Here is a 72,089-nt window from a genome sequence, read left to right on the forward strand (position 1 = left end):
GATTTAGCCATGTCCGTCTGTCCGTCTGTCTGTTTGTATGCAAACTAGTCAATTTTTGAGATATCTTGATAAAATTTGGTGAGCGGGTGTATTTGGGTGTCCGATTAGACATTTGTCGGAACAGGCCGGATCGGACAATTATAGCATATATCCTCCATACAACCGATTTTTCAGAAAAAGAGGATTTTTGTCATATCTTACTCAAATTAACAGATTGAAACTTCAAACTTCACCATATAATTTCGTATATTGCAGATATTGTTGCCTGAACCGATTGTTCAGATAAGAAACTTTGCGCAATTTCTGCCCCATTTTAACAGCTAGAAGCTTCAAATTTCACCAAATGCTTACGTATATAGCATATATTGTTGTCTGAAAAAAGCATAGAGATCGGTGGTATATATATTATATACCCCATATAAACTGTAATTTTTGCCCCTTTTTTACGGGTAGAAGCTTCAAAATTCATCAGATTTCATCAAATAGTTACGTTTACGTCATATATTGTTGAAATACGTCATTCGTAGTCATAGTTTTTACACGCAGACCACAAAAAACCGGAAACTTTGCATCCTCACACAAAGTACCTACCTGTTTTTATACTCAGTTGAGCAGAGCTCACAGAGTATATTAAGTTTGATTGGATAACGGTTGGTTGTACATATATAATGGAATCGAGATAGATATAGACTTCCATATATCAAAATAATCAGGATCGAAAACAAATTTGATTGAGCCATGTCCGTCCGTCCGTCCGTCCGTTAACACGATAACTTGAGTAAATTTTGAGGTATCTTGATGAAATTTGGTATTTAGGTTCCTGAGCACTCATCTCAGATCGCTATTTAAAATGAACGATATTCCAGGGTTTCCCTCGGTTCATTTTCCTACATGGCTATTTTCCTTTATGTTGTCACCATAGCTCTCAACTGAGTATGTAATGTTCGGTTACACCCAAACTTAACCTTCCTTACTTGTTTATTTTATATTTATCTTAAAAATCGGTTAGGTATGTAGATCTGTTCACTATATATTTCTTATCTTATACATCCGATTATTCGGAGATTACGAACGGGATAAGATTATTGTTAAGCCCCATTCATGAAAGGTATGAAGTCTTCGGCACAGCCGAAGACAGTCCCGTTCTTACTTGTATCATATTTCAATTTGCATCCATAAACGTTGTCAACCTAATAGGAGTTAACGCTGAGAACTCCCTTTGTTATAACCGAGTAAGCTGGAGCCTGATAGTTACCTTTAGATTATTAAGCTTTCTGTTTTTACTTTTCATATTGTGACGAATATTAGCAACACTATCACAGATACTATCATCTCTAAGCCGATACTAAGCAGTCACTTGTCTGTACATAAACATATCAATCATTATGTGAACACATATGTACATAAAGGCAGCGGAGATATACTCAAAAAAGTATATACACGTGCATATGGCTATGCGAGAGGCTATAAACTAAAAATCCACATGCATATCTGAGATACTCACAAAAGTATGCAATCATCGGTGGAAGTATTGCTCACATATACACGCGTATATGGCTATGCGAGAGGCTATAAACGTGCATCTGTAGTTTATAGCTAGTAAGTTTATAACTGGTAACTAAGTAGTAAATTCTAGAAGAAGAAATGCCTAGAAGTATGCGAACGAGACAGCAGAGAGTATAAAAGGAGCGAAAGCTGAGTAAGCAGCATTGATTTTGATTTAACCACGCTATCAGTTGCGAAGTGAAGTTTAATTGAAAAGTACTCTTAAAATAGTCTAATAAATACCATTTTTAAATACAAAATATTGGAGTGTGCTTCTAATTTCAGATAAAAAAAATATTTAAAAAATAATAATAAGTGAAGTGACCATTCCAAATAAAGAAGTTTACAATGAATTCATCATCTCCTACACCGCAAGATGAAGCAACTACATCAACAACTAGCGAAAACCCAATGAGTCATATACCCAAGCATGATGTTACTGTTTTTGGTGTGTCTACTGATTTAACTGATCTTAATTTACCAACCCATCTGGATATCTTGAGATATTATTTTTACTTAAGCGAACGTGCTAAAACAGAACAAATAAAGTTTTCCCATAAATCATTCACTATTCAAGTACAAGATAAGTTGATTGGAATTTGGGAAAATCTTGGTATGGAAATAATGCTGATAAAAAGTGTATTTAATAAATTGAATAAATTGCTTGACAATTATCAAGAGCAAATCAAGAGAAGAAACAACACCCAACAATTTACAGAGTATGTAAAATCTCTGGAAACAATTTTTTACTTGGGAAACTCTTCCGGTAAGTTATTGCTATCACTCATTTATTATAATTGTCAACCATTTTTAATTATTTTATTATTATATATTTTCAGGTGGTGGACGGCTTCCAGAAAATTGAGTTGCAAAATATGCCCCCTGCTCCAGAAAAAATTTAATTTTCCACCGATTGGCCCATGCAATTTCTAGCGGCGTGGTTCTGGTGGATCTGGCTAACATCAAACCAGGGAAAATTGTACATTCTCGGTGGCTCACCAAGGCCGCTAGATTATTGCGATCATATGTGACAACGGAAAATCCAGATGCAAATTTAAGAATTCTGGTTGAATTTATAATTAAATGTTATGTGCCAATGTACTTCAATATCAAGTATTACAGCTCTGTTGTTGTTGTTGTTGTAGCGATTAGGTTACTCCCCGAAGGCTTTGGGGAGTGTTATCGATGTGATGGTCCTTTGTTGGATACAGATCCGATACGCTCCGGTAACACAGCACCATTAAGGTGCTAGCCCGACCATCTCGGGAACGATTTATATGGCCACATTGAACCTTCAGGCCATACCTCCCTCCCCACCCCCAAGTTCCATGAGGAGCTTGGTGTCGCCAGAGCCTCGTCTGTTAGTGAAACGGGATTTGCCGCTCGAAGGTGAGGTTGACAATTGGGTTGGATAAGCTATATATTGCGCTACACAACCCCTTGAATCCCCTTGAATTACAGCTCTGTCGTGTATGGCAGTGCATTATTTTTCAAGTTCATTGGTTGGTCACGTTGTCTAGAACCTCGTTTACGCAAAATTGTCAATCAAGTAATTAAAGATAATTCATATTATGCGCATTCGGAAAATATCTTGTTATCAATGTTGTTTGATGATTGCAAAGAAAAGCGCCACTGTGCCATCAAGAAAATTCTACGCTATCGAACCGATGTTGACGAGCAAATGGAACTTAGAGTTTATAAAAAACCAGATATAAACTTTAATTGCACAAGTTATACGGAAATGATCAATTTGAATGATATAAATACCGTATTTGAACCACCATTCACGCGAAGCATTCCTTACGATACATTGAAAGAATATTTAAATCAAGATGATCCACCGTTTAATGATCCAAAAATTCCATCACACATACAAGGAACGGAACGACATGTTCAATTGCTAGCTAGCGTTTCCAAACGGGTTATACCGAAAAATGTAGAGGCTGTTATGGCGAAATTGCCCAGACTTGAAAGTAAAAAAGACTTCAAACAATAATTTTTTTTAGTTTCTTTTCTATAACTTACTTAAATTAATTTTTTCATTTACATATGTTCTGACTAAATAAATTTCTTAAGAGAAAAAATAGATATTATTATAAATAAATAAATAACAAGTAAGGAAGGCTAAGTTTGGGTGTAACCGAACATTACATACTCAGTTGAGAGCTATGGAGACAAAATAAGGGAAAACCACCATGTAGGAAAATGAACCTAGGGTAAGCCTGGAATGTGTTGTTTGTACGATATGGGTATCAAATGAAAGGTGTTAATGAATATTTTAAAGGGGCGTGGGCCTTAGTTCTATAGGTGGACGCCCTTTCGAGATATCGCCATAAAGGTGGACCAGGGGTGACTCTAGAATTTGTTTGTACGATATGGGTATGAAAAGAAAGGTGTTAATGAGTTTTTTAAAAGGGCGTTGGCCTCAGTTCTATAGGTGGACGCCTTTTCGAGATATCGCCATAAAGGTGGGCCAGGGGTGCCTCTAGAATTTGTTTGTACGATATGGGTATCAAATGAAAGGTGTTAATGAGTATTTTAAAAGGGAGTGTGTCTTAGGTCTATGGGTGGACGGCTTTTCGAAATAACGATATAAAGGTGAACAAGGGGTGACTCTAGAATTTGTTTACGATATGGGTATCAAATGAAAGGTGTTAATGAGTATTTTAAAAGGGAGTGGGCCTTAGTTCTATAGGTGGACGCCTTTTCGAGATATCGCCATAAAGGTGGAACAGGGGTGACTCTAGAATTTGTTTGTACGATATGGGTATGAAAAGAAAGGTGTTAATGAGTTTTTTAAAAGGGCGTTGGCCTCAGTTCTATAGGTGGACGCCTTTTCGAGATATCGCCATAAAGGTGGACCAGGGGTGCCTCTAGAATTTGTTTGTACGATATGGGTATCAAATGAAAGGTGTTAATGGGTATTTTAAAAGGGAGTGGGCCTTAGTTATATAGGCGGACGGCTTTTCGAGATATCGCCATAAAGGTGGACCAGGGGTGACTCTAGAATTTGTTTGTACGATATGGGTATCAAATTAAAGGTATTAATGAGTATTTTAAAAGGGAGTGTGCCTTAGTTCTATAGATGGACGCCTTTTCGAGATATCGCCATAAAGGTGGACCAGGGGTCACACTAGAATTTGTTTGTACAGTATGGGTATCAAATGAAAGGTGTTAATGAGTATTTTAAAAGGGAGTGGGCCTTAGTTCTATAGGTGGACGCCTTTTCGAGATATCGCCATAAAGGTGGACCAGGGGTGACTCTAGAATTTGTTTGTACGATATGGGTATGAAAAGAAAGGTGTTATGAGTTTTTTAAAAGGGAGAGGGCCTTAGTTCTATAGGTGGACGCATTTTCGAGATATCGACATAAAGGTGGACCAGGGGTGACTCTAGACTTTGTTTGTGCGATATGGGTATCAAATGAAAGGTGTTAATGAGTATTTTAAAAGGGAGTGAGCCTTAGTTCTATAGGTGGACGCCTTTTCGAGATATCGCCATAAAGGTGGACCAGGGGTCACTCTAGAAGTTGTTTGTACGATATGGGTATCAAATTAAAGGTGTTAATGAGTATTTTAAAAGGGAGTGTGCCTTAGTTCTATAGGTGGACGCCTTTTCGAGATATTGCCATAAAGGTAGACCAGGGGTGATTCTAGAATTTGTTTGTACGATATGGGTATCAAATGAAAGGTGTTAATGAGTATTTTTAAAAGGGAATGGGCCTTCGTTCTATAGGTGTTCGCCTTTTCAAGATATCGCCATAAAGGTGGACCAGGAGTGACTCTAGAATATGTTTGTACGATATGGGTATCAATTGAAAGGTGCTAATGAGTATTTTAAAAGGGCATGGAGCTTAGTTCTATAGGTGGACGCCTTTTCGAGATATCGCCATAAAGGTGGACCAGGGGTGACTCTAGAATTTGTTTGTACGATATGGGTATCAAAAGAAAGGTGTTAATGAGTATTTTAAAAGGGAGTAATCCTTAGTTCCATAGGTGGACGCTGTTTCAAGATATCGCAATAAAGGTGGGTAGGGGTGACCCTAGAATTTGTTTGTACAATATGGGTATCAAAAGAAAGGTGTTAATAAGTATTTTAAAAGGGAGTAATCCTTAGTCCCATAGGTGGACGCCGTTTCGAGATATCGCCATAAAGGTGGACCAGGGGTGACCCTAGAATTTGTTTGTACAATATGGGTATCAAAAGAAAGGTGTTAATGAGTATTTTAAAAGGGAGTAATCCTTAGTTCCATAGGTGGACGCCGTTTCGAGATATCGCCATAAAGGTGGACCAGGGGTGACCCTAGAATTTGTTTGTACAATATGGGTATCAAAAGAAAGGTGTTAATGAGTATTTTAAAAGGGAGTAATCCTTAGTTCCATAGGTGGACGCTGTTTCGAGATATCGCAATAAAGGTGGAGCAGGGGTGACCCTAGAATTTGTTTGTACAATATTGGTATCAAAAGAAAGGTGTTAATGAGTTTTTTTTAAAGGGATTAATCCTTAGTTCTATAGGTGGACGCCGTTTCGAGATATCGCCATAAAGGTGGGCCAGGGTGAATCTAGAATTCGTTTGTGCAATATGGGTGTGGAGATTGAAACCACGTTTTAAACTTTATACTATATTTTATTAATTCGCCTAAAAGTATACGTCAATATTTTTTATTTTTCACAACAATAATAATTTTTGAAAATTGAAAATCAATATTGAAATTTAAAATATTGATAATACATTTAAAAATTAAAAAGTCCAAAGTAACTAAAGTACAAAGTTAAATAAAGATAATAAGAACCCTACATTACTCCCCCTTCAAGAAAATTTATCATTAAACAAATTGAATGTAACTCTCTTTTTATGTAAATTCTTGGTGTTGTTTGTGTCTGTTGTCTCAATTATTGCCGGTTTTAATCTATCAATAGGAATAGTTTTAATATTATTATCTATTTCAAGTTTAAAATATTTTTGGTCTTTTTCCACAATTTCGTAAGGTCCTTCATATGGTTGTTGTAATGAATGTTTATTAATGACTCGAACGAATGCAAATTTACAAGTTTGAAGATCTTTTGGAACATAAATTCCAGTATCAGCATCTTTATGATGACTTAAATTTGATCTAACATTTCGAAAATTTTCACGTAAATTACTTAAAACTTCAGTTGATGAGAAATTTTTAGCTGATGGCACAACAAGTTCCCCTGGCAAACGTAAATTCTGACCGAAAACCATTTCCGCTGGTGTAGCCGAAATATCTTCTTTGTAAATAGATCGCAAACCAAGTAATATGACAGGTAACTCGTCATACCAATTATTTGTGTCCTCTCTAGCTATTATAGTAGTCTTTAATTGTCTATGGAACCTTTCAACCATACCATTTCCTTGAGGGTGATATGCGGATGTTGTAATTTGGTGACTACCAAGTAATTTAGTTAACTCTGAAAACAATTTCGATGTAAATTGGCTACCTTGATCAGTTGTTATCTTTAACGGAACTCCAAACCGAGAAATATATTCTCTAAAAAACTTATTTGCAATTGTAGTTGCTGAAATATCTTTTAATGCATATGCCTCAGGCCAACGAGTAAATCTTTCAATAATCGTTAAAATATAGCGATGTCCTTTTGAAATAGGTAATGGTCCAACTATATCTAAATGGATGTGTTCAAATCTATTCTTGGGAATTTGAATTTTGACAACAGGGGATTTTGTATGACGATAAACTTTAGACTTTTGACAATTAAGACACTCTTTTGACCAAATATTAATATCCTTATTCATATTAGGCCAATAATATTTTTTAACTATGAGCCGTCGTGTAGCTCTTGTACCCGGATGTGCTATTCCATGTAAAATATCAAATACTGTCTTTCGCAAATTACTCGGTACAAATGGCCTAGGAGTTTCTCCTGAAATTTCACACCAAATATTAAAATTTAAAATAGGAATATTAATTAACTTTAAATTTAGATATTGAGAATCAGATACAAGTTGATTTAAGTCATCATCTTTTTGTTGTTCAGTTTGTAAAATTTTAAAATTCAGTTCTGTATTATGTATTGCATTAACCTCAAAAGCTCTAGATAGCGTATCTGCTACAACATTGGATTCTCCTTTAATGTATTGTATGTCATCAGTAAATTGTGCTATAAATTCCAAGTGTCTCGTTTGTCTAGGACTTCGTTCTGTTTTTGAATTTAAAGCAGTAGTCAAAGGTTTATGGTCCGTATAAACTGTAAATTGTCGTCCTTCCAAAAGATATCTAAAATGTTTTATATTTAAATAAATCGCCAATAATTCCCTATCAAAAGCACTATACTTAATTTCAGTTGGAGAAAGTTTTTTAGAAAAGAATGCAATGGGCTCAATTTTATTATTGTAATTTTGTTGTATAACGCCCCCAATCGCTGTGTTAGATGCATCTACTGTTAAAGATAATTTAGCATCTTTGTTAAAATGATTTAACAATATCGTAGATGCAAATTTATCTTTAATGCATTCAAAAGCTTCATTCGAATTCTCATCCCATACCAAAGTTTTGTCACGTTTCTTATTTACTTTGTTAATTAGATCATAAATTTTGTTTGTAAATTCTGCTAGTTTTGGAATGTATCTATGATAATAATTTACCATACCAATAAATTTCTGTGCCTGCTTAACTGATTTTGGACGTTCGAAATTGCGAATAGCTGATACCTTTTCATCGGAAGGTCGAATACCTGTTCCAGAAATGTTATGTCCTAAAAAATCTATATTCGTTACACCAAAAGTACATTTACTTGGTTTAATGTTTAAACCGTACTCTGTAAGGCGTTGAAAAAGGATACGTAAATCTTTTAAATGTTGTTCTTAGTCTGTACTTGCAATAAGTAAGTCGTCGATGTAAGCATATACAAAATCTAAGTCACCTACTACCTCATTTATGAATCGTTGAAAGGTTTGTGCAGAATTTCTAAGTCCGAAAGGCATTCTCATGAATTCAAACATACCGAAAGGAGTTGTAATAGCAGTTTTATAAATATCTTCTTCAGCCATAGGAATTTGGTGATATGCCCTAACTAAATCTAAATAAAATATATTTTTATTATGAAGGTTCATATTAAAATCTTGAATGTGAGGTAAGGGATAACGATCGGGAACAGTTACAATATTCAATCTTCTAAAATCACCACATGGACGCCAATCATTCAACTCTTTTTTAGGTACAAGGTGAAGTGGTGATGCTACTGAAGAATTTGAAGGCCGACAAATGCCTGTTTTAACTAAGAAATCAAACTCCGTTTTTGCGACTTTGTATTTAACCAGATCTAAGCGCCTGGGCTTAGAAAATGGAAGACTACCTTCTGTTACAAGTCGATGTACTGTTGTATGTTTAACAGGTTTAGTATAATCTGGCTCTGAAATAAGTGACGGAAACTCTTTTAATAATTTTGTAAATTTATTGTCAACCACAAATAATTTAGGTAATGGAATATCACAAAAGTAGGATACTGTATTAACTGAGAGATTGGTTAATGGATCTACTAAACGTTTATGTTTAATATCTATAAGAAGACCATATTTACAAAGAAAATCAGCGCCAATTATTGGCTTGGCTATATCCGCAATCAAAAATGTAAAGGGAAATTCACGTCTTAAACCCAAATTTACGTTTAAAAGCCTTTTCCCGTAAGTGGCAATTGTTGAGCCATTAGCTGCAGTGAGAATTATGTCGGAACGTTTCGTATGAGGAAATTTAGATGCGGGTAATACCGAAATTTCTGCTCCACTATCAATTAAAAAATTTTGTTTGTTTTCTCTATCAAAAATAAATAAGCGACGCGTCGAAAATTGTAAATTTCCGCTGTTCGTCGCTGCAAGAACGGAAGAATTTAGTTTGTTGAATCTTTGTTTTTTGTTATAAGAACAAGGTTGTTCACAACTTCTAGCATTATTTCCAAATTTGTAGTGAAATCTACACAACCAATTTGGATTATTACGCGAGTTAGAACGACGCCTAAAAGAATTTCTAAAATTGTTCCTAGAATTGGAACGCGACCTAGATTGATTCCGATACATTTCTGTTTTAATTTCACCTAACTCCAAAGAAAGTTTCTGAAAATTTTCACTCACCAAAGAGGTGGTTTTAACCAAGTTTTCAACAACAGAATTTTGTGCTTTTGTATCCGAAAAATTATTAACCGAAAATATTTCATTTTTGTTTATCACTTCCCAAATATTATCTGCTAATTTTGTTAATTCGGTAATATTATTAGAACTCGAACTAGCTAAAATCATACTCAAATTTTTAGGAAGTTTACGCATCCAAATTTTCTTTAAAATATTTTCGCTAAAATTTGATCCGGCTAATATAATTAATGAGCGATAAAATTCTGATGGCTTACGATCACCCATCTCAGAATCGTTTAAAATTTTATCAGTTTCGAATTTTCGCTAAGTGAGTGTCTTTCTATCAACACTTTTTTAAGTTCAGTAAATTTGTTATTAATGGGGGGATTTTGGATAAAATCCAAAATAGTTATTATCACTTCCTGCGGAAGTGCTGTAATGATGTGTTCGTATTTAGTGTTTTCTTGTGTAATGTTTTTAGTACTAAATTGTGTTTCGGCATGAATAAACCATGCTTCCGGACAATTAGTCCAAAACTGTGGAAGTTTTACTGAAACTGACAAAATTTCATTTTGAGTAGCATTTGCATATGGATTTGTAATTTGTTGTTGAGAAGTGTCATGTGATAAATCTATCAAAGTGTCGTTTAAATTGTTAGTAAATGTAGATGTTTGCGTATTATGTTGTGGTGAACGAATCATAATGAATTAAATGAAAAGAGAGTTAACTAACAAAACAGTAAAATAAACTAGTAATTCTATAAAGAAAGAGTTTACAATAATAATAATATATCTATATATTAGTATACATATATAAACACATATAATATAAATATAACTGTTCACCAAAATACTTGCTGTGAATATGCAGTTTGTTGCTGTTAATGCAATGGCTTTTGATGTTTTAGCTGCTCAATCAGGGAACTCAAAAATAACAGTTGTGTTTATGCAATGGCTTTGTTGAGATTGCGTGTCCTCAATATAGTTGGATGATACAATATTGATGAGTTAATTTTTGTTTTGTTGTTGTTATTTAACATCGCATCTAATAAGAGCAACCGCAGTAGTGATTTGGATCAGCTTGAAAAACTGCACATTATTCTACAAATTCTTGTTGATACATGTTCAATCCGGATATACGGTCTTGATGGGAATTCGTACGATGTTACAAATCTTTATACTGAGTTGAAATTAATGAAACTTTCTGCATTAGATATTGGTTCTATGTGAGGTAAACGTTCGGGTAACGATATACGAAATTCGTTTCGTATTGATTGTAATATTTTCTTGGATGCTATGGCTGATAAAGGCGTAATTGTTCAGTTGTACGTGTCCGAGTGTTTCACCAAAATATTCATATTTTGTTGATTAAATATTTGTTTTTGGTTTTTGCTTTTGTTTAAGTTATTTCCAATTCGGCGAGTATGCTTTTTGACCGATGTAAATTTTTTTTGGCCGTTATCTGTTATGATTTTATTACAATTCGCACATATTTGTCTTTTTTTTTTTTAATTTTCACAAAAGTTCACTTTATCACTAAAGCAAGATCGCCAGTGTGGAGATTGAAACCACGTTTTAAACTTTATACTATATTTTATTAATTCGCCTAAAAGTATACGTCAATATTTTTTATTTTTCACAACAATAATAATTTTTGAAAATTGAAAATCAATATTGAAATTTAAAATATTGATAATACATTTAAAAATTAAAAAGTCCAAAGTAACTAAAGTAACTAAAGTACAAAGTTAAATAAAGATAATAAGAACCCTACAATGGGTATCAAACGAAAGGAGTTAATAAGTATTTTAAAAGGGAGTGGGCCTTAGTTTTATAGGTGGACGCCTTTTCGAGGTATCGCAATAAAGGTGGACCAGGGGTGACTCTAGACTTTGTTTGTGCGATATGGGTATCAAATGAAAGGTGTTAATGAGTATTTTTAAAAGGGAGTGGGCCTTCGTTCTATAGGTGTTCGCCTTTTAGAGATATCGCCATAAAGGTGGACCAGGAGTGACTTTAGAATATGTTTGTACGATATGGGTATCAAATGAAAGGTGCTAATGAGTATTTTAAAAGGGCATGGAGCTTAGTTCTATAGGTGGACGCCTTTTCGAGATATCGCCATAAAGGTGGACCAGGGGTGACTCTAGAATTTGTTTGTACGATATGGGTATGAAAAGAAAGGTGTTAATGAGTTTTTTAAAAGGGCGTTGGCCTCAGTTCTATAGGCGGACGCCTTTTCGAGATATTGCCATAAAGGTGGACCAGGGGTGCCTCTAGAATGTGTTTGTACGATATGGGTATCAAACGAAAGGTGTTAATGAGTATTTTAGAAGGGAGTAATCCTTAGTTCCATAGGTGGACGCCGTTTCGAGATATCGCCATAAAGGTGGACCAGGGGTGACCCTAGAATTTGTTTGTACAATATGGGCATCAAACGAATGGTGTTAATGAGTATTTTAAAAGGGAGTGGGCCTTAGTTCTATAGGTGGACGCCGTTTTGAAATATCGCCACAAAGGTGGACCAGGGGTGACTCTAGAATGAGTTTGTACGATATGGGTATCAAATTAAAGGCATTAATGAGAGTTTTAAAAGGGAGTGGTGGTAGTTGTATATGTGAAGGCGTTTTCCAGATATCAACCAAAATGTGGACCAGGGTGACCCAGAACATTATCTGTTGGATACCGCTAATTTATTTATATATGTAATACCTGCCAAGATTTTAAGGGTTTTTTATTTCGCCCTGCAGAACTTTTTCATTTACTTCTACATAATATGGTAGGTGTCACAACCATTTTATAAAGTTTTTTCTAAAGTTTTATTTCGCGTCAATAAAACAATCCAATTACCTTACCATGTTTCATCCCTTTTTTCGTATTTGGTATAGAATTATGGCATTTTTTTCATTTTTCGTAATTTTCGATATCGAAAAAGTGGGCGTGGTCATAGTCGGATTTCGTTCATTTTTCATACCAAAATAAAGTGAGTTCAAGTAAGCACGTGAACTAAGTTCATTAAACATATGTCGATTTTTGCTCAAGTTATCGTGTTAACGGCCATGCGGAAGGACAGACGGAAGACTGTGTATAAAAACTGGGCGTGGCATCAACCGATTCCGCCAATTTTCACAGAAAACAGTTAACGTCATAAAATCTATTCCCCTACCAAATTTCAAAAGGATTGGTTAATTTTTGTTCGACTTATGGCGTTAAAAGTATCCTAGACAAATTAAATGAAAAAGGGCGGAGCCACGCCCATTTTGAAATTTTCTTTTATTTTTGTATTTTGTTGCACCACATCATTACTGGAGTTGAATGTTGACATAATTTACTTATATACTGTAAAGATATTAAATTTTTTGTTAAAATTTTACTTTAAAAAAATTTTTTTTTAAAAGTGGGCGTGGTCCTTCTCCGATTTTGCTAATTTTTATTAAGCGTAAATATAGTAATACAAGTAACGTTCCTGCCAAATTTCATCATGATATCTTCAACGACTGCCAAATTACAGCTTGCAAAACTTCTAAATTACCTTCTTTTAAAATTGGGCGGTGCCACGCCCTTTGTCCAAAATTTTACTTATTTTCTAGTCTGCGTCATAAGGTCAACCCACCTACCAAGTTTCTTCGCTTTATCCGTCTTTGGTAATGAATTATCGCACTTTTTCGATTTTTCGAAATTTTCGATATCGAAAAAGTGGGCGTGGTTATAGTCCGATACTGTTCATTTTAAATAGCGATCTGAGATGAGTGCCCAGGAACCTAAATACCAAATTTCGTCAAGATACCTCAAAATTTACTCAAGTTATCGTGTTAACGGCGGACGGACGGACGGACGGACATGGCTCAATCAATTTTTTTTCGATACTGATGATTTTGATATATGGAAGTCTATATCTATCTCGATTCCTTTATACCTGTACAACCAACCGTTATCCAATCAAAGTTAATATATTTTGTGGGCTCTGCTCCACTGAGTATAAAAATAAAGAAAAAACAGCCATTTAGCTGATTTTTTCATGTAAAGTGCAAAACCGGCGATTTTTTTAAATGTTTGTATGGAGAACCCCCGGGGGGTTCCAGGGGGTGTGCCACTGGCATCGTTGGGTCGGGGCTCCAAAGTTAGTGGGGGTCGGTCATACATTTGGACTCGATTGGAGCACTCTAAATGGGTCAAAGTGGGATTTTTCAAAATTTGCCCCTACCGAAAAGTTCGACATCAGAATTCGTTTTAGAGGTATGGTTCCTTCGGCAAAGTTTCTTATTTTGATCCCTAGAATACGATTTTCACAGAGCAATGAGGGATTTTTAAATCGACCCGCCCTAGTGAGCTGTCTTCGATATTCTTTCACTGTCTCACTGGCCCATGCCAAACGCTTCGGTTGGGTCGGCCACTGCACCCAAGCGCTGCATAGTTCTTAATTATGAGAGATTCTCCACCTCTCGCCTCCGTCCTAACGTTAGCTCTTTTTTGTCCGTGTGGCAGACTGATCCTTTACCGAGCGCACTGACTGCTCCCTATCATCGCCCGTTCAGCGGTCTAACGTTAAATGTGGGGATACAAAATCGTTCGCCACATCAGCGCCCATTGCTGTGGTAAGACCATCAAACTTCCCGAGGCGACCGGTAAGAGGTAGGCTGTATTCAAATAAAGCTGAAAATACGCATGGCTGCAAATCGTTCAGCAGGCACGGTCCGCATCTTCTCGCTCTCCTGTGAAGGGACTCATCCCCAAAATCGGGTGCCATGGAGCTGGGCTAAGCCCTCACACCAACGACAAAGTGCCTGCTATAGCTAGGTGCTATATAGTATTTAAAATATTTTGGCATTGAAAATTAATCATGAGAGAAATTGGAAAATTGGAGAAAAATGTAGATTTTCCATGCGATAAAATTCTGTAAGTCACGGTTTTATTCCTGGAAAATAAAACACTGTTGCCAGCCCACCAATTTAAAGTAACAAACTTTTCTAAATGTGGAAAATATATTCATACATATGTATATAGAGGCATCCAGTCAATGGGTGGTATCCGGTGACTGAAACACTTACCCTACATACATATGTATGAGTATGAATGTACGAGCTTTAACGGTAGGCAAAAGTTTACGATTCCGTGAGATTGCTTGAGATCTCAACTAACCGGTGAACGATTGAATCTGAAAATTTGTATGTCTCATTTTACTTTTGTTGAGCAAATTAAACGCTCGCGTGAAAATAATTGTTATAAACTTAAAGAAAATTTGTTATTAGCGTAGTAAAGCAGGTAATATTTGCGTAAAAAATTATATAAATTCTTCTTTTTTTTTTTTGATAATTCTGATAATTTAACAACAATAAGAACAAGAACTGTGTGGTTGTAAAAGCCTTGGGCTAATTGTGGAACTAAAAAAGGAACAACAAAATAATTGTGTTAATATCTATTAGTGATACATACATATGTATGTATGTATTTTTAAATTTATGCAGAATCAAAAGAAATCATTTATTAGTGGCAGCGTTGTGATGACAGTTCTAATTTATAAATATATCTGAGTGAAAGGAAAAAATTGCAATATTCTATAAAAAAATTTTCGTTATCAAACTCCAAGCATTTCATAAAGCGAACGCCAAAGGGTGAAGAGAAAGCGTTCACTTAGGAGAAAATCTATCACTATTTGCAGAAATTCAGTATATACATATTTGAGCCACAAAAACCAAAAACAATAAAAAAACATACTGACATTTATAAGTAAAAGAGTGTAAAAACTCTTAAGAGAATAAACATTTTAATTTTGTTAAAATTATCGAGAGATAAATAACTGCGAATAGCAGATGAGTGAGTGCAATATTGGGTACGCATGGCACTGAGTTGGTGTTGTTGCTATATCGTATATGAATACAATGTCAACCACATATTTTATTTTGCCAGAATTACTCACCGTTTTTCACGTGCATCGATGACGTAACAAAGAACTATGTTTTTTAAAATAACAAACATTTCTTAAAAATGTAAGCTTAATAATCAATTAAAAATGAAAGTGAAATCTAATATATCTAATCTAATATCTAATATATATTATAAATGGGAAAGTTTGGATGTTAAGATGTTTGGATGTTTGGATGTTTAGATGTTTGGATGTTTGGATGTTTGGATGTTTGGATGTTTGTCCAGACGTTTGTCTTTGTGACTCAATAACGCAAGAACGGCTGGACCGATTTGGATGAAATTTTGCACACATATAGCCAATAGTCTAGAAGGATCTACTAGCTATATATTTTTCAAAAGGGGCGTGGTCCCCGCCCCCTAGGAACAGTTATAATTTAATTATTATATTTTTTCGTCTTTGCGACTGAATCACGCCAGAATGGCTCCACGGATTTTGATGAAATTTGGGACACAGACAGTAGTCTACTAGCGAAATTTTTTTCGAACATGGAAAGAGGGGTGGGGGTCCCACGACCCTTCGAGAAATTATTTTTCATAATTTTTACACATTATAACTTTACGTATACTGGCCTTCACCAATATCACAGACTCAAGGGGTCAAATAAGTCGAGGGCTTACAAAGTAAGCAGTGACACCCTCCGCCCGCCCCCCTTTATCTCCCCCTCTGGTGTAAAATCAATAAATTGTTATAACTCAATCTAAATTTTCTCCTAAATCAATAGTTTTTGGTATCTGGTACATACAGAACGAGATCTAGACAATTTTGGAGGAACGATCAGTGGTCCTCTCCTCTACTCCCGCCATCCGCCCTCCATCAATTGTTTTTATTAGCACGCTTTTATTAGCTTTACCTGTATGTTTCTATCTAACTTTTTATTCGCTCCAATGCGCCTGCTGCCTTATTAACATGGTTTTATAATTAGCTTCACCTTATTTGTAATCCCGTAAGGGTCATATCGAGGCCCTTCCGGGATCATTTCTGGATGGTTTTCGGGATCGGTCCGGGATTACGCCGGGGTAATTTCGGGACTTTTTCGGGACTATTTCGGGATCATTTTGGGACCCTTCCGGGATCATTTCTGTATAGTTTACGGGATCCGTCCGGGATCCCGTCGGGGTTATTTTGGAACATTTTCGGGACTATTCCGGAATCATTTCGGGACTATTTCGCGATCATTTGGGGACCCTTCCGGCATCATTTCTGGATGGTTTTCGGGATCCGTGCGGGATCTCGTCGGGGTCATATGGGGACTTTTTCGGGATCATTTGAGGGCTCTTCCGGCATCATTTCTGGATGGTTTTCGGGATCCGTCCGGGATATCGTCGGGGTCATTTGGGGACTTTTTCGGGATCATTTGGGGGCTCTTCCGGCATCATTTCTGGATGGTTTTCGGGATCCGTCCGGGATCTCGTCGGGGTCATTTGGGGACTTTTTCGGGATCATTTTGGGGCTCATCCGGCATCATTTCTGGATGGTTTTCGGGATCCGTCCGGGATCCCGTCGGGGTCATTTCGGGACTTTTTCGCGACTAATACGGGATCATTTGGGAACCCTTTCGGCTTCATTTCTGGATGGTTTCGGGATCCGTCCGGGATCCCGTCGGGGTCATTTCGGGACTTTTTCGCGACTAATAGGGGATAATTTGGGAACCCTTTCGGCATCATTTCTGGATGGTTTTCGGGATCCGTCCGGGATCCCATTAGGGTAATTTCGGGACTATTAGGGGATCATTTGGGAACCTTTCCGGCATCATTTCTGGATAATTTTCGGGATCCGTCCGGGATGCCGACGAGGTCATTTCGGGACTATTTCGGGATCATTTGGGATACCTACCGGCATCATTTCTGGATGGTTTTTGGGATTCGTCCGGGATCCCGTCGTGGTCCTTTCGGGACTTTTTTCGACTAATACGGGATCATTTGCGGACCCTTTCGGCATCATTTCTGGATAGTTGTCGGGATCCCGTCACGGTCATTTCGGGACTATTAGGGGATCATTTGAGGACCTTTCCGGCATCATTTCTGTATTGTTTTCGGAATCCTTTCGGGATCCCATCAGGGTCATTTTGGGACTTTTTTGGGGCTAATACGGGATCATTTGGGGATCCTCTAGGGGTCGTTTCGTGACTTTTTCTGTTTTATTTCGGGATCATTTGGGGACCCTTCCGGCATAATTTCTTGATGGTTTGCCGGATCCATCAGGGTCATTTCGGGACCATTTTGGGATCATTTGGGGACCCTTCCGAGATCATTTCTGGATCCGTCCGGGATGCCGTAGGAGCCATTTCGGGATTTTTTGTTACTTTTCCGGGATAGTTTTTGGACCCTTCCGGGATCATTTCTGGATCTGTGCGGGATCCCATCTGGGTCATTTCCGGACTATTTCGGGATCATTTTGGGATCCTTCCGGAATCATTTCTGTATGGTTTTCGCGATCCGCCGTTGATTCCCTCGGAGCCATTTCGGAACCTTTTCTGGAGTATGTCGGGGTCATTTGGGGACTTTTTCGGGATCATTTGGGGCTCTTCCGGCATCATTTCTGGATGGTTTTCGGGATCCGTGCGGGATCTCGTCGGGGTAATTTGGGGACTTTTTCGGGATCATTTGGGGGCTCTTCCGGCATCATTTCTGGATGGTTTTCGGGATCCGTCCGGGATATCGTCGGGGTCATTTGGGGACTTTTTCGGGGTCATTTGGGGGCTCTTCCGGCATCATTTCTGGATGGTTTTCGGGATCCGTCCGGGATCCCATCAGGGTAATTTCGGGACTATTAGGGGATCATTTGTGGATATTTCCGGCATCATTTCTGGATAATTTTCGGTATCCGTCCGGGATGCCAACGAGGTCATTTCGGGATCATTTGGGATACCTACCGGCATCATTTCTGGATGGTTTTTGGGATTCGTCCGGGATCCCGTCGGAGTCATTTCGGGACTTTTTCTCGACTAATACGGGATCATTTGCGGGCCCTTTCGGCATAATTTCTGGATAGTTGTCGGGATCCGTTCGGGATCCCGTCACGGTCATTTCGGAACTATTAGGGGATCATTTGAGGACCTTTCCGGCATCATTTCTGGATAGTTTTTGGAATCCTTTCGGGATCCCGTCAGGGTCATTTCGGGGCTTTTTCGGGATCATTTAAGGATGGCTTTCAGGATTCGTCCGGGAACCCGTCAGGGTAATTTCTGGACTTTTCCGAAACTATTTCGGGATCATTTTGGGACCTTCCCAAGATCATTTCTGGATGGATTTCGGGATTTGTCCGGGATGCCCTCAGGGTCATTTTGGGACTATTAGGTGAGCATTTTAGGACCGTTCCGGCATCACTTCTGGATGGTTTTCGGTATCCGTTCAGATTCCCGTCGGAATAATTGCGGGACTTTTTCGGGATCATTGGGGTCCCTTCCAAAATCATTTCTGGATGGTTTTTGGGATTCGTCCGGCATCCCGTCGGGGTCATTTCGGGACTTTTTCTCGACTAATACGGGATCATTTGCGGGCCCTTTCGGTATCATTTCTGGATAGTTGTCGGGATCCGTTCGGGATCCCGTCAGGGTATTTTCGGAACTATTAGGTGATCATTTGAGGACCTTTCCGGCATCATTTCTGGTTAGTTTTCGGGATCCTTTCCGGGTCCCTTCAGGGTCATTTCGGGACTTTTTCGGCATCATTTAAGATTGGTTTTCAGGATTCGTCCGGTATCCTTCAGGGTAATTTCTGGACTTTTCCCAGACTATTTCGGGATAATTTTGGGACCCTCCCAAGATCATTTCTGGATGGATTTCGGGACCTGTCCGGGATGCCGTTAGGGTCATTTTGGGACTATTAGGTGATCATTTGAGGACCTTTTCGGCATCACTTCTGGATGGTTTTCGGTATCCGCTCAGGATCCCGTCGGAATTATTGCGGGACTTTTTCGGGATCATTTGGTGTCCCTTCCGGCATGATTTCTGGCTGGTTTTTGGGATTCGTCCGGCATCCCGTCGGGTTCATTTCGGGACTTTTTCTCGACTAATACGGGATCATTTGCGGGCCCTTTCGGCATCATTTCTAGATAGTTGTCGGGATCCGTTCGGGATCCCGTCAGGGTATTTTCGGAACTATTAGGTGATCATTTGAGGACATTTCCGGCATCATTTCTGGATAGTTTTCGGGATTCTTTCGGGGTCCAGTCAGGGTAATTTCGGGACTTTTTCGGGATCATTTAGAGATGGCTTTCAGGATTCGTCCGGGAACCCGTCAGGGTAATTTCTGAACTTTTCCGTTTTTGGGACCTTCCCAAGATCATTTCTGGATGGATTTCGGGATCTGTCCGGGATCCCGTCAGGGTCATTTAGGGGTGCGTTCGAGATCTCGTCAGGGTCAGGGTCATTTCGGGACTTCTTCGGGAATATATCGGGATCATTTCTGGATGGTTTATGGGATCCGTCCATGACCCCTTAAGGGTCATTTCGGGACTATTAGGTGATCATTTGAGGACCTTTCCGGCGTCACTTCTGGATGATTTTCGGTATCCGTTCGGGATCCCGTCGGAATCAATGCGGGACTTTTACGGAATCATTTGGGATTCCTTCCGGCATCATTTCTGGATGGTTTTCGGGATTTGTCCGGGATCCCGTCGGGGTTATTTCGGGACCTTTTCGGGGCTAATACGGGATCATTTGGGGATCCTCTATGGGTCGTTTCGTGACTTTTTCTGTATTATTTCGGGATCATTTTGGGACCCTTTCGGCATAATTTCTTGATGGTTTGCCGGATCCATCAGGGTCATTTCGGGACCATTTTGGGATCATTTGGGGACCCTTCCGAGATCATTTCTGGATCCGTCCGGGATGCCGTAGGAGCCATTTCGGGATTTTTTGTTACTTTTCCGGGATAGTTTTTGCACCCTTCCGGGATCATTTCTGGATCTGTGCGGGATCCCATCTGGGTCAATTCCGGACTATTTCGGGATCATTTTGGAATCCTTCCGGAATCATTTCTGTATGGTTTTCGCGATCCATCGTGGATCCCCTCGGAGCCATTTCGGAACTTTTTCTGGAGTTAGTCGGGATAATTTAGGGACCCTTCCTGGATATTTTCTGGATGGTTTCTGAGATCCGTCCGGGAGCCCGTCAGGGTAATTTCGGAACTTTTTCGGGATCAATTTGGTACCCTTCAGGCATCATTTCTGTGTGGTTATCTGGATAAGTCTAGAATCGTGTCGTTGTCATTTCGGGTTTTTTGGGACTACTTCGGGAACTTTTGGAAACACTTCCGGGGCGTTTCTGGATGGTTTTCGGGATCCGTCCGCGATAGCGTCGGGGTCATTTCGTGGCTTTTTCTGGATAATTTCGTTATCATTTTGGGATCCTATCAGGTTATCAGCTCATAAAGTTCTTTTTTTTACTCAATTACAAAAATAAAATGCATTAGACAGAAAAAAAATTTTAAACAGATAACTTTATAAGCAGGCTAACGTGAATAGCCCACATATTTCATTTTCTCCTTGCGGACGGGGCCGCGGGTAAAGGCTAGTATATTATAAATGGGAAAGTTTGGATGTTAAGATGTTTGGATGTTTGGATGTTTGTCCAGACGTTTGTCTTTGTGACTCAATCACGCAAGAACGGCTGGACCGATTTGGATGAAATTTTGCACACATATAGCCAATAGTCTAGAAGGATCTACTAAATATATATTTGAGAAAAGGGGCGTGGTCCCCGCCCCCTAGGAACAGTTATAATTTAATTATTATATTTTTTCGTCTTTGCGACTGAATCACGCCAGAATGGCTAGACGGATTTTGATGAAATTTGGGACACAGACAGTAGTCTACTAGCGAAATTTTTTTCGAACATGGAAAGAGGGGTGGCGGTCCCACGACCCCTTCGAGAAATTATTTTTCAATAATTTTTCACATTATAACTTTACGTATACTGGCCTTCACCAATATCACAGACTCAAGGGGTCAAATAAGTCGAGGGCTTACAAAGTAAGCAGTGATACCTTCCGCCCTCCCCCCCTATATCTCCCCCTCTGGTGTAAAATCTATAAATTGTTATAACTCAATATAAATTTTCTCCTAAATCAATAGTTTTTGGTATCTGGTACATACAGAACGAGATCTAGACAATTTTGGAGGAACGATCAGTGGTCCTCTCCTCTACTCCCGCCATCCGCCCTCCATCAATTGTTTTTATTAGCACGCTTTTATTAGCTTTACCTGTATGTTTCTATGTAACTTTTTATTCGCTCCAATGCGCCTGCTGCCTTATTAACATGGTTTTATAATTAGCTTCACCTTATTTGTACTCCCGTAAGGGTCATATCGAGACCCTCCGGGATCATTTCTGGATGGTTTTCGCGATCGGTCCGGGATTACGCCGGGGTAATTTCGGGACTTTTTCGGGACTATTTCGGGATCATTTTGGGACCCTTCCGGGATCATTGCTGTATAGTTTTCGGGATCCGTCCGGGATCCCGTCGGGGTTATTTTGGGACATTTTCGGGACTATTCCGGAATCATTTGGGGACTTTTTCTGGATCATTTGGGGGCTCTTCCGGCATCATTTCTGGATGGTTTGCGGGATCCGTCCGGGATCTCGTCGGGGTCATTTGGGGACTTTTTCGGGGTCATTTTGGGGCTCTTCCGGCATCATTTCTGGATGGTTTTCGGGATCCGTCCGGGAACCCGTCGGGGTCATTTCGGGACTTTTTCGGGATCATTTTGGGGCTCTTCCGGCATCATTACTGGATAGTTTTCGGGATCCGTCCGGGATCCCGTCGGGGTCATTTCGGGACTTTTTCGCGACTAATACGGGATCATTTTGGAACCCTTTCGGCATCATTTCTGGATGGTTTTCGGGATCCGTCCGGGATCCCATCAGGGTAATTTCGGGACTATTAGGGGATCATTTGGTAACCTTTCCGGCATCATTTCTGGATAATTTTCGGGATCAGTCCGGGATGCCGACGAGGTCATTTCGGGACTATTTCGGGATCATTTGGGATACCTACCGGCATCATTTCTGGATGGTTTTTGGGATTCGTCCGGGATCCCGTCGTGGTCATTTCGGGACTTTTTCTCGACTAATACGGGATCATTTGCGGACCCTTTCGGCATCATTTCTGGATAGTTGTCGGGATCCCGTCACGGTCATTTCGGGATTATTAGGGGATCATTTGAGGACCTTTCCGGCATCATTTCTGTATTGTTTCGGAATCCTTTCGGGATCCCGTCGGGGTTATTTCGGGACCTTTTCGGGGCTAATACGGGATCATTTGGGGATCCTCTAGGGGTCGTTTCGTGACTTTTTCTGTTTTATTTCGGGATCATTTGGGGACCCTTCCGGCATAATTTCTTGATGGTTTGCCGGATCCATCAGGGTCATTTCGGGACCATTTTGGGATCATTTGGGGACCCTTCCGAGATCATTTCTGGATCCGTCCGGGATGCCGTAGGAGCCATTTCGGGATTTTTTGTTACTTTTCCGGGATAGTTTTTGGACCCTTCCGGGATCATTTCTGGATCTGTGCGGGATCCCATCTGGGTCATTTCCGGACTATTTCGGGATCGTTTTGGGATCCTTCCGGAATCATTTCTGTATGGTTTTCGCGATCCGTCGTTGATTCCCTCGGAGCCATTTCGGAACCTTTTCTGGAGTATGTCGGGGTCATTTGGGGACTTTTTCGGGATCATTTGGGGCTCTTCCGGCATCATTTCTGCATGGTTTTCGGGATCCGTGCGGGATCTCGTCGGGGTCATTTGGGGACTTTTTCGGGATCATTTGGGGGCTCTTCCGGCATCATTTCTGGATGGTTTTCGGGATCCGTCCGGGATATCGTCGGGGTCATTTGGGGACTTTTTCGGGATCATTTGGGGGCTCTTCCGGCATCATCTCTGGATGGTTTTCGGGATCCATCCGGGATCCCATCAGGGTAATTTCGGGACTATTAGGGGATCATTTGTGGACCTTTCCGGCATCATTTCTGGATAATTTTCGGTATCCGTCCGGGATGCTGACGAGGTCATTTCGGGATTATTTCGGGATCATTTGGGATACCTACCGGCATCATTTCTGGATGGTTTTTGGGATTCGTTCGGGATCCCGTCGGGGTCATTTCGGGACTTTTTCTCGACTAATACGGGATCATTTGCGGACCCTTTCGGCATAGTTTCTGGATAGTTGTCGGGATCCGTTCGGGATCCCGTCACGGTCATTTCGGAACTATTAGGGGATCATTTGAGGACCTTTCCGGCATCATTTCTGGATAGTTTTTGGAATCCTTTCGGGATCCCGTCAGGGTCATTTCGGGGCTTTTTCGGGATCATTTAAGGATGGCTTTCAGGATTCGTCCGGGAACCCGTCAGGGTAATTTCGGGATTTGTCCGGGATGCCCTCAGGGTCATTTTGGGACTATTAGGTGAGCATTTGAGGACCGTTCCGGCATCACTTCTGGATGGTTTTCGGTATCCGTTCAGATTCCCGTCGGAATAATTGCGGAACTTTTTCGGGATCATTGGGGTCCCTTCCAAAATCATTTCTGGATGGTTTTTGGGATTCGTCCGGCATCCCGTCGGGGTCATTTCGGGACTTTTTCTCGACTAATACGGGATCATTTGCGGGCCCTTTCGGTATCATTTCTGGACAGTTGTCGGGATCCGTTCGGGATCCCGTCAGGGTCTTTTCGGAACTATTGGGAGATCATTTGAGGACCTTTCCGGCATCATTTCTGGTTAGATTTCGGGATCCTTTCCGGGTCCCATGGTTTTTATCATTTTGGGACCCTTTCGGCATAATTTCTTGATGGTTTGCCGGATCCATCAGGGTCATTTCGGGACCATTTTGGGATCATTTGGGGACCCTTCCGAGATCATTTCTGGATCCGTCCGGGATGCCGTAGGAGCCATTTCGGGATTTTTTGTTACTTTTCCGGGATAGTTTTTGCACCCTTCCGGGATCATTTCTGGATCTGTGCGGGATCCCATCTGGGTCAATTCCGGACTATTTCGGGACCATTTTGGAATCCTTCCGGAATCATTTCTGTATGGTTTTCGCGATCCATCGTGGATCCCCTCGGAGCCATTTCGGAACTTTTTCTGGAGTTAGTCGGGATAATTTAGGGACCCTTCCTGGATATTTTCTGGATGGTTTCTGAGATCCGTCAGGGAGCCCGTCAGGGTAATTTCGTAACTTTTTCGGGACCAATTTGGGATCAATTTGGTACCCTTCAGGCATCATTTCTGTGTGGTTATCTGGATAAGTCTAGAATCGTGTCGTTGTCATTTCGGGTTTTTTTGGGACTACTTCGGGAACTTTTGGAAACACTTCCGGGCGTTTCTGGATGGTTTTCGGGATCCGTCCGCGATAGCGTCGGGGTCATTTCGTGGCTTTTTCTGGATAATTTCTTTATCATTTTGGGATCCTATCAGGTTATCAGCTCATAAAGTTCTTTTTTTTACTCAATTACAAAAATAAAATGCATTAGACAGAAAAAAAATTTTAAACAGATAACTTTATAAGCAGGCTAACGTGAATAGCCCACATATTTCATTTTCTCCTTGCGGACGGGGCCGCGGGTAAAGGCTAGTATATTATAAATGGCAAAGTTTGGATGTTAAGATGTTTGGATGTTTGGATGTTTGTCCAGACGTTTGTCTTTGTGACTCAATCACGCAAGAACGGCAGGACCGATTTGGATGAAATTTTGCACACATATAGCCAATAGTCTAGAAGGATCTACTAACTATTTATTTTTGAAAAGGGGCGTGGTCCCCGCCCCCTAGGAACAGTTATAATTTAATTATTATATTTTTTCGTCTTTGCGACTGAATCACGCCAGAATGGCTAGACGGATTTTGATGAAATTTGGGACACAGACAGTAGTTTACTAGCGAAATTTTTTTCGAACATGGAAAGAGGGGTGGCGGTCCCACGACCCCTTCGAGAAATTATTTTTCAATAATTTTTCACATTATAACTTTACGTATACTGGCCTTCACCAATATCACAGACTCAAGGGGTCAAATAAGTCGAGGGCTTACAAAGTAAGCAGTGATACCTTCCGCCCGCCCTCCCCCCCTTTATCTCCCCCTCTGGTGTAAAATCTATAAATTGTTATAACTCAATATAAATTTTCTCCTAAATCAATAGTTTTTGGTATCTGGTACATACAGAACGAGATCTAGACAATTTTGGAGGAACGATCAGTGGTCCTCTCCTCTACTCCCGCCATCCGCCCTCCATCAATTGTTTTTATTAGCACGCTTTTATTAGCTTTACCTGTATGTTTCTATGTAACTTTTTATTCGCTCCAATGCGCCTGCTGCCTTATAAACATGGTTTTATAATTAGCTTCACCTTATTTGTACTCCCGTAAGGGTCATATCGAGACCCTCCGGGATCATTTCTGGATGGTTTTCGGGATCGGTCCGGGATTACGCCGGGGTAATTTCGGGACTTTTTCGGGACTATTTCGGGATCATTTTGGGACCCTTCCGGGATCATTTCTGTATAGTTTTCGGGATCCGTCCGGGATCCCGTCGGGGTTATTTTGGGACATTTTCGGGACTATTCCGGAATCATTTCGGGACTATTTCGCGATCATTTGGGGACCCTTCCGGCATCATTTCTGGATGGTTTTCGGGATCCGTCCGGGATCCCGTCGGGGTACTTTCGGGATCATTTGCGTACCTTCGAGAGATAAATTCTTGATGGTTTCCGGGATCATTACGGGACTTTTTCGGGGTCAGTTTGGGTCCTTTCCGTAATCATTCCTGGATGGTTTTAGGGATCCGTGCGGGATCCCGTCGGGACAATTTCGGGGCTATTTCGGGATCATTAGGGGTATCTTCCGGCATCATTTCTAGATGGTTTTCGGGATCCATCCGGGATCCCGTCGGGGTCATTTCGGAACTTTTTCTCGACTAATACAGGATCATTTGGGGAACCTTTCGGCATCATTTCTGGATGGTTTACGGGATCCGTCCGGGATCCCGTCGGCGTCATTTTGGGACTTTTGCGGGATCATTTGGGGTCTCTTCCGGCAACATTTCTGGATGGTTTACGGGATCCGTCCGTGATCCTGTCGGGGTCATTTTGGGACTTTTGCGGGATCATTTGGGGTCTCTGCCGGCATCATTTCTGGATGGTTTTCGGGATCCGTCCGGGATCTCGTCGGGGTCATTTGGGGACTTTTTCTGGATCATTTGGGGGCTCTTCCGGCATCATTTCTGGATGGTTTGCGGGATCCGTCCGGGATCTCGTCGGGGTCATTTGGGGACTTTTTCGGGGTCATTTTGGGGCTCTTCCGGCATCATTTCTGGATGGTTTTCGGGATCCGTCCGGGATCCCGTCGGGGTCATTTCGGGACTTTTTCGGGATCATTTTGGGGCTCTTCCGGCATCATTACTGGATAGTTTTCGGGATCCGTCCGGGATCCCGTCGGGGTCATTTCGGGACTTTTTCGCGACTAATACGGGATCATTTTGGAACCCTTTCGGCATCATTTCTGGATGGTTTTCGGGATCCGTCCGAGATCCCATCAGGGTAATTTCGGGACTATTAGGGGATCATTTGGTAACCTTTCCGGCATCATTTCTGGATAATTTTCGGGATCAGTCCGGGATGCCGACGAGGTCATTTCGGGACTATTTCGGGATCATTTGGGATACCTACCGGCATCATTTATGGATGGTTTTTGGGATTCGTCCGGGATCCCGTCGTGGTCATTTCGGGACTTTTTCTCGACTAATACGGGATCATTTGCGGACCCTTTCGGCATCATTTCTGGATAGTTGTCGGGATCCCGTCACGGTCATTTCGGGACTATTAGGAGATCATTTGAGGACCTTTCCGGCATCATTTCTGGATTGTTTTCGGAATCCTTTCGGGATCCCGTCAGGGTCATTTTGGGACTATTTCGGGGCTAATACGGGATCATTTGGGGATCCCCTAGGGGTCGTTTCGTGACTTTTTCTGTTTTATTTCGGGATGATTTGGGGACCCTTCCGGCATAATTTCTTGATGGTTTGTTGGATCCATCAGGGTCATTTCGGGACCATTTTGGGATCATTTGGGGATCCTTCCGGGATCATTTCTGGATCTGTGCGGGATCCCATCTGGGTCATTTCCCGACTATTTCGGGATCATTTTGGGATCCTTCCGGAATCATTTCTGTATGGTTTTCGCGATCCGTCGTTGATTCCCTCGGAAAATGGTCATTTAGGGGTGCGTTCGAGATCCCGTCAGGGTCATTTCGGGAATTCTTCGGGACTATATCGGGATCATTTCTGGATGGTTTATGGGATCCGTCCATGACCCCTTAAGGGTAATTTCGGGACTATTAGGTGATCATTTGAGGACCTTTCTGGCATCACTTCTGGATGATTTTCGGTATCCGTTCGGGATCCCGTCGGAATCAATTCGGGACTTTTTCGGAATCATTTGGGATTTCTTCCGGCATCATTTCTGGATGGTTTTCGGGATTTGTCCGGGATCCCGTCGGGGTTATTTCGGGACCTTTTCGGGGCTAATACGGGATCATTTGGGGATCCTGTAGGGGTCGTTTCGTGACTTTTTCTGTATTATTTCGGGATCATTTTGGGACCCTTTCGGCATAATTTCTTGATGGTTTGACGGATCCATCAGGGTCATTTCGGGACCATTTTGGGAACATTTGGGGAACTTTCGAGATCATTTCTGGATCCGTCCGGGATGCCGTAGGAGCCATTTCCGGATTTTTTGTTACTTTTCCGGGATAGTTTTTGCACCCTTCCGGGATCATTTCTGGATCTGTGCGGGATCCCATCTGGGTCATTTCCGGACTATTTCGGGACCATTTTGGGATCCTTCCGGAATCATTTCTGTATGGTTTTCGCGATCCGTCGTGGATCCCCTGGGGGCCATTTCGGAATTTTTTCTGGAGTATGTCGGGATAATTTAGGGACCCTTCCTGGATATTTTCTGGATGGTTTTTGAGATCCGCCCGGGAGCCCGTCAGGGTCATTTCGGAACCTTTTCGGGATCATTTTGGAACACCTTCAGGGATCATTTCTGTGTGGTTCTCTGGATACGTCTAGAATCGTGTCGCTGTCATTTCGGGTTTTTTTGGGACTATTCGGGGAACTTTTGGAGACCCTTTCGGGGCATTTCTGGATGGTTTTCGGGATCTGTCCGCGATAGCGTGGGGGTAATTTCATAGCTTTTTCTGGATAATTTCGGGATCATTTGGGATCCTATCAGGTTATCAGCTCATTTAGTTCTTTTTTTTACTCAATTACAAAAATAAAATGCATTAGACAGAAAACAAAATTTTAAACAGATAATAAGCAGGCTAACGCGAATAGCCCATATATTTAAATTTCTCCTTGCGGACGGGGCCGCGGGTAAAGGCTAGTATATGTATATATAGGAAGTTACCGCCAACAAGAATTTTTGAATTGAATTTCATAGGTTTTGAAAGTTGACCTATTATTTCCTTTAAACATGCCCGACAGAGAAAATATTCCTTTAGTACGTTATGATAATGTTTTCCGAAACACACAAAAAAGACAAAACTACGGATACACCCGTCGAAGGCTTGCCATTGCTGACCCCAGAATATCGAAGAAGGTGGCAAACGCCAAGGCATGAATTGCATTGGACTGATGTCGCAATCATAAATATTCTTAGCTGTTATACGCAGCACGGCGTGGGGAGTTGATGGGTCCTGAGCGAATGCGCGTAAGAAGTAGCAAGACGGGGCAGGACCTGGTGCCCCACGCTACGTAGATTTGTAGTTTGGCGCGAGCAACAGCAATCATAAGATGTAATGAAGCCAAAGCGTAAACCGCTAGACGTCCTTGAACGTGACAGTAGGGAGCCATAAAAGGTGTATAAATATTTCGTAGTTGGTGATTATTGGGATCTAACACAGAACATCATGAAAGATGCGATGTTCCTTTGCATGTGACACCATTACTAGAGTATGGCCGTCGTAGCCAGTCAGTTGATATGATGATGCTAAAGCTTGAATGCGAACAGTGGGGTGCCAAAAAAAATTTCGGGCTGATGAATATTGGGATCTAGTCCAAAAGATCCCGAAAAATGCATCATACTTTGCACGTGACACACTGTCAATAGTATGTCCGTCTTAAGTAGGTAGATTCTTTTCCGGCTAATATAGCAAATCCACTTTCTAGGGCCGGGATTGGGTTCAATAACTTCCCGGAGCAGGAGGGTATGGAGCAGTCCAGCTGCAAAGAGCTGCTCCGAGGATCATAATTTGTGGAAGAAACAGAACAAATTTAATGGGGTTACACTAAAATTACAGCCCTTGGCCGGAAAAAAGTCAATCCCGTACATAGAACCGGCTGTCGTGGGAAGCGTCGACTGTTGGAATAAGTGTGCGAGCGATAAGGGAATAAGCTACATGGCGCACGTTTTCAACTTGTTGAAGTCTTTTGTCATTCCACAACAATGGATAATGACAAGGATAATGCCACCAATAAAACGTGGAAAAGTAGCTAACGAAGTACCGAATACGTGGAAAACCGTCCTGCTTTCTGATTTTACTGCAAATATTTGCTTTGCTGCACCCAGCCTGTATAACACTACCACAGCGCTAAACATCATAAACACCCAGATAAATTACAGATTATACCAGCCAGAACCCTGTTACCGGACGGTTCTCGTGGCATTTGACCTATCAAAAGTTAACCACGGGACACTACTCCAAGACATAGAAGGTTCACCCCTTCCCGCTTGATTCAAATGATGGACCGCAAATTATCTTAATAGTCGGTAAGCGTCGGTTCAAATTAGGAAAAAAATTTAACAGGGGGTGCCACACACAGGATGTTTAATTGCTACATAACAAAGCTGCCTTCCCCACCAGAAGGAGTTACTATCATTTCCTGTGCTGACCACTGCACGCTTATGGCAACATGATTTAAATACCTATCTACCCAGTCTTTCTGGTTTCTTCACCCCACGCGGCCAGTTACTACCACCGACCAAATCCGCGGACACTTTGTTCACGACGTCAAAAGAAACAGATGGCTCAAATATTGGACGTCCACGTCGATGGCATTACGCTACCGACTCAGTCAGTTGCCCAAGGACATCCAGCAAAAAACTATTTGATTTTGCCCTGCTTCCAAGCCGGATAAGGGCTATGATGAGGTGGCCGCACCTATTGAATCGGCCGAAGCACTGTTAACACAACAACACAATCACGCCAGAATTACTATCCCGTTTTAAATAAAATTTGACACACAGGTAGGCAACAGTCTGGATGTATTACATAAAGTTTTTTTTGAAAAATAGGAAGAGGTCCATAGCTCCCTGATAATGATTACTTCTTGGTTACATACTTGGGTCATATAAATCGAAGTCTAACAGTTTTTTGGAAAATTAGACAGTGCCTCTGCCACTTTTACCACATAGGGAACAGTTTTTTTTACCCGTATAACTCTGAAACTAGTTGACCAGGATCAATAATATGTGGTATCATACTTATATGAGGCCCGAGACAGAGGTCATATACTTACATATATAAAGATTGAAGTCTATATGAAATGGAAATGTGAGCAGTGTTTCCAGATCATTTCGAGACTAATACAGGATAGTCTCAGGGCTGATTTGATTTCCGGATCATATCCGCACTATTTCGTGACCAATTCGAGACTAAAAAAAATACTTCACACGATTTACCTCCGAAGAGACTTAGGCCGAGATTCTCTCTCTTTTGCGTCATGCTCCTTTTAGTTTTCCCTACAAATTATCGGGACGGGACCTACATATTTTATGCCGACTACGAACGACATCTGCAACGCAGACGAATTTTAGCTGAAAAGTTTTTCATTGCAGAAATACATTCGGAGTGCTTGCGAGGGCCGGCCCCGATAAAAAAAAAACTTTTTTCTAATTGAAAATACTTGTTTCTTAGGAGGCGGAACACGCTACCACCAAACCACGTTGGCCGCAAATTCGAGACTATCTTCCTTTCATTTAGGTATTTACAAAAAAATTTCGAGACTATTTCCTGACCACTTTGATACCATCTTGAGATTGTTTTCGGGATATTTTATGGCCTATTTCGGGACCATTTTGGGATTGTTTAAAACATCGTGTATTCTTCCGGACCCTCTCAGATGATTCTCCCACTATTTCGATATTGCTTTTTGGAGATTTGCGGGATGTATTTTGGGTTAATTAAAGACCAACAGCACTTTTTCGGAACCATTGGTTTTCTAAATTATTTGGAACTATTTTAAGGATCATTTAGGGAGGATGCCTAACTTTTCCGCATCTGATTGCGACCCCCTAATGCAACTCTGCAACTCGATACTCGATTGTAACTTATAGCCACCCACACAATCACCGTCACACGCATGCATGCATGTACATGCACGTGTACGTGTGTTTTTTGTCAGCACTCATGCACATGCATGTCGGCGTTTATGTGTGGGTGACTTTCCCCTCCAAACGGAGGATTTTTTCGGGCCAACGGTTTTTGCCGGCGATACAACCGACCTCCTGGATTTCAACAGCCATCCTGTACACATCTGCCGTCAGCGATCTCTGCCGTATTATTGCGTTTATTCAGGTAATATTGTAACCTTTATATTTCTTAGCTCTACCTAATAAAGCCTATATATTATAACGAGAAATCTCATCTTATCTTATTTTCTCCTCCAAAATACAATCCGTTCATTGAGATCGACCCGGTGCGCCCATCTCTCGCAAGGATCAGATGCACCCCGGCCAAACATTTGGTCCTTCGAGCCAGTAATATTTTAGGATTAATTCATATTTGTTTTGAAATCATTTTATTACCAATTCTGGATCATCTCGGAGCTATTTTTGATATCAGTTTGCGACTACGTAGAGATTATGTAGGAGGTATTTCGGCCTAAAATCTCTTCGGAGGTTATCGCGGCTTGTATTTATTTATTTCGAAACTGTTTTCGGTATAGTTTTAACACTTATATTACTGTTTCGGGAATGTTGCCTAGTTTTTTAATTTTAAGTCTTTTCGAGACCAATACTACAACCGGTCTTATTTATAGATCGAGTTCCAAGCAATTCTGGACTTTTATTTAAACGAAAAAGTAGGTATTAACTATATTTGCGATTACTTATTTGCTTCTTTTTATTATCCTCATACACACATACGTATGTATATGTATATAAATATTTTTGGAATTGAGGTATTTTGTGTGCGTTTAATTACGTACATTCACCTGCCTTTTTCGTTTTTAGATTTTCCGAAAATACCTAAAAATCGCCTTTCCATTGCATATACATTTGTCGCATTGAGACTATCTTATTTATACTTTAAAACTTTTAGACTGTTGTTCTATAAATATACAACAGTGTGAGCAACTTAAAAGTGTCAGCATGACTCGACTGTGTGCAATGTAAATTGTACACTGCTGTGGTCATATATTTGATTCGCAATCAGGTTAAGAAATTTGAATGAATATGTAGAGGATGTAAAAATTTTTCAATATCAGTAGAGATGCCTAACGGTTTAGACGGTGTAGGCCTAGCACAACAGAGCATATCAGTCATCGAAAATTAGATGATATTTATTAGGGAGTTAATTACTAGGATCCCAACCTTCTGAACAAGTTTTGCATGTCTCAAAATTTATTTAAATGGGATACAAAAGGGAATTTCAAAATTATATTAATTCTTTGATATACCATTTCGACCATTGAATCAAATAAATACCCAATCTTGGCACGAAATTTTGCTGGGAAGATAAGAATGAAAGTTAAGAGAAACCGCGAAAAAAGAATAGCCGGGACATTGGCATTTTGGCATTTTTATACAAAGGATTGTTTATCGAGAAATATTATAACAAAAATACTTAATTTGTAGTTATTTTTGGTGATTTAAGAAATTTCGGTATTGCGTTAAAAATGTAACGAGACTGCATGCCCTAAGACCTCATGTACAAATCAGCGTTGCCATTTGCTCAAATTTTTTGTCTCCCAACCGTATCCTAACAAAAATATATCAAATCTTTTAATTTTGTTTATTACAACGGTTTGCCATTAATCGGACAGGATCCTTAAAAATACATTGACTGCTTATCGACTGGACTGGACTGTACTGGAGTGGAATATCAATCTATCCTCATTGCCAGTGCAAAAACCCATATCACAAAAAATTTTTCAAAAGCGATATCACGATTTGTTTCAAAAACACTCGGAAATTTTTTCATAAGCGCACTATCCATGCTCAAAATGTTTTGAATTGAGGCACAGATAAGGCGTTTGAGTTCCGATATAGAACGTTTTTGAATAAAACTTCAAGGTAGGACGTTCTTCAAAAGCTTTATGAGATAGGATGTTTTCGAAACAGCCGAGATAAAGTGATATTCCATTGTTTATATTAGTAATTTTTTTAAGCTTGGGTCAATTATTTTTCGTATTCTTTTTCATATGCATAACCCAAATGAAACAATTTTTCACTAAGCTTTTAAAAAATTAACGCAGAAATATATTTAACTAACATGAAATCCAAAAAATTGTAACCGATCATAGTTTCATTGGAAGCCTAATCAAAGTTTTAGAGTATTACATTTTTTGCACAGTTCAAAAAAACCCAACAGAACACAATGAAGGGATTTTTTACCAAGCTATTAAAAAAGAAATAGCACAAAAAGCAAAGTCTCAAAATTAAAAAAAAATTCGATTCCCCCAATTAGCTTGAAGAAAAAAGAAAATTATAGGTGAAAGGGGAGGTTGACCTGGCCTGGAGAGGCCACATTGTTCAATCTGTTAAAAATGTATCCATTTGAGATTTTTTGTATATTTGTATTCTCCCTTCTGAAATGCATCCACAAATTGATAAGATTGGAACAAATGGCAGCCCTGGTATCAAATCACCTATAAAAACAAATAAATATGATGCCTGCTTTTAGGCGCCCAAATTTTTTATTCGCACAGTGAGTAGTGAACATATCGTTAGCTTAATGTGAAAATGTGCTATCACTTTTTGAAAAATTGTATTTTAATGCAGTTTTAAAATTGAATTCAAAATACATCGATCATAAAAAAAATATTTTTATTTTTCATTCTTACGTGCTGTGGGCAATGATGTGTAAATGTGCTAAGTCGTCAGCTGTTAAAAAGAATGTGCTAAGTCAACACATGCTTTGTTGTTGTTGTATTAACGATAAAGACATTACCCGAAGGCTTTGGGGAGTGTTGCCGATGTTGATGGTCCTTTGCCGGATATACATAGATCCGGTACATCCCGGTAACAAAGGTACTAGCCCGACCATCTCGGGAACGATTTATATGACCACAATAAACCTTCTAGGCAATCCCGCCCTCCCCATCCCCTAGTTTCATGAGGAACTTGGGGTCGGCAGAGCCTCGGCTGTCAATGAAACAGGATTCGCCACGGTTAGGTGAGGTTGACAATTGGGTTGGAGAAACTATATATTGCGCTGGCAACCCCTTGAGAGGGTTGCGAACAGAGCCCCTTGAAATTGAATTCACCCAATTGAGACATGCCTTTGGTGTTTGATAAATGCTTTGCGCTGACCATAATCTACTTCAATTCTTACAGGTCGATATCTACATGCTTTCTTACAGACTAGTTAAAAATAGAAAACAATTCAAGCTTAAACTTATATAAGTTGTTATCTATATATTAATATGCTAACAAAATTTCCATACAATCAATTGACAGGCTGTTTCGCATACTTAGCATACGTAAAATCATATAAAAGTTATACGAATCGATTCGTATGGATCGGCCGCAGTGCATAGGCCTATTTTTGTTAACAAATAAAAAGTTTTTTGTAAATTCGAACAATTCATACAAATATCGAAATTCATTTTCGTGCACAAGCGCGCCATCTTAGGGAACAATTATCTAAGTGTTCTAATGCGAATTTCAAAGACCTAAACCTTTATGTATCCCCATTGTTGCCACTTACCTATAATAGCCTCTACCAAAATCCAAAAAAATTGTTCCAAAATAATTTGTAGCGTACCAAAAAATCTTAAATGGAATGAATTTTTGACCGGCGCATTTTTTGTTGCAAATTTCACTTACACGTAAATACATGTCTTTATTTAACAGATTCTTTCTAATTTATTTATAATTAATGGCAAATCTGCCCGAAAATGTTTTTGCATTTGCAGATTTAATCCTCATTTTAGATAAAGTACGTCTTATACTGAACAAAAAAAAAAGTTACAAAAATAATAGTAAATTTTTTATATTGCCTTTTATGCTAATTTATTTTATTTCTTATTCTATTTTATTATTTATTCTCTTATTTCAAATTGGTTTATTATTATTTAAATGCAACTGGACTGAATCAGAAAGTTTCACGTTGTATATTAAACGAAACAAAAAAACGTCCCAAAAACGTTTTTGATTTTTTAGGTCAATGCGGCAACCGGCATTATAGCGGCCGTATTGCCTAGGCAGTATATTACCCACTATCTATATATTAATTCGCTAACAAAATTTCCATACAAACAATTGACAGGCGGTTTCGCATAGTTAGCATACGTAAAATCATATAAAAGTGATTTGAATCGATTCGTATAGATCAGCCGCAGTGCATAGGCCTATTTTTTTTTAACAAATATTACTCTATTTGTTTATAATTAATAGAAAAAATTTTTTGTCAATCCAACAATCCCTCCAAATATGGATATTTACTTTCTTGCACAAAAGCGCGCCATCTTTGGACAAATTATGTAAGTGCTCTAAGACACAAACCTACATAAGCGTACGCGCTACGCGGTGAAAGATTAAAACATGGTTTCCCATTGTTGCCACTTACCTATAATAGCCTCTACCAAAATTCTAAAATATTGTTCCAAAATAATTTGTAGCGTACCAAAAAGCTTAAATAGAATTTATTTTTGACCGGCCCATTTTTTGTGGCAAATTTCACTTACACGTAAATACATAAGTCTTTATTTAACAGATTATTTGTTTTTATTTTATTTGTTTTCAAAAAAACATGAAATCGCAAATAATGAGTTAACTTTAGTTGAAACTAACTAATTTATTTATAACAATTAATGGCAAATTTGCCCGAAAATGTTTTTGCATTTGCAGACTTAATCCTCATTTTAGATAAAGTACGTCTTATACTGAACGAAAAAAAAAAGTTACAAAAATATAACATTAAATTTTTTATATTGCCTTTTATGCTAATTTATTTTAGTTCTTATTTTATTTTATTATATATTCTCTTATTTCAAATTGGCTTATTATTATTTAACTGCAACTTGACTGAATCGGAAAACTTCACATTGTATATTAAACGAAACAAAAAAACGTCCCAAAAATGTCTTTGATTTTAGGTCAAAACGGCAATCGGAATCATAGCGTGCATAGTCAGTATATTACCTACTATATTTATTATTTGGCTAACTTTGTTGGATTATATATCCATTAATCGGATGCTTAGATCCCATAACCTTAATTTGTTTATGTCGCTTAAAGTTATGAAATCAATTTTATTTTAGTAAATATGTTTGCGTGAATAATTTCAATGTTTTTGTTTGTTTTTCTTTTCTTTCTAATTTATTCTGCTTTGTTATATCTTAGTATTATATTGTTCACAGACGATATTTTATGGTAGATATGGTCATATATATTCATGAAATGGAGTGTTTACAAATTTAATACAAATTAATTACGTACATAGATCGCAATGGGAATCCCAACATTATCCGAGCATTAGAATCTTCATATTTCCACAATGATCACATTACGGAAAAAAGTATAAGTGCACTTATTGCGTTTTTATATGGAACTGTTTGTTCACTTCACTTAATTTTTTCGTAATTTAAGTACTTTATTTTTTTTTTTTTTTCTTTAATTAAACATTTTTTTAGTAAACTCTGCCTTCTTTCTCATTACATAATTTTTTATATTTTTATTTTTTTTTTATGAAGGTATCCTCTATTCTACTCGAAATTTTTGTTTTGTGTCACACTTACATATTAGATATGTATTTATACAAAATTAAACCGGTGGCGTGAAATAGGCTAAATTCCTTTTACAAATTTCTTCGTTTTTAACTAAAAGTACATGTTTTTTGAATTATGACACTACTGAGGTAAATGGGCGATATATGTATATGGGTGATGTAGGCCTACTGGGAAACCGAGCACCCAAAACTAACTTCGGTAGCGCGCCAACGGGGACCTTCTGGGTGGTGTGGAAAAACATATTTTTCAAATCAATTTCAAGTAATTTCACCATAATTCTGTGTCAATTTCATTTGATTTTACATAATTTTTATATTTTTGTTTAAGGAGCTCCATGCCAAAGCGTTATAATTACATGTGAAAAGTTTGTAGAAAATTTAAGAAAATACAATCAAAAAGTACAAAGTCACTGAGTTGAAAAAAATACACGTTGGTCGAATTTCGACCACGGGCGATACTAGTTAAAATTAATAACAATACTGAATCGATTTGCTAGATGTATAGTCCTAGTTATAGGTCCATTCATAGCATAATTCGTTTTATGAGTTATTTCGATAAATAATCTATTATACCGAAGATCGCGCAGTGGAATATATGGAATGAACAAATTAGATAAATCAGAGCAATTCGTGTTAAAGTTTATTACATTATAGGCAAACATGAGTGAGATAAAAGTTTTTCTGTCATGCAAAGCCAGACGACCAACCAATTTGTGCATGCTGGCTGCTGGTATATGATGGGAGGCCGTCTGGCCAGTGAAGCATACGTAAAGCAATTTTTGTAAAAAATGTTTGAACTTTCTCAATTTTATAGGAGTTAGATTCATCGAAAGTATTCCATATTATTGAGCAATATTCAAGACCACTTCTGACCAAGGATATATAAAGTGCCTTCAACGTCATAGGGTCCTTAAAGTCACTGGTATTACGTCTACTGAGCCCAACCATTGCAACAAGTTTTGAAACAATGGAGTCAATGTGACTAGAAAAAGAGATTTTTCAGTCAAAAATTACACCCATGTCTTCTCTCTTGACAACTATTAAGAGATTTAGCATTTAGTTTGTAGATAAAGTATGTGGCAGTTGTCTTTGTGGAATGAGACAAAACACAGTATTTGTTTGAATTTAAAAATAAATTATTGTCTGCCCACCATCCGGCAAAAGAGTCCAGATCAGAACCGTTAGAAATAGTTAGAAATAGTATATAGTTTTAGTGTTATATTTCAATCACTAACGGGGAGGAGTGATGGGGAAACATATTGAGTAAAAAGTACTAAGTCAGGAGAAAAAATTTGTTTTGAGTGTGGAAATTGTGCTAAGTCATAAAATAGCTGCTGCATACATGATTCTTATTTATCTTTTTCAAAGCTTCTACGCTCAAAATTATTGCAACTAAGGTATCCTCATTCCAAGGTTTGGAAAAAAGGTTATTTAAAAAATTATTCATTTTTTTTTTCGTCTCCTGTAAAATTCGTAAAAAAAGACTTACCACGTTTTCACATTAAGCTAACGATATGTATTACTTCCAAAACTGAATGGCAATATAATTTAAATGGAAATGTGTATTCAAGTAAATGTTCATATAACATATTCGGAAACGGGAAAAATATCATCCCTGTTGTCCAATTTGTGAAATTGAAAATAAAAAATTATTATAAGACAAATAAATGATTCTTAAAATGGTATGGTACGTGCTTGCTTTTATTACGTGGGCTATACATCAGCAAGGTATATCGAACCTTCCCTAAAACTTAAAGTTTTAGAGACATTCGGCCTTTGTATGGGATTGCTTCCAAAATAACTCTTAATCCGTTTTAAATGGGAGCCTTCCCGATCTCAATTTTCTTTGTACTCGTCTTCACCCAATAACTTCTTTTTCATATATTTTTCAGAAAAAAGATGTTCGCACTATGGTATTTGTCCTTTGCATTTGATGAAATACGGTAAGTTAATAATTGAGTTATTATAAAAGCATGCAATTAAGAAAAAAGAGATGACATGCTACATCTAGATCTTGACAGTAGATGTCGACATGCATTTTTGAATGACAATAGCTTTAAAATTGAGAATGGAATGAATATCTAAAGTGACCTTTAAACAATAAGAAGTCATAATGCATGTCATTTAATAACATTATCTTAAAATTACCAGTTGGCCAGTCTCATATTTATTGTTTCAGTAAAAATGGTTTTCGGTCGTTTAACGCGATACGGGCCCTGGACTTTGAAATACGTAATATATATGACCCGGTCTATGAAAAGGTGGCTTATGACTAAAAAAAAACAGCTGTTAACAGCTGTTTCTCGCAAAAAAACAGCTGTTAACAGATATTTCTCGCAATTTATTTTTTGGGTTATAAGCCACCTTTTCATAGACCGGGTCACATATAGATTATACAAATTTATCGTCACCGTAACAAATTAAACAGTAACTTAAAATAAGGTGGGTTTTGAGTTGGCTCTCCTGAGCTTACGATATGAACATTTCTGTAGGATACCTTGATTATGGAAATTTTATTATATGGAGCTAGTTTCCTATAACATTTTCTAAATAGAAAATATGTAGGTTTAAAGCAGGGTTGCGCGTTTACAACATTTTTTGGATTGTTTACACTTTCATTGTAAACAATTGTTAATAATGTAAACATTTGTAAACATTTACCAGCATATGTAATTTCAACTTATATTGTAAACTGTCAAATCAAACAGATCGATTTGAAGGACCAAAAAGTTACTTTTTATTTATTATAAAATGAAAATTGACTAAAACAATGAAGAATCGGACAGTTAAAATGAATAAAAAATATTAACAATACTAAATATTAAAGCGTTTTTTTTAATTTTTTTACAAGCTTGGAAAACGGTTGAAAAATAGTGAAAATCCATAAGCAGTAGTAGATTGTTTCTGACTCATAAAAAAAGCAAAAAAAATAATTTTTTACAATTGTTTACAAAAATGAATTGTTTACGTAAACAATTAACTTGTAAACAATTACATTGTTTACATGTAAACAATTGCTATAAACAATGTAAACAGTTTACAGGCCCAACCCTGGTTTAAAGTTTTGAAGATATAAAACGGAAAACTATAATCCATATACATATGTACGTATGTACATATAAAGCTCAGAAATGGTCAAACAAGACCTAAAAAATTTAAAGCTAATGTTGGTGGGTTTTTGACATAACTTTTTAAAAAAAATCAGTTCACCTTCATCATATCTTTATTATGAAAATTACTAGCTGACCTTGGCAAACTTCCTTTTGCCCAAAATTTTAGTTAGAAATTTGTGATTGCTAATAACTTAGGTTATAGATTTATATAAAAGAATAAAGTTAGGCTGCGTAACTCTGTGCGGTGTTGAGTTATTGAGTTGATACCGAGCCTGCCCCAAATTCCAATTTTAAAATTCCATCGCCAAAAATTTCTAAAACAAAATCAAGTGCGCAGAAAAGCATGCAATATTTATTACCATGCCATGTGATCGATAGCAAATACCACCTAAGTAATAGAAGTTAGGCTTATTGCTTATGACTACATGGTACTAAATGCTGCATACTTTTCTGTGCGCTTAATTTTCTTTTAGAGATTTTTGGCGATGGAATTTTAGCTTAGCGAAAGTTGGAATTTGGGGGCTGGTGTCACTGAAGTTAACACACTGTTTCGTTATACCGCGGTGCAATGACGCCACTAACAGCAGTACCGCTACAGACTCATCTTCGACATAACATCAATTATCAACACTTCAACTCAATGCCGCCAGTAACGCCAATAACTCTCCTGTGCTAATCTAATTAGTACTTAGTACTGGTATTATGATCGGGCGACATCTGTAATTCGGTAATCGAAAGTTGTTGTTAGTCAAAACTTCAACACAATGCCGCCAATAACATTGCTGTGACGCCACCTACTAATAAATAGAGTTATGAGGGGGCGACATCTGTCATTCGGTAGTCGAAAGTTTCTGCTAGTCATATAATGCCACCTACGAATATTTTAGCATGAGCGGGCGACATCTGTAATCGAGAGATGCTGCTATTCAACACTGTGCGTAATAAGCGAGTATGGGATTCCGTGGAAAGAAATTTTTCTCATATAAAATAGCTAGCATATGGTTAATCCCATACCCGCGAAGTAATGGCATGAAATATTGCTTGATAGCGTGTTTTGAACCTTCTTGTTCTTCTAGTCACCCAGCGGTATAAAAAATACTCTACGAATGCCCTTATCAACAGCTTTCTTTTGATATCCATATTGTATAAACACATTCTAGTGGTACCCGGGCCCACGTTTTGGTCTCAAGACTCTAGCCACCCAGCGGTATGAAATATAGCCTATTCGGGTACCTAGATAATATACCTACAATATTTTATAAAAGTCGGTCCAGTAGTTTTCAACTTTTAAGCATCTGAACATACACTCACCACGATTCATTTATATATATATATAGATTAGTTAATAATGGAAAATTAAAATGGCTCTTTCATAGCCCCAAATAGTAGTTACAGCATTTTGACGTAACTTTCGATAGTCTGTTTGACAAAAATCAGGATATACATTTAGTTAATTCTGAATTTAGACCATGATAACACTATAGAGACATCGTATGTGATAAATCCGCTCAGACTCAACGTGGTCGGTATCATTGTAGTCCAAAGTAAATTCCAAATAGTAATTTTCCAAACATCTTTGGTAGTTATGATTGTAGGTAGATTTAAAATGAAAAGGCGCGAGTAAATTCATAATTGTTTGAAAAAGTTTTTCCCAGACATTATGGGTTCAGTTAAAAAATGAGGACCACGAAGACTAAAATATTCCGAAAAGTTGATATAGTCTAGGTTGTATTACCCGCAAGGACGGAAAAGGAATGTAACTTAATAGCGTTTTCTTTTCTGAAAACAAGTGTTACCATCATGCTGCACGCTTAGATTTTGAACTAGGACGCTTGACGCTCTGAACAAATACTAAATGTAATGGTAATAGGAATAAGGAATACATAAACTTACGAGAGGAGAGGAGAGAAGGACCAACGAGGCGACGCCACTAATTTTTATACTCAGTTGAGCAGAGCTCACAGAGTATATTAAGTTTGATTGGATAACGGTTGGTTTTATATATATAAAGGAATCGAGATAGATATAGACTTCCATATATCAAAATAATCAGGATCTAAAAAAAATTTGATTGAGCCATGTCCGTCCGTCCGTCCGTCCGTCCGTTAACACGATAACTTGAGTAAATTTTGAGGTATCTTTAAAATGAACGATATCGGACTATAACCACGCCCACTTTTTCGATATCGAAAATTTCGAAAAACCGAAAAATTGCGATAATTCATTACAAAAGACAGATAAAGCGACGAAACTTGGTAGATGAGTTGAACTTATGACGCAGAATAGAAAATTAGTAAAACTTTGGACAACGGGCGTGGCACCGCCCACTTTTAAAAGAAGGTAATTTAAACGTTTTGCAAGCTGTAATTTGGCAGTCGTTGAAGATATCATGATGAAATTTAGCAGGAACGTTACTCCTATTACTATATGTACGCTGAATAAAAATTAGCAAAATGGGAGAAGGACCACGCCCACTTAAAAAAAAATTTTTTTAAAGTAAAATTTTAGCAAAAAATTTAATATCTTTACAGTATATAAGTAAATTATATCAACATTCAACTCCAGTAATGATATAGTGCAACAAAATACAAAAATAAAAGAAAATTTCAAAATGGGCGTGGCCCCGCCCTTTTTCATTTAATTTGTCTAGGATACTTTTAACGCCATAAGTCGAACAAAAATTAACCAATCCTTTTGAAATTAGGTAGGGGCATAGATCTTATGACGCTAACTCTTTTTTGTGAAAATGGGCGAAATCGGTTGATACCACGCCCAGTTTTTATACACAGTCGTCCGTCTGTCCTTCCGCATGGCCGTTAACACGATAACTTGAGCAAAAATCGACATATCTTTAATGAACTTAATTCACGTGCTTACTTGAACTCACTTTATCTTGGTATGAAAAATGAACGAAATCCGACTATGACCACGCCCACTTTTTCGATATCGAAAATTACGAAAAATGAAAAAAATGCCATAATTCTATACCAAATACGAAAACAGGGATGAAACATGGTAAGGCAATTGGATTGTTTTATTGATGCGAGATATAACTTTAGAAAAAACTTTATAAAATGGTTGTGACACCTACCATATTAAGTAAAAGAAAATGAAAAAGTTCTGCAGGGCGTAATAAAAAACCCTTGAAATCTTGGCAGGTATTACATATATAAATAAATTAGCGGTATACAACAGATGATGTTCTGGGTCACCCTGGTCCACATTTTGGTCGATATCTGGAAAACGCCTTCACATATACAACTACCACCACTCCCTTTTAAAACTCTCATTAATACTTTTAATTTGATACCCATATCGTACAAACTCATTCTAGAGTCACCCCTGGTCCACCTTTATGGCGATATCTCGAAAAGGCGTCCACCTATAGAACTAAGGCCCACTCCCTTTTAAAATACTCATTAACTCCTTTCGTTTGATACCCATATTGCAAAAACGAATTCTAGAGTCATCCCTGGCCCACCTTTATGGCGATATCTCGAAACGGCGTCCACCTATGGAACTAAGGATTACTCCCTTTTAAAATACTCATTAACACCTTTCTTTTGATACCCATATTGTAAAAAGAAATTCTAGAGTCACCCCTGGTCCACCTTTATGGCGATATTTCGAAAATGCGACCACCTATACAACAACCACCACTCCCTTTTAAAACCCTCATTAATACCTTTAATTTGATACCCATATCGTACAAACACATTCTAGAGTCACCCCTGGTCCACCTTTATGGCGATATTTCGAAACGGCGTCCACCTATAGAACTAAGGCCCACTCCCTTTTAAAATACTCATTAACACCTTTCATCTGATACCCATATCGTCCAAACATATTCTAGAGTCACCCCTGGTCCACCTTTATTGCGATACCTCGAAAAGGCGTCCACCTATAGAACTAAGGCCCACTCCCTTTTAAAATACTCATTAACTCCTTTCGTTTGATACCCATATTGTACAAACAAATTCTAGAGACACCCCTGGTCCACCTTTATGGCGATATTTCGAAAATGCGACCACCTATACAACAACCACCACTCCCTTTTAAAACCCTCAATACCTTTAATTTGATACCCATATCGTACAAACGAATTCTAGAGTCACCCCTGGCCCACCTTTATAGCGATATCTCGAAACGGCGTCCACCTATGGAACTAAGGATTACTCCCTTTTAAAATACTCATTAACACCTTTCTTTTGATACCCATATTGTACAAACAAATACAAGAGTCACCCCTGGTCCACCTTTATGGCGATATTTCCAAAATGCGACCACCTATACAACAACCACCACTCCCTTTTAAAACCCTCATTAATACCTTTAATTTGATACCCATATCATACAAACACATTCTAGAGTCACCCCTGGTCCACCTTTATGGCGATATTTCGAAACGGCGTCCACCTATAGATCTAAGGCCAACTCCCTTTTAAAATACTCATTAACACCTTTCGTTTGATGCCCATATTGTACAAACAAATTCTAGGGTCACCCCTGGTCCACCTTTATGGCGATATCTCGAAACGGCGTCCACCTATGGGACTAAGGATTACTCCCTTTTAAAATACTTATTAGCACCTTTCATTTGATACCCATATCGTACAAACGCATTCTATAGTCACCCCTGGTCCACCTTTATGGCGATATCTCGAATAGGCGACCACCTATACAACAACCACCACTCGCTTTTAAAACCCTCATTAATACATTTAATTTGATACCCATATCGTACAAACACATTCTAGAGTCAACCCTGGTCCACCTTTATGGCGATATTTCGAAACGGCATCCACCTATAGAACTAAGGCCCACTCCCTTTTAAAATACTCATTAACTCCATTCGTTTGATGCCCATATTGTACAAACAAATTCTAGGGTCACCCCTGTTCCACCTTTGTGGCGATATCTCGAAACGGCGTCCACCTATGGAACTAAGGATTACTCTCTTTTAAAATTCTCATTAACACCTTTAATTTGATACCCATATCGTACAAACGCATTCTAGAGTCAACCCTGATCCACCTTTATGGCTAAATCCCTAAATGGCGTCCACCTATAGAACTATGGCCCACTCCCTCATAAAATACTCTTTAATGCCTTTCATTTGATACACATGTCATACAAACACATTCCAGGGTTTCCTTCGGTTCATTTTCCTACATGGTTATTTTCCCTTATGTTGTCACCATAGCTCTCAACTGAGTATGTAATGTTCGGTTACACCCGAACTTAACCTTCCTTACTTGTTTTCTATGGTTTTTGAACTTGTACAGTAGAATCGCGAAAAAGTTAACTCTCGCGAGGAAGTTAATCGCTCGGCTAAGTTGACCGAGCTTGAGCGTCCACGTCCCGCTCTAAAAAGCGCTGTAAAACATGTATGGCTTAAATCTTAAATCTGTATCAACATAAAGCTATAATAGAAAATTTGTCGATTTGTAAAATCGGATTGCAAATTGTTGAGTCGTCCAGAGTGTAGATTCATTCAATCATTTCAAAACAACTGGGTGAACGGATTTGGATGCAATTTTGCAATATGCAGGTCAGAAGTACACTTTGCTTTCTTCCTCCTCGAAACACAAGAATTCTGTTAAATTCCTCTGCCCAACACAAGAATTCTGTTAGTAACCAGAAAAATCGAACTGCTTCACTCAGAAATTCCCTGGGTGGGTCCAACACCGATTTGGAGACCAAATTAATATCCGCGGAAAACACTTTTACCACAATTTTTCTTGTGGGCACAACAAAACCATCAAAATTACAACAACCACATGAAAATTTTAAATTTTGTTTGCCAATATCTCCGAAAAGAAACAAAATTTCCGCTTTCGGATTCGTGATCCTGGGTCCAAAGCGAGTCTTTTGACACTTTTCCCGATATTTTCGGACGAGTTTTAGCAGTTGTACTTAGTTAACTTTTCTGAGCTCATCAATTTTTTCAAATCCAACCGTTTGTTTGGCGATAAAAGTAAGTGCGGGTATTCCCCTATTTCTGTGTTATTGTCAAAGGTGGGTGGTTTTGACGTCAGCATTGACGATATTGAAAATTGGAACGACTATCAATTTTCGGAAGATGACGAATATTGCAAATTGTCCGATAATGATAACGAAGAATCAGCTATCGAGCAAGATATGCAACAACAGAAAGTGAGTTTTTCGGAAGCAATTGGATGCATCAATACCTTGGTAAAGTGGTATGAGAACAATAATGATGCAAATCAGATATCAGATCTTATTAATATGCGGGGGTGAAAATTTTCAAAAGCTATTACGCAAAAGAAAAAAACAAACAAGTCTCGAATGCTTCTTTAGAACAGCTTTTACAAATTAATATGTACATACATATCGACGTGCCATATGAAAAGTAACATTTTCAAAATTTTTTTCGTAGGATTTCTTTGTAAAAATATTTGAAAGTGTTACTTTTCGTAAGGCACATTGTAAAATAAATTAATAGGTATGTTCGCTGTACTTGTACAAATGAAATCGAAGAATATGGCTCTGTAATAATTAAAACTAAGTAATTTAAATAAATTCAATGTGTTATATCCAAAAATCTATGTTTCTTGCTGTACTTTTTCAAATTTAAAAACCGCTTGGAAAAGTAAATAATTCGGAAAAGTAAAATACCCTTAGGATATTTTGGTTAACTTTTTCGCGATTCTACTTTACTCTTCCTGCAAATTACCGTAGTAAACAATGCAAAAAACCCCTGAGCAATAACATTTCCCCCTTTGAGAATTCTTTTCAGTTGCTTATTGGGTTATGTATGGGTGCATTGCATCAATGCATGTATATGCATATGGGTGTAAACGGATGTGAATATCTGGTATATACTTAACAACAAAATTAAAGCATAGTTTTAGGCGATTCCCAAATAATGAAGCAAATCTACACCAATTTGAACTTGCAAGTGGGAAGGTACTAGGGCTGATAATTTTTTTTTTATAATCCCGAGATATCTGAAGATGAATATATAAAGCTAATGTGGCTTCGAGGAGTAGAAAATAAACGAATATACTTTTTAGGGGGGTCATATAAAGTAATAGACAAACTAAGCCTTGACAAATGCGAGGTTGCAAAGGTAGGCTATCAAAAAAATTACGTGAAAAATTACGATGGAAGCGTAAACACCATGTTGTACAGTGGAGTAGAATTTATGGGTAGATGGTTGTGGCTCTACTCAAATAAAGACACATTTGAATGTCTCATATCTACATATCTTTATACAAGCATTCATTTTGATATCCCTTAGGAAATTGGATTGGTCAAAGTTTCGTCCACGGCGATACTAGTACGTATATGTAATACAGTAGACGCTCACAAATTAGAACCATTTTGTTTTTAGGGTGATTCTAATTTCTGAAAAATTCGAATTCCTGGATGTGTTTTTATTTGTATAAAACCTTAAAAATTAAGTCAATTTGCATTAAAAAACTACATTGAAATTTTGTCTTATTCAATTTTATTCATAAAAACGAGAAAACATAAATAACAATCCAGTACAATACATATCACATGTTTTTTTTATTAAATATACATATATGTATACATTCGCTAAATCAAAAAAGGATCAAAAAAATAAAAACTCCAATTACAATAAATATATTTTTTTTTTTCATTAAAAATACATAAAAGATCGATAGAAACACATTAAAAAGGCCAAAAATGAAAGAAAAACTTCATAACTAACATTCAGCGATGCGCAATGATTTTTTGTTAGCCTCATGATAGGTATTAGAAACAGCGTTTAAACATTATGCTTTATTCGAGTTTATATAGCTGATTGCAAATGGCACCACATCAAGTTCTACGGCTAACCGCTTCCCTTGAACACCTTTGTCAAGCTTTCCCAAGATCTGAACTTTGGTTTCCAAGGACAAAGTATTTTTCTTACATTTATTTGGCATTTCAGCGAATTACTTTTAAACAAAAAATGCCAAAACTCGTGCACGCGAGTTAAGAAAAATAAAAGACCGCGAGATGTGAATATAATATGTCTTTATTCAATGACATCAAAAACTTAATCTAACTTATTTAACAATTATTCGCTTATTTATAATATTTCCTAAACAAACATTTCTGACCGCTTTCTACTTGTTTGTTGGTAGTCTAACTATCACACCACTTTACGGTTCGGTGTGTTCTCGTTTATCAGGTGATCCTCGGTTTTACAAAGTCGTTGTTGTTAATCCTAGTACGGTGATTGCTTTACAATTTACAATCATCAGGCGACTTTACGGTTTTACCATAATTGTTGTTGCACATTTTGTTTTCTTCTTTTTGATAAACAATTGCTGTTGCATATTTTGTTTACGTCTTATTTATAAACAATCTTGTTATGTTATGTATATGCTTTGCTTTATGAATTTTTATATGTATATATGTATGTACGTACGTTTATAAATAACAATATATTTTAGTTAATTCAATAAGTAAGTAGATAAATATGTAAGGACATAAAAAGAAAGGTTTGTTAGTGGAGTATGTGATAAGTATTTAATAGTTATGTATGTTTGTATGTGCTTATGTTTATATGCATTGCATAATTTTCGATTCTAATTTCAGATCGTGTAATGTATTGAAAAAGTTGATTCTAATTTCTGGACATTCTAATTACTAAAGGTTCTAATTTGTGAGCGACTACTGTAATTCGACGTTGAATCATTATCCAGGATTTCAAATAGGACAGGAAGAGAATGTGCGGCAATATCCGACAAGGGAGAAAAATGTAGGCTATTTTGAATTATGCGGCTGCTCAGTTTGTTGGGGTTGTCTATTCTCGATCAGCTACATATATATATACTAAGATTGAAGTTGAAATAAATGTCAAATTATTTCAGCTACCTTAAACAAAGCAACAAAAGCTGTCTTCGCCTTCAGTGGAATCTATAACAAAACAAGGGGCTATCTCCCAAAATGGTACATAAACTAGATTATTAATACTGTTGTGAAGCCAATAGTTGCTTGGTTTGATTTGGGAACCAAAAATTAAGTTTTTTTTAAGATGGGTTCCCGAGCATCAGGGACATGAAGGCAATGAACAGGCAAACTACCTAGCCAAGCAGGGTGCTTCAGCAGTACTTGCCCAGAGCCTTTATTTGAACCCACAAAGGCACACACTAGGGAAACAGATCAGTTCAGAGGACCCTGGATTAAAGGCAAAGAGCAAATGCAAGACAAATTGTTTATACTTCCAGCAATGAGAGTAACAGGCAAACTCATACATCTAAACAGAGAGAACCTACAAACTTTCACGGGGTACTACACGGTACACTGTAGTCTACGATATCACCTAAGTAAGTTAAATCTATCCGATAAACCAATCTGTCGCTTTTGGAAGCTGGAGGATGAATTGCCGGTTCACATTTTCTGCGAATGCGTAGCTCTGCCAAGGCAGAACCTCTCAGCTCTAGGTGGCGTGACTCTTAATCCCTTCGTGATATTAAGTAAAAAGCCTGAAGAGGTACTTAAATACATTAAAAGCCTCCACAGACAGGGAAAGGCTGAAAGGTCAAGCACAATAGGTCTAAATAAAGGTCGCAAGCATCGAGGCCTAATAATACGAGTAGAAAAATGTTCAATTCCATTCGGATACAAAAGTCGGTCTAAAACGTGTTAAAGATAAATTCGCTCGAAATAATGGTTATTATTATCAAAACTCAATTGAATTTTCATACATTTAAAAGATTATAAAAGAATTAAAAACAGATCTTAATTATTCTTTTCAAATATTCTTTCAAAATTTTTCACACATTCGTTCTCATATTTATCAAAAAGGTAAATTAGTACTCAATCATAAGACAATTAATTACCTAATGATATTCATACATCCGCATGAATAAATTTTACACAATATTTATAATAAGAACTCTGTAAACACAATTGCAAACAATTGTCTAAATATTATTTATGTACATACATATGTACATATGTGAGTATGTATGTCGTAACTGTGCCTACTAGGGATGTTATGAAAATGATTTAAATGATCCGGATGTAGAAGCCGGATTTAATTAGCTTGATTTATTCAAGTCGGAATCAATATTGTAGTCGAGATATTTAAAAAGTATCCAAGTCCTTTACTACATAATACATAATTAGAAATTGAGGCTATCAACCGTGTTGTGGTTGCGAAGACGCAAATGACTCGAACCCATATTTTCCGCTTTTTTATACTCAGCGTGCTTTGCACACAGAGTATATTAACTTTGATTGGATAACGGTTGGTTGTACAGGTATAAAGGAATCGAGATAGATATAGACTTCCATATATCAAAATCATCAGTGTCGAATTATTTATTTGATTAAGCCCTGTCCGTCCGTCCGTTAACACGACAACTTGAGTAAATATTATTATTTATTAATAAAATCGAGCTTATATGGACCCAGAGTAGATTGGTATTGAAAATGAGCGAAATCGGATGATAACCACGCCCACTTTTTATTTATATAACATTTTGGAAAACACAAAAAATCTGATTATTTTGTAAATAATACACCTAGAATGTTGAGAAAAATTAGCATATCGTAATGAAATTTTGTACACATATTTTCCTTATAGCAGTAAATAATTCTAGTAGAAATTGACGGGATCGGTTAAAGGCCGCGGCAACTTAGATATAAAACAAGTTTAAAAGGGTCGTAAACTAGAATAATAAGATATAACTTAGCAAAAAATTGTTTTGAATCAATGATATTACACTTATCAAAATTTATTGTAAGAGGAAATGGGTAGACATTTTTTTAAACAGGCGGTGTACAGTGGAAGCTCACGCTGAGTATATAATGTTCGGTTACACCAGAACTTAGACACCTTTACTTGTTTCAGTCTGGAGTGAGCGGAAGTTATGGCTCGGGTGCTTATGCCGCTGATGTCCCTGCCGTATATTCGAGAGGTCGTCGCTTCGCTGAATCTGAATTCAGAATCAGATTTTTCATTTTGGTTCTTGTCCTCGAGTTAATCTTACATGAAACTACGAAAATCACGATTTCCGACTGAAAACTAATTTTAGTCAAATATCTCTTTATACAGTTTGAAACCACAGTCATTTCCCTCACATTAATTTTTCCCGATATTTAACTGTGAGCCGTGCTTTTTTTACATGTATATACATTACATTTGTGGGTAAAAAAAAGCTTATCATCACTTAGATAATGTTTGGGCCTCCTAGCAGCAATTATTGAAGACTAGCAACAGTGGTTAAATAACTCTCTACAAAACGGGTTGTGCTTAATAGCGGAAACGCATACCTCTGTTGCTCATAGTGTATAGCCTATAGCTGAATCAGTTGCGATGGATAGCTGAGACACACTATAACCAATTGCTATCCTCTGCTTGAGAAGGAAGCTACGTTCTTTCTTATCCTAACATGGCCATTAGGACCTCGCAATTAGTCCACAGCAAGTTCGTTGTCCTAATCTCATATTCGTCAATTTTCCTCAGAAGATAACCCAGCTGTAGTGGTACGAAGGTTTCCACCTCGCTAAAGTCTACTTTGGAACCTTTCCTCACAAATACATTCCCTTCAATATCGATATGCCCACAGACACAGCAAAGGCAGGCATTAATTAAGATTTCTTATGGACGGCAGCAACGCTCGATACCTCTGCACGATATCCGACTATATCACGTTGGATTTTAATGCCTGGCTGTTCGACAAAGATTTTTACATTTGTGTGCGAGACCATACTGTCCTGTAGTAGTCTGGCTGCTCTCCCTATGGCATAGACCTCCGCCTGGATGGAACTGCATGAGTTCCAACCCTTCGGTACGGTTGATATATCTGCAGAAGCTTTGAGTATATTCCATCTCCAATTGCCTTTTCTATTTTTCAGTCATCTATGTAGATTTCAATGCCCCTACGTCTGTCAATGCCTTCCTACCATTCCTCCATAGACGCCTTTGCACCTTACCAACCCTGCGTTGAAAGTCTCCAGTTCCTCCCGAAAGCTATCTTGCAGTTGTAGTATAGTGTCAGAGTTATTTTTGATCTCGCCTCAATGTTCTTTTTTAGGCCTAATTTGGGGTCGAGAATCATGTCAAGATATTTGGCTTCACAAAAGAGATTTAACGTTGTGCCGTTTAGCCTTATTAAGTTAAAGAAGGGAATTTTTGTTGTTCTTGTGAAAAGGACAGGTTTTGTTTTTGTTGGACTTACAGCCAGCCCGTTTTGCCCTGCCCATAACGAAATGCCACAAGGTACCGTTTTCATGAGCTCAATAATCGTTAGCAAGTTACCTGTGATCAGAATCACTAAGTCTTTGGCGTATGCGACTAGCCCCGTTCTTTCTGCCCTGAATATTTCTAGAATTTCATAAGGTGCCAAAATCCAGAAAAGGCGATAGCACGTCGTCCTGGTATCTATTTTACATACTAAGCCAGCTCCTAAAGTTGCGTTGAAAACCCTAATTCTGACCATAGATTCGATACATGCAACTATAGGGTCTTGGGTTCCAAAGTTGTTGCAGACACCCTCAATGTCGAGGAAGCTTGCCAAGGTATATTCTGCAGTTCAGGGATGTCGTTGACTAACTCGTGAAGGTCAATAAATCTCTCCAGAGTTTTAAGGATAAAGGAGGAAAGTATTATTGGTCTGTAGCCTTTAGCTTCCGAGTGGTTTAGTTTGCTTTCTTCAGGAATGAATATCTAAAGTCTTCTCTCGGCAAACGAAAATCAGATGAATCGGCTCGGGGAGTTTTCGAGGGAAAAGTTTTTCTAAAGATTTACATCAACATAAACCAGCGAATTGAAACGCAATGATGTAATGTAAATGAAAGATGATGATCCGGCTAAGAAAATTTGTTTATCGTAACCCTCCTATGGAAGCAGAGAAAGAGGGTGGCCCCCACTCTGCTGGAAGGGGCAGGTGGAAAACGATTTAAATTCCCTTAGTGTGACCAATTGGTGCCAGTTTTCTCAGCGAAGAATCGACTGGCGCGCTTTTTTGGACGGCCATAACCGTTTAAACGGTTAAGCACCAGTTAAGTAAGTCTCCAAACCAAATTTGACGAAGAATGACGGAAAATCGTTCAAATATACACACATACATACATATACATATGTACACATAGAATCGATGATACATGCAAATTAAGAAAACAATGACGTCGATCATTGCCGGTTCTCTTATCGTTATTTTATTTTGATTTTTTTTATAAAATGTGTAACTATCGTCGTTATCTAATTCTTGAACGTTTTCGCTTTTAGCAATTTTGCAAAAAAAAGATCGTTGTTGGTGTGCTCGATTGCTTATTATCATCAGAAAATAACTTTTACACATGATATCAATTTGTTTATTAAAATATGTTTATATTTGTATATTTATTTATTTATTTATTCCGTTGCAAACTATTTATTCGATCAACTGTGGTTGTGAGTGATTGCAATTGATTTGCATTGTTGTTGGAACTATCTGCAAACGCAAACTTTTGTATTAAAAGTTTGTATGCATGTAAACAATAAACGGGAAAAGGGTGTGAATCATCACAAGGCGTGGCTTTATTTCAATTTCGTTCATTCAAATACGACTACACGTCGTGAATTGAACGTTTGCACCGTATTTAGATAGGTTGAGTTGAAGCCACTGTGACGTCATCTATGTATCACTACTTTGGATATGATTTCGACAGGTCACTTGTCATTCACTTGTCGTCAGACGGACGTAGCTATTCTACAAGAGTTAGCCCGTTGAGCTCCTAATTCCCTACAACCTGCCACTGCCGATACAAATAAACGCGTTCGCTCAAACTTATCCGCAATATAGTTGCCTGGTATACTGGTATATGAGTATAAGTTCGATTCGATGGTAAACGAAGTTAATAACTTCCAGATCATCTTCGACCGCACCCCAATCGAGCCTTGATTGCCTTAAATACTCTCACCGCAGTAACACTAGTATCCTTAATCCATGCGCGGTTCCAGGGGGGGGGACTTTTTTGTATTGACTGTAATGAAGTATATAATACAAATCTACATAGTAGTTTCTTATCACACAACGGATTTTTACTAATTTTTAATTTTTCTTGCTTTTTACGTTATTATTACATATATTTAAAAAAAGTCCCCCCCCTTCTCCCCCCCCCCCCCCCCGGTAACGTAAAAGCAACGTAAAAAGCAAGAAAAATTAAAAATTAGTAAAAATCCGTTGTGTGATAAGAAACTACTATGTAGATTTGTATTATATACTTCATTACAGTCAATACAAAAAAGTCCCCCCCCCCCTGGGACCTCGCATGCCTTAATCGCAGCTATTTCTAATTGGAAACAATTTCAGTGCTCGGGCAGTGTTAAATTGCATCAAGCCCGTGGCAGAAAACCCTAGCACCAACCTACCCTTCCAACTTCGATCTATCCGCGAACAAATTACTTGGTCTACTCTCTCATTAGGGACATTCGTCCTATTCTTCCGCGAAGGAGTCATGATGTTGAAACCAGCATGGGTAGCAGTTATCGCCACACAACTGTCTGGGTTAAAGTCGATGTTAGTCAAAGTGCCGAAGTTGTCAAAGTCAGAGATCCCATAGCACATATCACAAAGCGTGATCAACCCCCTGTATATTTTACCAGGATTGCCAGATCGTTTGTTTAGGCAACCATTCTAAAGCCATTGGCTTCGAAGTACACCAAAACACCCTTTCGACGTACCTCGAAAACTCTTATCAAAATTGTGCTCCGCCCACGGCGCTGTTGCAATTATATTGCTCAGAAGTTCATTAATGAATTCAACAGAGGTTTTTCCGCTCTAAAGGCAGGACATAATTACACGCGGCTTCGATGTCTCGAGAGGCGCTCAGATGAGCTGTTTTTTCGAGCTATTTTCTTGCAATAGACATGCTGCGATGCCGATAGTATCCTGCAGCATGTGGAATAGGTTCTAGAAAGCTTCTAGTATTTGCCGAGAGGACGGGGTTATTTTATAAGATAGGTCCTGATATCTAATAGAATTTTTCAATTAGGTCGTTGAGCAAACTTCCTGTAATGGATTCATTCAGGCTATGTGAGAGTCTTACGTACTAGCCGGTTCAACCTTACCTATGCATAGATTTTCCCAGTTTATTTTCTGGTTGTCTTGATCAACTTTATTTCGTTTAAGTATGTAATTATGTTTTATAATTGAAGTAATTGTCTTTATACATAATTCACCTTTATTACCATTATAATTTCCCTTATTTCATTGATTTAATTGATTATTAAATTGAATTTCTTGTCTTAATTTCATTCTTTCTTTTTTACTTTTTATTTCTTTAGAAAGCATTTCGGTAGGTTTTTCGATAATTTAAAATTAAAAGGTGGCAAAAAAGCGATTGATAATAAGCCACAACTGCCTCAGCAGCCACAGCAGCCACAGCAACAACAGACAAAACCACAAATTCAACCAAAACCAGAGGCAACGAAAAAAATAACAGAAAGCAAACCTCAGCCTCAACCCAAAGCTGTTACACCAGAAGTTAAGCCCTCTGCCAGAGCTCCAGTAGTAGCACTAACTTCTCCAAAGCCGCCAGAGGAAAAACAACCACCACCAACACCACCATCCACACCAACTAGAAGCCCAACAACATCGATACGAACGAAACCAGTACCAAGTACCACAACTAGGAAAGAAGATATTCTTACGGATGCCTTGGATAAGAAATTGCAAGAAGTTAAAAGACCATTTGAAAATGGAAATGATAAACTTAAAGAAAATTTAAAGGATGCCACAACCGGCTTTTTACAGCAGGAATCTCAAAAAGGATCAGCAAGGTAGAAAATAATAAAATATGTAGGACATAGTCGCTATGTGAAAAGTATTTAAATAATAATGTAATAAATCTAAATCACTTAATAACGCTAAATGCAAAACATTTTAATGTGATCCCTCAGCAACTAATTTGTTTGCAAGAATAACCTGAAGTAACCCTAAAATTAGAGCTGCACAGCTATCGACGATAGTCGCGTCATGCGATGTTTTCGACAGTTTGAGAAATAATATCGATAGATTTCGATAGAAGCGTATACTATCGCATTGTGAATTCAACTCCGAAGAAAATAGCTCATTTCCGATGAACACTGATCCAGATCCCGAAAATTATTGATAGTTTTGCAGCTCTATCAAAAATGTCACAGAATTTTAGATTGTAGAAGTTACGTGATTTGATTGCTTTTTTTATTGTATTTAAACCATGCGCATAGTTTTAGTTAAATTCTGTTGGTTTTTTTATTTTTTTCATAGCTGCTTTTAAGTTATTTATTTTAACTGGGTGCGTTTTAAATAGTTATCATTTCAAAATAAATTAGCTTTATGTGGGAGATATTTCCCCCCGCTCCGTTTATCTATTATCGAAGTTATGTAGAAGAGTCATATTGCAACATTAGTTTTGTGGTCTCGTTATATTCAACTTGACATCAGATCCGCCAGCAAGAGCGGATTAATATAAAGAGTTGATATGAATAACTTTCGTTATTCGTTGAAAGAATAACTTTTAAATTATCGCCTACCACCCATTAATATCGAAATAAAAATACTCGATACAAAAATGTGTTGCGAGCCCTGATGGATTGATTGCCCGCGGAGCTATTCAAATACGCCAGCGTGGAGTTGGTAAAGCACATGCGTCAACTTCTATGCAAAATATTGATTGGAATCCAAGTATTCTTTGCCCAGTCCACAAGAAAGAGGATCCTGAAAACTGCGCCAACTATCGCGGAATCAGCCTTCTTATTATATAAGGTCCTGTCAAGCGAATTGTGCGAAGACTGAAGCCCACCTCGAATCGGCTGATTGGAGCTTATCAGTGCGGTTTCAGGCCTGGTTAATCTGGAAAAAAACTTGCGAAAAAAGAATAAGCACACGTTACCTCTTTCGTCGAAACGGAACTAGGTTTCAGACAGAAAATAATACAAGCTATATAGCTTAACCGCTCTAGAACAAAATTCTATAAAAGTGAAGAATTACTGGCGTACGCTGACGATATTGATATTAAACACCCACGCCGTAAGTTATGCCTACTCCAAACTGGCAAAAGAAGCCGAAAGGATGGGTTTGATCGTGAATGAGGACAAAACGAAGTACCTGCTATCATTAAGCAAAGAGTCAGTGCATTTGCGACTTAGCAACCACGCCAGAGCATAAGCACAAACAACAACATCAGCTTTGAAATTCACTCTTGCCCGTCAATGCTTCTTTAGACTAGGAAATCAATTGAAAAATAAAGTCGTCTGTCGGCAAATGAAAAACATGCTCTACAAGTCACTTATCTTACTCATTCTGCATGGACGCATAGACGATGACAATATCAGATGAAATGGCTCTATGAGTATTCGAGAGGAAGGATTCTCGCAAGATTTACGGAGCTCTACGCATTGGCAACGGCGAGTGCCGAAGAAGATTTTATGATGAGCTGTACAAGCTACACTCAGACATCAACATAGTTCAGCGAATTAAAACACAGCGGCTATGCTGGCAAGGGCTTGTTATGCGAATAAAAGAGTATTCTTATCGGGACACGCCTATGGAAGTAGAGGGAGAGGGCGGTCCCCTTCGCTTGGTGTGACCAATTGCTGCCAGTTAGCCCAAGGACGAAGCAACTAGAGCGCTAGACGGAAATAGCGTTGCCACATTATTATTATTTCTAACTCTTATGTATAGATTTTTTTATTTATTCTGATTTCTATAAATTTTCATTGGTTTGTTACCTGACCCGCATTATCAACTGCCACATACTAAATATATCTATACATCTGCATATTTACTATATATATATGTAGTTTATATACTTCAACGCCATTGCACTGGGTAACCTTTACTTTGCGTCAAAGACGTTCTATTATATTTAAATCTTTCTACACAAAGATGAAAGAAAAAAAATATAAATTTATTTGATATGCATTTTCACTGTTTCCTGTGCGAAATTACGTAAGCTCTTTTTTGTTTATATGCCAAAAATTGGCCACTTGTTTGTTCAACAATAATTTGGCGTTATGTCAAAAAATATTTTAGCAAAAGGCATGGCTCTTTGCACAACACGAAAAGCACTGCCTATATACAATACATTAAGGTGTCTCGGCCAAATAATTGATTTTTTTTATACTCAGCTGACCAGAGAGGTATCTTGATGAAATTTGGTATGTAGGTTCCTGGGCGCTCATCTCAGATCGCTATTTAAAACGAACGAAATCGGACTACAACCACGCCCACTTTTTCGATATCGAAAATTTCGAAAAACCGAAAAGGTGCGATAATTCATTACCAAAGACGGATAAAGCGATGAAACTTGGTAGGTGCGTTACTCCTATTACTATATGTATGCTAAATAAAAATTTGCGAAATAGGATGACGAAAACGCCCACTTTTAAAAAAAAAATTTTTTTAAGTCAAATTTTAACAAAAAATTTAATATCTTTACAGTATAAAAGTAAATTATGTCAACATTCGACTCCAGTAATGATATGGCGCAACAAAATACAAAGATAAAAGAAAATTTCAAAATGGGCGTAACTCCGCCCTTTTTCATTTAATTCGTCTAGAATACTTTTAATGCCATAAGTCGAACAAAAATTTACCAATCCTAGTGGAATTTGGTAGGGACATAGATTCTATGACGATAACTATTTTCTGTGAAAATGGGCGAAATCGGTTGAAGCCACGCCCAGTTTTTATACACAGTCGACCGTCTGTCCTTCCGCTCGGCCGTTAACACGATAACTTGCGAAAAAAACGATATATCTTAAATAAACTTAGTTCACGTACTTATGTGAAGTCACTTTATCTTGGTATAAAATATGGCCGAAATCCGAATATGACCACGCCCACTTTTCCGATATCGAAAATTACGAAAAATGAAAAAAATGCCATAATTCTGTACCAAATATAAAAAGAGATGAAACATGGTAATTGGATTGGTTTATTGACGCAAGATATAACTTTAGAAAAAACTTTGTAAAATGGGTGTGACACCCACCATATTAAGTAGAAGAAAATGAAAAACTTCTGCAGGGCGAAATCAAAAGCCCTTGGAATCTTGGCAGGAATACTGTTCGTGGTATGACATATATAAATAAATTAGCAGTACCCGACAGAAGATGTTCTGGGTCAACCTGGTCCACATTTTGGTCTATATCTCGAAAACGCCTTCACATATACATATACAACTAAGGCTACTCCCTTTTAAAACCCTCATTAATAATTTTAATTTGATACCCATATCGTACAAACACATTATAGAGTCACCCCTGGTCCACCCTTATTGCGATATCTCGAAAAGGCGTCCACCTATAGAACTAAGGCCCACTACGTTTTAAATAATCATTAACACCTTTCATTTGATACACATGTCATACAAACACATTCCAGGGTTACCCTAGGTTCATTTTGCTAAATGGTGATTTTCCCTTATTTTGTCTCCACATCTCTCAGCTGAGTATGTAATGTTCGGTTACACCCGAACTTAGCCTTCCTTACTTGTTTTTATTTATCTTATTTATCTTATTTATTTATTTTCGATAGGATTTTAAAGGTTTGGTAAATTCTAAGGCTTCTGTGAAAGTACTACGAAAACAAGTAAAAAGTTGAGTTCTCGTGAAAAAAGGCCTAAAATGAAAACAACAACAATTAAAAAAAATTAACTCGAATATATTGTCTCTACAAAGGGTCAAGATAAAAAACCACTGCCACGTCGAATTTTTAAATATTTGAAAGCGTTTTAAAAGGTTCTGGATTTTATATTTCCAATCGAAAATTGTCACATTTCTTTCTGAGGGGCGATAATGTAAAATACATACATACATAACTTGTACGTGTGTTTATCAAAAATATGTACCATATTTGAAATACTTTGTTTGATTTCGAAGTGACGTGGTAAATAATATATGAAAATCTGGGAGCGTTTATGCATGATTAGGCGATATCACATTATTGGTTATAGCTAATGCATATACGGATTGTTCCAGCTATCTCAAGATAGAGCAAATTTTGTTGAACAATTTCTCCTTTCCTCATATAACAACAATGCACATCTCCAAAGCACTTTGTGCCACCAAAAAGATACATAGGAAGTGTTGCAAGTTTTATACCTTTCCTGAAAATGAAATGGTACATTAAGTTTGTCACGAATCCCAAATCGGTCTTAAATATAGCATATACAACCGACTACTCAGATAAGAATTTTGCCATATTTTCTGCACCATTTTAACGGCTAGAATCTTAAAATTTTACCAAATGCTTACATATAGGGCAAAAATTGTTTTCTGAAAAAATTGTACAGATCGATGGTATATGTAGCATACGTCCCATACAACCGATTCTTCAGATAAGAAACCTTTCGAAATTTCTACACCATTTTAACAGCTTTAAGCTTCAAATTTCACAAGACTAATATGTATATAGTATATATTATTGTCTGAGAAAATCGTATAGATCGGTCGTTTATATAGTATATTCCCCATACAAACGGATTGTTCACATAAGAAGCTTCTCGCCTCATTTTATTAGCTAAAAGCTTAAAATTTCATCAAATACTCACGTAAGTTACTTGTTTAGTAGATCTAAGAATGACTCCATACAATATTTTCCACGTACACCCTCAACATCTTCATTTGAAGTTTTTCAACACTTAGGCCCACTTTCACAACAGCAAGTTATATTTTTAACACAGAGGTAACTTGACATGGGGTGTTAAACCCATACTTTTTTGACAAATTTTTATACTCAGCTGAGCAGAGTTCACACGGTACCCCGTAACGGAATAAACTAATCGAGATACATATGGACTTCTATATATCAAAATGATCTGAGCGAAATAATAAATTCATTTAGCGCTGTCCGTCCGCCCGTCCGTAAACACGATAACTTGAGTAAATTTTGAGGTATTTTAATGAATGGTATGTAAGTTCCCGGGCACTGTTTAAAATGAACGAAATCGGACTATAACCACGCCACCTTTTTCGATATCGAAAATTTCGAAAAACCGAAAAAGTGCGATAGTTCATTACTAAAGACGGATAAAGCAATGAAACATGATAGGTGGGTTGACCTTATGACGCAGAATAGAAAATTAGTAAAATTTTGGACAATGGGCGTGCCACCGCCCACTTTTAAAAGAAGTTAATTAAAAAGTTTTACAAGCTGTAATTTGGCAGCTGAGTATGTAATGTTCGGTTACACCCGAACTTAGCCTTCCCTACTTTTTAAATTAACTCTGAGCTAAATAAAAAACTTGCCATTCTGCAAGTGTGCGTTACGAGCTTATAACTTTTCTGGTCATAAACCGATTTTATGTTTCTGTTAGACCTTTCTAACGATATTTACATCAACTAGGAAAACATAACACATCTGTGAAATTTTCGCAATAAACAAATTTGTTTAGTCAACAATTTAGTTTTAGTTTAGTCAACAAAACCAACCCTGAATTGTATCAAATTTGAAAATTTATTATGAACTCAATGAGAGCGCAGTTGCCACCGGTGGAGTGCCAGAGGCTAGTAGAAGAGGAAGGGCGCAAAGGGCGGTTGGTCATAGGCGAGTATGCAAATGCGCACCACGATCCGTGGAGAGGTGGCGATACAAATGATAGAGGCGAGTCTCTCTAGATATGTTAGCCCATCATCCAGCAATGTTCTTGACATTACATTGAGCTCTGAAGGTGATATGTCAAGGTATGATTGGAGAGTCCTTGATAGGCCACCCTTCTCAGGCCATGCGTATATCAGCATCGGCATCCACCTTAAGAGGGTAGAGAAGGGAGGAACCGTTAGAATTTTTTGAATATTTAGAAACAAAACTGATAAAAGCACACAGTTGCCAATATAGAAGAACTGGAGAAATCCGATAAACTTCCTATCAAAGACGCTTATGACTGCGTACATCCGAGCTTTTCAAAGCAAAGCCGCCATGTTGGAGCAAGGAACTGAACCTCCTTAGAGGACAGGTAAAATAAATGTTTAAGCTGGCAAAGTTCGCGGAAAGCGAAGCGTGCAGGGACGAATATAGGGCTATGTTGAGAATTTACAAACACGAAACCCACAGAGTGAAGTGAGCCTCATGGAAAGATGTCTGTGCGGCATCGAGTGCTCCAGCGAAACACCTTTCTTGAAGAAAGAGCTAGCTATGGGATATATTGTTCAGGGACTAATAAACAAAGAGAACGGGAAATGGTCACGCACTAGTGAAGAGTCCCATGAAGTGCTTCTCGATACATATTTTACATAAGGAGATGATGCACTAGAGCCACTAGACAACACTTACACTTCGATCATGGAGCGGGAAGCGCAGGGATAGGTGACTAATACCAAGATCGAATGGGCGGTGGAGACTTGTTATAAGTTTAAATCGCCGGGCCCAGATGGTATATTCAATGCCATGCTACAAATATCAAAGAGAGAAATTTTGGAATGGCTTTAAACAATATTCGATGGATGCATGATACTGAAACATGAACGCCTGGAGAACTCCACGTGTCGTTTTCTTACTAAAATATAATGTCCAACATGGATGAAAAACTGTTCTCCTAAACACAACATATTGTAACGAATTTACTGCAAATCCTCTTATTTGCAACCTTCTGCTAAGTTCGAATCACAAAACTGTTGAATAGATAACTCCAATCTTCAATAATGCAAAAATGGCCTTTATTAAAGTACTTCACAATAACACTTATACTTCGCTTACTGATAGCTTGCTTAACTCAACTGATTGATAGCTTAAATGAAACTAACTCTCCCGCCTCTACTGTCGCGGCCTTTTATACTTTTTGATTTCCCGTTGCATACTTCTAGGCTTTTCCATTCCAGAACTTACAGCTACAAAATCACCAGCCACAACTATGTTTATTGCTTCTCATATGCGCGTCAGTAATACTTGCACAAATTATTTCCCTCTCTTGTGAGCACCTCAGATAAGAAATATGCATGTGTTTGTGCGTTGCTTCTCGATAATGATTGATATATGGATGTGCATTCAAGTCACTGCTTAGCATCGCTTAGAGATGACGGTACCCCTTAGTGTTGCTAATATTCGTAACACTGCCCTCCACCTAAGTCTGATCGTCCCGATCAGACAAATCTCTCGATCTAACCGCTGCTAGGCTCTCCAAATGAACCACCCTTCAATTTCGTGGTTTCCCAATTGCTTGTATGCGGTAGATGACATCACTGATCCTCTTCACAACTCCGATATTTGGATAGAACACCTTTCCGTCGGTGAGGGTTGTATAGCAGTACCAAATCTCCCTCTAAGAAACCTTCCGAATTATCGTATCGTTCCCACGTTTCACAACAGTAGTGCGCCCTACTTGAAACTACCCTCGCATTCTTTCTGGGAAATTCGTTGCTTCGTTTTTGTGCGTCCATTAGGTTTTGTCAATGCCAGTGTTTCTCTCGCAGGTACTTTTGATTTTGCTTTATTTGACCCATTCGATGTATCAACCTTTGCCTTTGAGCATCGCTTAGAGATGACAGTACCCCTTAGTGTTGCTAATATTCGCAACAATATGTACACCGAAGGCAAGTCCGTAATCATGGCCTTGGGTGGTTATAAACATATAGAAAGTTTTGGAATACAAGAAGTATTCCTAAGGAGTATTTTAAGACATTGCCGGCGCTTTCAACAATATCTCTAAACGGACGATCACGGATGGCCTTAACTACATTTAAGTGCATCCAGGCATTACCAGATGGATCGGCTGCATGTTAAGTTGCAGGAATATTTCTTCACAGTATGAGGCCACGAAATTATTGGACAGGGGCTGGTACTATCTATCATCTTTGCTGTGGACGCTGATCATCAACCAACTGCACAAGCGGTTCGATGAGGGACACGTTATACCTAGGACGTACGCAGATGACGTTGCAACTGTCACAAGCGGAAAGTGCTTTCCAACAATTAGCTTTTTGATGGATACGGCGCTTCGGTATATATTAATGTACATACATACCTGGGCATCTAATGGGATGACACTGCAGGAGAAACCTTGCTCAAAATATCTTGATAATCTAAACCGCTCTTCTTGTGTCATGTCAACATTGGCGTAAAATATCTGAAGGTCATCCAGGTTCAACATCTCGAAAACGAGGGCTAATAAAGAAAAAAGATTAGTACCACTAAATTCAGCGGACTTGAAATAGTTGCAAACGCCGCGTTTCCCGCTTAACTAAAAAAGTGCGGTTTGAAAATTGTACCTTAATTATCAAGGAAAATGTACCAAATGTTACGGTCACGACAAGTATAGGTTCGGATGAACTGTCCAGTCAATAAAGAGCTCACATAGACCCTATGTGCCCATAGTGTTACCAGATTTTGTTTGACGACCAAACGGAGAACGCAAAATACACTAAAAAATGTCTTGAAAACGAAGAAATGGGATTCATTTTGCGCCATATAAACACTTCCCTTAATCTAGGCAAGTAAATTTCTCAAAAACCAATTTTGTATCCTTTGCTATAGGAATAGTTTTCTTAAAAATGGAAAATATTCTATTCTTTATTAAGAACAAAAATAAATAAAGAAACATTTCTCCTCAAATTAATGAAAAGTTTAATCAGAAATAAAAAAATCTTACTCACTACATTCAAGTTTTCCTCAATTCAAAGACAATTTTTTAGGAAATGTTTTTCTTCTTTTTTGGTAAGCGTTTGTTTTTGAGGGTAGACACCAATTTATGGTGGGGGTGAGAGGGACACGACAACTTAAATGGGATTATACTATAATGACAGCCCTTGGTCGGGAAAAATCCCGAGTCGCTCCGGAATATAGAAGCGACCAATTTATGGTCATAGAGATTGCCTTTGATAGCTCCACTTTCAATAGTATCTGCAGTTGGGCTTTTTTTCACGGTGTAGATTAGATTTTTTTTATCGGAATCCGCCTATGGAAGCAGAGGAAGGAAAACGATTTAAACTTCCGTGGTGTGACCAATTGGCGCCAGTTGGCAGAACGACTGGCGCGCTTTGTTGGATGGCCAGACCCGTTTAATCGGTTAAGCGCAAATTAATTAAGTAAGAAAGATTAGATTCAGTCTGGCGCAAAGTGTCAATGGGGGTCAGCAGAGAGGGGTTATTTTTCGTCTAGAGCGCCAAAAATTAAAAAAATGGGTCGGTCTAATATTAATATATGTATATTATTTATGTCAACATAACATTTTGGTTTTTATGCATATTATTAAATTTTCCCAAACATTTATAATTTATTTAATTGGGCTGAAACATCTTATTTTCTTTACAAAAATAAAACATTAATTTTTTAATTTTCTTTTCGATCGTTGAATGCATAAAAACATTCACCGAAATTCATACATACATACTCGTATTTATATTTAAATAGTACCTACCTATGCAATAAAACAAAAATTTAGGCATTTTATTTGAAATTAGCTAATCGCAGACACTTTCAACTAAAATTGTTAAAGGGAACCTTGAAACGGTGTGTTAAGGTTAAATTACTTACTACACCCATTTATGTATTTATGATTTGCAATGGTTGGTTGGCTGCATTTATTTGAATTGCAACAACTTTAAAGTAACGTAACAAGATGTAAAACTAAAGATGACCCTTTCTAAATATTACATTTTTGCATACTTCCCTAATTGGACGTCCAATCTGCTTCCCTACTTCACTGCAAATTTGCATCTTGCCAATCATCAGTATGGCTTTCAAACTACATAGCACTACCACCGCGCTAAACGCGGTTTAACATCTACATATTGAAGCTACCTTCGCCACCAGAAGGAGTCACCATTGTATCCTACGCCGATGATTGCACTATAATGGCCACAGGTCCAGGCCCACACATCGACGTGCTTTATAATAAAATAAACAGCTATCTCCCTGATCTCTCCAGTTTTTTCGCCTGGCGAAACCTGACATTGTTACTGACCAAATCATCAGCGACCTTATTTACAATATGGAAACGGCATATGTCGATCATATTGGACATCCACGTCGATGACATTACGCTACCGACTCTCCTACACCCAAAAATACTGGGTGTCACGTTCGATCAGAATATAGATTTTGGCGAGCAAGCAACCGCCATTGTACCTAATATCCAGAACTGTAATAAGATCCTCAAATCTCTTGCCGGAAGCCACTTGAGGTAAAGACAAAGAAACGCTCATTAACACTCACAAAGCAATTCGCAGGCCGAATGCTTGCTAAGCGGCCCCGATATAGTCGTCAAGCCACTGAAAGAAAGTACAGGCCTGCCAAAACACCGCTCTTAGAACCGCTACAGGCTGTCTTCAAATGAAATGCTTAATAAACGTTTCTGTTGAATTCCCATAAACCTGGGAATCCCAACAGACAGAGAATACCGCACCTGAGAACACAGCCGTATGAAGTAAAAAAATAAAAACAGGTACTCAGTGATATTCACAGACAGGCGTCGGATCCCTTAGCCAGGAATTGCCCGGCGAACCCAGTTCTTAAAGAAAAAACCCAGAACTCGCAGAAGAGGAATGCACTCTTCATAGGGATACGAGCGTCACTTTAGCTCAACTTCGATCTGGGTACTGTAACAGGTTTAACCCTCGCCTACCCAGAATCAACCCCGACATACATAATGTATGTCCTGCTTGCAACATGTCCTCAAATGACACCAACCATCTCTTTAATTGCAATGTGGAACCAACTCCCCTCTCACTATGGTCCACTCCTCTTGAAGCTTCAAGTTTCCTTGGACTTCCGTTAGAGGATATTGGTGACAATTTGTGATAGGTGATAAAAGTAAAATAAAATAAAGATATATAAAATGAAGTAAAGTAAAATAAAATAAAAGTAAATAAAATAAAATAATGTTGTGTAAAAAATTCCCACGGATGCAAAGAGCAGCTCCATAGACTCCATTGTAATGGAACAAGCATACCACAAACAAAGAAATATATATACGGCATATATCGACTACAAGAAAGCCTATGACAGTGTACCCCACTCATGGTTAACTGAGGTGCTAAAAGTGTATAAACTAGCCCAAACATAATAACTACTCTTGAACATCTTTCGAATACATGGGAGATAACACCTAATCTAAAAACAAAAAATGGACTCCAAAGTATTTCCACGATACCCATTAGAAGAGGCATACTACAAGGAGATAGCTTAAGTCCTCTTTGGTTCTGCCTCGCGTTTAATCAACTATCGACCTTGATTAATGATACCAAAAATGGATTTAACATAAAAGGAAGAGAAGGTGAATCTTATAAGGTCTCACACCTCCTCTATATGGACGATATTAAGTTATACACAGGGTCCGAGCGGCACATGAATGAGCTCCTTCAAATAACCGAAGATTTCTCACGAGATATTTGTATGTCATTTGGGCTAGATAAATGTAAAAGACTGAGTGTTCAGCACGGAAATGTAGTAATGCATAATTTTCCCTTAGCGAATAATGAAAAAATAGATGCATTAGAATGAGATGAGTCCTATAAATACCTAGGTTATATGCAGGCCAGAAGAATACATCATAATGTCATTATACAGAACATCACTCACTGCTTCCTAGATAGAACAAGATCACTCCTTAAATGCGGTCTTAATGGCAGCAATTTATTTAAGGCAACTAACACGTTTGCGATACCAGTGCTAACGTATAGTTTCGGGGTATTAAAATGGTCTAACACGCAGTTGGAAGGTGTTAAAAGAGCGACTCGAAAACTGCTCACAAAATACGGAGCACATCACCCGAAATCTACAGTGGAGGGAATAAACTTATCAGGATCGATCCCGTTACATCAAACCTACGGCTGAAGAATTCAGGAATCTTTATGGAAACTGAGGGCCTCATGATAGCAATACAGGACCAAGTCATCGCCACAAAAAATTACTTAAAGTACATTGTACGCGCTGAAATAGACAATGGCAAATGCAGGAAGTGCCAACAGCAGTCGGAAACAATACAGCACATAACAGGAGCTTGCGTTATGCTCGCAGCAACAGACTATTTAGCACGACATAACAACGTAGCGAAAATCGTTCACCAGCGTTGGCAATCCGAACGAATCTGCTTACAGAAGAGGTCCCGTATTATAATAAATATACTCCCTCGACAGTGCTAGAAAGTAGCGAATATAAACTATACTGGGACCGCACTATACTTACAGATAGAAGTATACCCCGTAACAGGCCAGATATAGTCCTATTATAAAAGAAAGAAAAGAGCGCGTATTTAATTGATATTGGGGTTCCCAATGCGCAAAACTTGAAAGACGTGCACACAGAAAAGAAAAGAAAGTACATAGGACTTGCCCATGGAAATGAAGCTGTTATGTTGATAAAGTAAGAATAGAGCCAGTAATCATTTCATCAACGGGCGTGGAACCCAAAACCCTTATGACGACCCTGGAGAAACTAAAATTAGAAGATAAGCTTCTACTTATTCAAAAGGCAGTAATTCTATCAACAACATCAATTGTTCGTTCGTTTTTAGACATTGACATATAATTTACAGATTATTATGAATTTACCAATGTATATTTAGTATAAATAGCTTTATATGTCTTGTTGTATACAACCGATGTATAATGTATAGCCCAAAGTGGAGCTCAAGGAAGAAATAAAATGAAACAAAACAAGTACGAAAGGATAAGTTCGGGTGTAACCGAACATCACATACTCAGCTGAGAGCTTTGGAGACAAAAGAAGGCAAAATCACCATTTAGGAAAATGAACTTAGGGTAACCCTGGAATGTGTTTGTATGACATGGGTTTCAAATGGAAGGTATTAAAGAGCATTTTAAAAGGGAGTGGGCCATAGTTCTATAGGTAAGCCATTGCAGGATATCACCATAAAGGTGGACCAGAATGTGTTTGTAAGATATGGGTAACAAATGAAAGGCGTTAATGTATATTTTAAAAGGGAGTGGGCCTTAGTTGTATATGTGAAGGCGTTTTCGAGATATCGACCAAAATGTGGACCAGGGTGACCCAGAAAATCATTTGTTGGGTACCGCTAATTTATTTATATATGTAATACCACGAGCAGTATTCCTGCCAAGATCCCAAGGGCTTTTGATTTCGCCCTGCATAACTTTTTCATTATCTTCTACTTAATATGGTAGGTGTCACACCCATTTTACAAAGTTTTTCTAAAGTTATATTTTGCGTCAAAAAACCAATCCAATTACCATGTTTCATCCCTTTTTTCATATTTGATATAGAATTATGGCAATTTGTTTTCATTTTTCGTAATTTTCGATATCGAAAAAGTGGGCGTGGTCATAGTCCGATTTCGGCCATTTTTATACCAAGATAAAAGGAGATGAGGTAAGTACGTGAACTAAGTTTAGTAAAGATATAGCGATTTTTGCTCAAGTTATCATGTTAACGGCCAAGCTGAAGGACAGGCGGTCGACTGTGTATAAAAACTGGGCGTGGACCGATTTCGCCCATTTTCACATATAATCGTTATCGTCATAGAATCTATACCCCTACTAAATTTCACAAGGATTGGTCAATTTTTGTTCGACTTATGGCATTAAAAGTATTCTAGACGAATTAAATGAAAAAGGGCGGAGCCACGCCCATTTTGAAAATTTCTTGTATCTGTATTTTGTTCCACCATATCATTACTGGAGTTGAATGTTGGCATAATTTACTTATATACTGTAAAGATATAAAATTTTTTGTTAAAATTTGATTTAAAAAAAAAATTTTTTTTTAAGTGTTCTCCATCCGATTTTGCTAATTTTTATTTAGAGCACAAATCGTAATATGAGTAACGTTTCTGCCAAATTTCATCATACCTTTAACGCCTGCCAAATTACAGCTTGCAAAACCTTTAAATTACCTTATTTTAAAAGTGGGCGGTGCCACGCCCATTGTCCAAAATTTTACTAATTTTCTATTCTGCGTCATAAGGTCAACCCACCTACCAAGCTTCATCGCTTTATCCGTCTTTGGTAATGAATTATCGCACTTTTTCTGTTTTTCGAAATTTTCGATATCGAAAAAGTGGGCGTGGTTGCAGTCCGATTTCGTTCATTTTAAATAGCGATCTGAGATGAGCGCCCAGGAACCCACATGCCAAATTTCATCAAGATACCTCAAAATTTACTCAAGTTATCGTGTTTACGGACGGACGGACGGACGGACGGACATGGCTAAATGAATTTCTTTTTTCGCCCAGATCATTTTGATATATAGAAGTCTATATCTATCTCGATTGGTTTATGCCGTTACGGATTACCGTTATGCGAACAAAGTTAATATACTCTGTGAGCTCTGCTAAGCTGAGTATAATAAAATAAAACATTCCACAGCTAGGTATATAAAATAAATAAACTAAAATAAAAACAAGTAAGGAAGACTAAGTTCGGGTGTAACCGAACATTACATACTCAGTTGAGAGCTGTGGAGACAAAGTAAGGGAAAATCACCATGTTGTAAAAAGAACCTAGGGTAACCCTGGAATGTGTTTGTATGACATGTGTATTAAATGGAAGGTATTAAAGAGTATTTTGAGAGGAAGTGGGCCATAGTTCTATAGATGGACGCCATTTAGGGATATCGCCATAAAGGTGGACCAGGCCTGACTCTAGAATTTGTTTGTACGATATGGGTATCAAATGAAATGTGTTAATGATAATTTTAAAAGGGAGTGGGCCTAAGTTCTATAGGTGGACGCCTTTTCGAGATATCGCCATAAAGGTGGACCAGGAGTGACTCTAGAATGCGTTTGTACAATATGGGTATCAAACGAAAGGTGTTAATAAGTGTTTTAAAAGGGAGTGGGCCTTAGTTCTATAGGTGGACGCCTTTTCGGAATATCGTTATAAAAGTGGACCAGGGGTGACTCTAGAATGTGTTTGTACAATATGGGTATCAAATGAAAGGTGTTAATGAGTATTTTAAAAAGGAGTGGGCCTTAGTTCTATATGTGGACGCCTTTTCGAGATATCGCCATAAACGTGGACCAGGGGTGACTCTAGAATGTGTTTGTACGATATGGATATCAAATTAAAGGTATTAATGAGAGTTTTAAAAGGGAGTGACCCTTAGTTGCATATGTGAAGGCGTTTTCTAGATATCGACCAAAATGTGGACCAGGGTGATCCAGAACTTCATCTGTCGGGTACCGCTAATTTATTTATATATGTAATACTACGAACAGTATTCCTTCCAAGATTCCAAGGGCTTTTGATTTCGCCCTGCAAAACTTTTTCATTTTCTTCTACTTAATATGGTTGGTGTCACACCCATTTTACCAAGTTTTTCTCTAAAGTTATATTTTGCGTCAATAGACCAATACAATTACCATGTTTCACCCCTTTTTTCGTATTTGGTATATAATTATGGCATTTTTTTCATCTTTCGTAATTTTCGATATCGAAAAAGTGGGCGTGGTCATAGTCGGATTTCGACCAATACAAAGTGAGTTCAGATAAGTACGTGAACTGAGTTTAGTAAAGATATATCGATTTTTGCTCAAGTTATCGTGTTAACGACCGAGCGGAAGGACAGGCGGTCGACTGTGTAT

The 72,089-nt window shown here is 38.1% G+C and overlaps 1 long non-coding RNA gene across 1 annotated transcript; it reads left to right on the top strand.

Moving 5' to 3' along the window:
- The first annotated feature begins 14,812 nt into the window (after positions 1-14,812).
- LOC137253848 (uncharacterized) lies at positions 14,813-55,993 on the top strand. Its single transcript, XR_010953902.1, has 5 exons — positions 14,813-14,910; positions 39,414-39,464; positions 49,212-49,374; positions 49,487-49,565; positions 55,894-55,993. It is a non-coding gene; the product is annotated as an uncharacterized lncRNA (long non-coding RNA).
- Positions 55,994-72,089: the final 16,096 nt, after the last annotated feature.

The sequence above is a fragment of the Eurosta solidaginis genome, chromosome 5 (assembly GCF_040869045.1).
Source record: "Eurosta solidaginis isolate ZX-2024a chromosome 5, ASM4086904v1, whole genome shotgun sequence".
NCBI lineage: Eukaryota > Metazoa > Arthropoda > Insecta > Diptera > Tephritidae > Eurosta > Eurosta solidaginis.